At 32.0% G+C, this 72,089-nt stretch overlaps 3 protein-coding genes across 4 annotated transcripts; all 3 read left to right on the forward strand.

Annotated features, from left to right (window-relative positions):
* The first annotated feature begins 7,333 nt into the window (after window positions 1-7,333).
* On the forward strand, window positions 7,334-13,641 carry LOC129903867 (protein DCL homolog, chloroplastic). 2 transcript variants are annotated; one of them, XM_055979383.1, is made up of 3 exons: window positions 7,334-7,732; window positions 12,415-12,529; window positions 13,123-13,641. In XM_055979383.1, the coding sequence occupies exons 1-3, from the start codon at window positions 7,422-7,424 to the stop codon at window positions 13,288-13,290; spliced, it is 594 nt and encodes a 197-aa protein (XP_055835358.1). In that variant the 5' UTR covers window positions 7,334-7,421; the 3' UTR covers window positions 13,291-13,641. The 2 variants fall into 2 exon arrangements, with proteins under 2 accessions (XP_055835358.1, XP_055835359.1); XM_055979384.1 differs by lacking the exon at window positions 13,123-13,641 and adding an exon at window positions 12,705-13,098 and having other exon boundaries at window positions 7,357-7,732.
* Window positions 13,642-24,725: 11,084 nt separating this feature from the next.
* Window positions 24,726-26,522, forward strand: LOC129902802 (cyclin-D3-3-like). Its single transcript, XM_055978210.1, has 4 exons — window positions 24,726-25,435; window positions 25,534-25,735; window positions 25,867-25,997; window positions 26,171-26,522. Exons 1-4 carry the CDS (start codon window positions 24,968-24,970, stop codon window positions 26,393-26,395), a joined length of 1,026 nt encoding a protein of 341 aa, XP_055834185.1. The 5' UTR covers window positions 24,726-24,967; the 3' UTR covers window positions 26,396-26,522.
* A 39,112-nt stretch (window positions 26,523-65,634) lies between these two features.
* LOC129904351 (probable isoaspartyl peptidase/L-asparaginase 2) lies at window positions 65,635-67,108 on the forward strand. The gene is made up of 4 exons (XM_055979916.1): window positions 65,635-65,873; window positions 65,962-66,195; window positions 66,284-66,370; window positions 66,465-67,108. The coding sequence occupies exons 1-4, from the start codon at window positions 65,712-65,714 to the stop codon at window positions 66,960-66,962; spliced, it is 981 nt and encodes a 326-aa protein (XP_055835891.1). The 5' UTR covers window positions 65,635-65,711; the 3' UTR covers window positions 66,963-67,108.
* Window positions 67,109-72,089: the final 4,981 nt, after the last annotated feature.

A 72,089-nucleotide genomic window follows, 5' to 3' on the forward strand; every position in this document is an offset into this window, starting at 1 on the left:
CTGAAATCCCGAGGCCATGAAATCCATAATCTTGAACTTGCCCTATCAAAAATGGTGCATTGAATAAAGAAGGCTTGATAAAATATTGTTAATGAAGGGGAATGTAATCATGAAGAATGATAAATTAATTTGGATCGGGTGTCACGTTCCGACACGGTATATTTGGATCGGCTGTCACGTTCCGGCACGGTATATTTGGATCGGGTGTCATATTCCGACATGATATATTTGGATCGGGTGTCACGTTCCGACACGGTATTATTGGATCGGGTGTTACGTTCTGGCACGGTAATATAAAAGGAGAACAATTTAAAATGACTTAATGCTACCCAATCTCCAATAACTCATTTTCCAAAAGAGTGTGATGTGGAGGCATGAGTCCTCCTGTGTGATCTTGATATTGTTGATTGGTTATGAAATTGTTCATTGTGTTGTCACTTGATCTTGATCTTGTTGGTTGCCACATATTAAGTGCTACGGTTGATTCCGCTATTACTTATTGCATATTGATTCCTATTTTGATTCGGCCGATGATACCTACTCAGTACATGTTGTCCTGTACTGACCCCTACTTGTATCTTTCTTTGTTTTATTTGTGGAGTGCAGCGAGTCTTCCATCGGCTTCGACTCGACTTCAGCTCTAGTCAGTCTCCAGTTCATAAGATTTCAGGGTGAGCTATCCTTCTAGCTGACGATGAATTCTCTTAGTCACGACATGATGTCCTTAGTGTTCGGACACGAACTATGTCACTTATTTTATTTTAGTATTTGACATTCTAGACTTAGTATTTTAGAAGTTAGATGCCCTTAATGTGATGACTTTTAGGTTTTGGGGAAAACGTATTTATTTGAGCTTCCGCATTATTAGTATTCGTTGGGGTTTATATCATTGGTTCTCCCACCCAGGAGGTTAAGTGTGGGTGTCACTCACGGCCCATTTTGGGTCGTGACAAAAGCGAAGGGAGGTGGTCCCGAACCTTGCATTTATGGCTATATAGCGTTTGGGTTGTTTGCAAGTCACGTCATTAGTACAGACATAACGTAGCATATTGTCACGACCCAACCCCGTAGGCCGCGACTGGTGCCCGAGTTGGGCACCCAAACGTACCCTTATCCCAAATTAGTCTATTTTTTTTTAAATAAACCAATGTAGTGATTAGTAGAAATTGCTAAATATATCATAAAAGTAGATATACGCACGAGAGTTGAAAGGTTGTCACAAAACACACAAAAATCCAAACCATATATATAAAACCCACAACATAACTCTGTCTACAGACCTCTACAGATGATAGCATAGTCATATGATGGGACAGGGCCCCGTCGTACCCCTGACCAAAATATCCAAATATACAGAGATAAAGTCAGTACCAAAATACAAGCTCCGAACAAGGGAGCACTATCAACGACGCAGAAAATATCCTAAACAGGTGGATCAACAAATCGAACTTCGGTACCTGCGGGCATGTAACGCAGCCCCCCCGAAGAAAGGGGGTCAGTACGAAAAATGTACCGAATATGTAAAGCATGAACTGTAATAAATAAAATCATAATCTGAATAGTATGTGCAGAAAACAAAATAAATGTTCAAAATTTCAAAATACTTATCATAATCACAAATAATATATGCAAAGACATATGCCATATCCGGCCCCATGTCATGGGACTCGGTGAACAAAACGTGGTCGCCCTTCCGTCATTGGCGCCACAGCACATCATAACATCAGAGTAGGGAATATCTCCGTAACAGATCATATCATATCAGATGGCCATATCAAATCAAATCATATCATATCATATATGTACATAGCACAGCATAACTCCGTGGCATAACATACACCACAACCCATGTACATGTCATACCTGCCCCCTCACATCGGGGCACGGCGAAAAATGCAGAGAAGTACGCTTGATAACATATCCTGGCCCAGGCTCAGTGAAAGAGTGGTTACAGTATTCACGAGTAGAGTAGTGAGAGACTAAATGCAATTTAAAATACAAAATATTTATACAGACTCGATAGCATAATTTCGATAACAAATCATATATAAAAATACTTGAGTAATAATAATAGTGTAAGTCTTTTCAATGTCCCGATAGTCTATGTCAAAATAATTTTCTGAAATTGTTTCCATATTTCAGAATATATTACAGAACTTAACGGAATAATTAATCATATGATATTTGGAAGAGTAGCAAAGAGTTTCTTTCAAATTCTACCTAACATGAGCCAAACAGAATAACAAAGAAAAATTTAGAATAGTGGGGCCCACCTCGGTCAAATAAGGTGGCGTATCTAAATTATGCGCGTTAAATATCATAACGTTATTTATAAGAGTTTCAAGGTAGTTGGGTCCTATTTGTGCAAATTCTAGAGGTTTAGACAATTTTTCAAAAATATTCATAAATACTTAATTCAATTCTACTGAATAGAAAAAGGTCAAATTTAGGTGTCGATTCCGAAGAGTAGAGTCATCCCCGAGGCTCGTATCCAAACCTATTACACCTAAGACATGCCAAGAGAAGAAAAGGTAAAACTTTACATACCTTATCGGCTTTTCACGTTTGTCCAAATTCAACTCCCGTTTCCTTCAAAATCTACAATTGGTCACATTTACCAATTACTATTCACAAGACCTTAAGAATTCAATTCTACCAATATTTGTCTACAAAAATTTCGGCAGCATCTCCCTTATATATATGACAACCCCGAGATTACAACTCGGTCACCATATCAACAACCAAGCAACCAACAACACCGATACCATCAACAATCAATTTAAAACGCACCATAACATAAATTGATTTCTTTTCCAACTAATGCAATAACTTTCAACCCAACTTTGCATTTCCAAATAAATATGAATATTTCATGTCCATAGTTAATTTCAACTCATTCCAACATAGGTGAAAAATATTCCAAGTAAACTATCCAATATTCATCAATTCCATATTTCACCCAAAAATTCCATAAATGCAACAAAACTATTACAATTCATTTTCTTCTTTCAACTTCATAATCAAATTTATTTCCTTCTTTCAACTTCATAATCAACAACAACAATCCATACTTTTAATAACTTACCTCCATATTCTTATAATATCATACTAAAATTACATAATTCCTACAACCCATTTTATTTCCAACTTACACCATATAAACTTCATTTATATCCCAAAAATCATAACAACAACTAACAAATTATACAAACTTATTTTTTTCCATTTCATCACCTAACCCATATTTCCAACTTCAATTAATTTCATCCAACTTCCATTTTCAACATCAAATATTTATCATACTACTATTCAAATACTACACCAAAAATACTACACAAAAATACTACACAAAAATTGAGTAAATCTTACTCATATAAGAACATGTATACATGGCACCATATTACCATACAAACTTTCATATTTCCTTAAATTCTACACACCCCTACTTAAGGTTAAAACAACAATTTATACCTCAACATCAATACCTATAGCGTTTTATATTCACTGCACATCTAATAAGTTTTTTTTTTTTTTGACTTTAAACTTCTTTCGAAACATGTAGAAAACAAGTTGAATTTTACCTTAAAGATCTTGATTCTTTAACGCCATCTTCTCCAGCAATCTAACTCACGTTGACATATTTTTTTCCTCCTAAACTCAATTTGCAGCAAATGAAATGAATATACATCTTAACTTTTACTTAACAATATGTATATATATATATATATATATATATATATATATATATATATATATATAACCCATTTGCCTTACACGTGCTCACTACTCACCATAGTAGTATCTTTATTACATATATATTATTATAGTTCTTGACAAAATGGGTGGGTTCCATAAAATATAAATTAAGCTAATTAATGGATAGATAACCACTAACTATTAACTATTAATTTAATCACAATTAATCAACTCCTAACTTCCACTAATATATTACTATCATTATTTTCACTAAAAGACATTTATACATACTTTATATTCTAATAAAAAAAAATTGAAACGTAAAGGTTTTTATTATGTGTCCGAAAATGACCTTGCCTTCAACTTGAGTTGAATTGCTTACAAATAATTTGACGTATAAACCTACGGCATATAGCATATGTCCAGACCAACTAAAATTTATAAACAATTTGCGCACTAGTAAAACTCGGAGATAGAAAATCTCTACCTCGTATCCCAAATAATCTTGCCCTTACACGTATCGCGATTAGCTAAAAAAATATTTTAATGTACAAAAATACGGGGTGTATCACATATTTAATAGAAATAACAACTTTTAGGCGTGATCTATCTCTCTAGCTTTTCATAGTCAAAAAATATATCCGTGGGATGAGACTTAAAGCTAGCAACCCATAAACTTCAAGTGAAACTCCTGCTCACCTATCTTTTCGAACCAATCATTTTTTCTTCTGCTTATTTTTTTTTAACCCAATTTATAAAATTACACTGAGTATATTGCTATTTTTGAACCGTTTGCTCCTACAAGTTTGTCAAAAATGAACATTTTTTGTTTTCACCAAATATATTTTGAAAAATTATATTCTCCGTGTTAGATTTAAGAGAGACCGTGAATAAAATATTAAAAACCATCAAAAAGGTTCCATCAAATCATAAAAATAATAACACAAAATCACATGAGAAACCAAAAATAAAACAATTTATACCTAAAAAAAGATGTCAAACTCTAGAAATATATCACCAATAGCAGAAATTGTAAAAACAACATATTCAAATATAAGTTTCCGTGAATTTGTTAAATATTTAACGAAGATCAAAACTACTTACTTTTGACATTTTTAATTTATAAGGTTTTAACACTAAATTGAAGATATAGCATGGTATTACTTTTCGCAATTTAAATCTCATACCTAGAGGGAGCAAAGCGTAATTTGGTCATTATATTACAAGTCGATAATCATCCTTATGTCCAATCACAATAGACCATTTCAATTGGATAAAGAAAACTAATAGTATATCACAAACATTGCATGTGCATGCACATTCATGTACCCATCAAAACACAAAGCTGATAAGAGTTCAAAAAATACGATATCAAATGAGCGAGTTGATTAAATTTGAACAGATTAACCTATAATGAATTAATAAATAAAGAGAAAATCACCTCATAATCAAATAAGATCATCATAGATAAGTACATTTTTTTTTATTTGTCAAACATAATTACACTTATAGATAATCTAAATTGGGAATGATAATGAAAAATTAAATTTGGATTTAAGGATTCTCTATGTATAGAAAATTGATTTGCTGAAAACGAATTTCATTTCGAGTAGTGATATCTCCAAAGAATTAGAATGTCGAGGGGAGTTCAAATATAAAATATGGACTGTTTGGGTAAAATTTGATTTAGTTTTGAATTGAATTTCAGTCCTAATTTTGTTAAACTTCGAAGTTTCAATTAAATTGTATCAAATTTGAATAAAAGTTTGTATTATAATTGTATGTTAAGTTGTATAAAACTGAATTTTAAGTTTATATACTGTTATAATTGAATCAAATTTGTATGAGTATTGGATGAAAGTTGTATATAATATCATTATAGTTGTATTAAATCTTTAGAAACCAGCATTGACTTTTCAAAAAAGCTTATATAATTATATACATAGTGTATGAACATGGTGAATACGCAAAGAACAAATATACTTCATACATGACTTCTTGTTGATAAAAATTGTATTTGTCAATACACTTGAAATAATTGTATTCATAGATACAACCTCTCTCTTCTCTTTCTTCAAAATCTCGTTTGCCTCTCTTCTCCCTCTCTCAATCTCGCTTGCATCTCTCATCATTCTAAAATGTAACTATGAATTGTAATTAAGCACATTATAGCTATGAATCTCTAATTAAGCTCAAATTCATTTTTGAAAGTTTTTTTTTTAATTTTTTATGTCACGAACTTAGACTTCGACTAAGACCTCCGTACGGTACTTGACAACTTGCTCACGAATCTTTCACGATCTTGCAAGCTCAAGTAGGCCTTTTAGACTAGATCACTAAGGAACGTTAGATTAAAAGAAAAACAAGAGAGCATTTATGAAGAAAGCTTTGTGTATTGCTTTGGAAGATTACTTAGCTTGTTGCTTGATTGCTTGATTATTGTTACAAATGAATGGTCCCTTCTATTTATACTACTTTCTAATGGCTAAAATGCAAATAATAATTTCTATACAAGTCCATCTATATTTACAAATAAGTCCTCTTTCTAGAATACTCTACGCAACTAGAAGATTCTAATGACTTTCCATTCAAATTCATGGAATTCTAAAGTCTTTCCAGGAAATTCTCCACATGTCTCTAGAACCTTCCACTATGGACTAGGCTTTTTTCTATGTAATGCTTCCACATGGGTAACTTTGTGCCATGTGGCTCTTCTGTAGCGTGATGATGTGGCGAGTTGTCACACTTAGCGTAACATAGTTGAAATTTTCTATTGAAATACATTTCATCCGACCTATCATATATTATCATCATCCAAGTTGATTTGTAATTTTTTTATCCAAACTACCACCCAATATGCTCTTTAGTGGTGTTGGTTGTGGTTGTGATTTTTTTAATTTTTTTTCATTTACTTCCCTGAACATAGACAAACATCAATTTTGAAAGAATTATCACATTTGATTATTGTGTCATGTCTATTCATTTGACATGGTAACACCTTTAAGTTGATACTCTCTTTAGTATGATTGATTACAATTTTAAAGAATATCGAGGAGTACAAAACTTAAATTTGAAATAGATTTTAGTTAAATTTAAGAAGAGGCGCAAGAAAGAAAAAAAAAGACAAATTTTGTATAAAAGTGTATATGAGTATATAAACACCTCTTATACACTATTATACACCTATATATACATAATGTACATGTGTTGTATAAAAGTACATTTGTTCAAAATCACTTCAAATCTCCAATGAATGAAATCAAATTTCCTAAACAACCTCCTTACACTATTTCTGACAAGTCTAATTAAAACTCTCATTCCAAAAATTTCTCACAAAATCAAATTTAAAATTTAAACTCACTAATTTAAGCTTGTTCAACAATGATAGATTACTTTGAAAATTCAATTTTCACCACTCAAATGGATTTGGTTTGTTAGACTAACGCATAAGTCACAATTACTAAATCGGTTTAGAAGCTTAAGCTTTTAAATAAAAAATGAATAGCGATTTCGGGAACCTATTTGAAGTACGATGTTGAATATTGACCTATTGTTTTTGGTACTTATGTGTCATTCTTCCAAAATAGAATGGAGGGAGTAGCAATTATCACAAACCCAGGGACCTATTTTGAAGACAAAATTAAAGTTTTTACCCCCAAAAGAATCAAACAGAATCAAAGAGGGCACAAGTCAAAAACTACTGATCACTCAAAAAACGCTTAACAATGGCTGCTCCGTTAATCCTCAGAGGTCTACCTCTTCTCCGGCTCCGCTTCTGCTATCAGCGGCTCCAGTATCATAGCTCTGTTCTACTTTCTCCGAAGCTGTTTTCAGCTGCTTCCGAGTCGGCTCAGCCCTTCGACGCTGCCGAGTCCGATGGGGACCAGACCACCGCTGTGCTAAGCGCCAAAGATCCGCCCAAGTACCCGATATGGCCTGACCCGGACTACCGAAAATGGAAAGACCAGGAAACGCAGATACTCAAAGATATCGAACCCGTTATTTTCCTGGCCAAGGAAATTATCCACTCCCATAGGTTCGCCTTCTTCTTTACTACTAATTTGCAATTGGATTAATATATTGAACTCTTTAACTATCAAATACTACTAGGAAGGATTTGTATATCCTACTAGCTTATCAGGCTATGTAGTTCATAATTATTCATTTGAGCTTATTGTGAGTTTAATTGTGACTTCATACTTGCTTTGTATTTGTGGAAATGGAACTGCATAATGTTTAGTTGAATATGTGAGGCAAGGGCGTGACTTAATTCACTTACCTTTGGAAATTATGAGCCAACTAAAAGAGATTGAACTATTGGTGAAAATAATGAGAGGCACTTTCCTATCAAAGGGAAAATCGTTTTTTCTCAAGGCTATTTTTAAATCTATCCTATGGCTCTAGAGGTTGGAAAAAGTACAGGGGCGGGTGTCTCAATGGAATTGGTGGTTTAAAGCTAAAATATACCAAAAGGCCCCTAAACTTATTTCGTAAAATTCATATGATAATGAGACACATAAGATGCCCTTAGGACTTTCATCTGGTGGTAAGAGCACAATACGTGGTGTGTGAGTTAGACGCATGTTACAAAGTCTATTGTTCGATAAAAGTATGATATTTTAGTGGAGAAGGGTAGGGTCACGGGGCTATTATACACCGAGTTTCAAACCTTGTGCCGATTAGAAAAGATGAGACACAAAAGAAATTTATTTTCTATTGTAAGAACCAAACATGAGAAAATGAAATAGTTAATTCAAAGAAATCGATTTGAAATTAGAATGTGAAATCGCCGTAAACATGAAAAAGAAATGATTGCACATAGAGAAGGAAACATAAAATTGAAGAGGAAGGTAAATACACTATTTCATTTCAACAACAAAAATAACAACATACCCAATATAATCCCACAAAGCGAGGTCTGGAGAGGATAGAGTGTATACAAACTTTGCTTCTACCTCAGGTAGAGAGGCCTCTCAGCTCAAGAGAAGAAGTCCAAAACAGTCCAGAAAATAAAGTAACAGAAGTACAAGAAATAGCATATAGTAACATGACAATAACTATAACAACATAGTATGATAGTCAAAGGATAAGACAATAAATAATAACAAAAATCGAAGGATGAGAAACTAATGAGCAATTCTACAACTACTAATATTAATTAAATACACTATTTAATTAATGAGGGAAAAAGTTTGCCGTTATTTACTCATGCATCTATACAATATCAACTAAGCAAGAAAAAATTGAAATCTGTTGTCAAAATAATTGTATAAAGTACACTCCCTCCTACCATAGTATTATTAGGTGTTGCACCTTTTCATTTTGGTCCAAATTAAGTGGTGTTTTACATAATCAAGAAGATATTAATTGTCTTTTTTCCAATTTACACATTTCAAAGAAGTCTTTTTTTAATTACAATTTTCTGTAAGGTACTTAAAGAGGTACTCCTATTTCTTCAAAGGCATTTGATATGCACATACTATTATGACATATTGTTTTTCACTTAGAAATATGCACACAATATCATGTCATACACCTCAAATCCCTATGCTCTCTATACTTGTCAACTTAGAAAGATGCAAATTTAGTTAAGGGTAATTCATAACTACAGGGAAGGGAACAAAGTAGCTCACGTTTTGGCAGCACAAGCTAGAATAAATGCAACTGATCTCCAATGTGTTTATTTGGAACTCCCTACATGCGTGTTGCGTAGCTTAAAATAAGACCAAGAAGGTCAACTAAGTACTACAATAGTCCCTATGTCCTCTTGTATTAGACTAGTTAGCTAGAGGGATTAATAACCCCTCTCTCTCTCTTTCTATATATATATATATATATATATATATATCCTTCTACACCACAAAAAAAGTCAAAAAAATTCGTAGTTTCTAGGAGTAAGTAGTTTCTCAAAGGGTGTGTCAAAGTCCAAAACAACAAATAATATAGACCGGAGGGAGTACTTAGTCCTTAGAAGAATCTTGACCAAATTACCTTTTGTTGAAGTCTGTGACCATCTCATCTAAACGCTTAAACTGTTAGAGAAAACTCACTTTTATTATTTAAATATATTCTGTCCAGAACGAATATCTTTTTTTTTACTTTCACTTAATCTATTTATGATTTAATTGTAACATTTTCACAAAATAAGAATGATCTCTACCAGACTCAAAAGTATTTTATTTGACTACAGTTTCTCTCGTTGTGCGTGTGTGACATAAGATATTTTCAAGATCCATCTTTCCTATACCAACTTACCATACTGTTCAGGTCCTTTCAATCAATTTCATATTAGATCTGATTTGAGCTATAGGATTATCATTGTTATGTCTTACTTGAGTTTCTCATTCAAGAAAATACTCCTTTGTTACGCTACATGGATTCAGCTGATGGTTCAATGTATGCAAGTTTGTTAACGTTTTAGGGTACTTTGAAGAATCTGCATGAAAGAACTGTCAAAACACCCGTGTGACACGGACACGTCAAGGAAAATGAAGGATCTATGTAGCATCCTTGTCCATAACCATAAGGAAATTTAGTATTCACAAGGAAATGAACAAACCGAGATTCTTAGATTTGTCCTGTGGTATGCAGGGATAGTTGGATGTTATAGTTGCAGGTTGCTAGATCATCATGGGTCCATGTATGGGAGATGTGACTCAAAAGAAGAGCAAAAATACATGAGTTTATGATTTCTAGAGAGAGGCTTATTTATTTTGCAGTTTCTTGTTAACTTCAAGAACCATGAGTCATGTGAGAAAATTTATTTTCCTGATGTTATTCACTTAGTTTACAAAACCTGCTAGAGGAGAAGATTACAAATTATTTAAAACGTAAATGTTTTTGAAAATCTTGCAACCCGTGAAGCAAATAGAAGCATAGGTAGGTAGGATGGATGAGAGAGAAGCTAATTATATTTGTGGAGATGCCTGCTTTTTACAAAGAAATCCTACCTTTAATACAAAACCAATTACAAGATGGGTGTTCCCACTTGTACGTAATAAAAATAGAGATCAAGGAAAATTCCCCAGCTAGGTAACTCCTTTTTCCAAATAAGAAAGAAACAAATACTCTTTCTTCTCCTGCCCTCCCCATTTTTCTTAAATAGCCTCTATTTCAAACTGTTGGACATTTTTGTTAATACTTGAACAGAATCACCAAACTCGACAAGTAAAGAAATTTGATGAGGTTCTTCTTCTGCAAGTTGAACTCTTCGATGTTGATTGTATCCGTTAATGATTATTTTAAGTAACAGAGCAGTAAACGATGAGATTTCTCCTGCACTAAAGAACATTTCGATATTCAAAACTATAACTTTACTGAGTAAAGGAATAGGTTTTAGCCTTCTTCTAAGATTTAGCTTGCTATAGAAAGAAGTACCCCTAAACCTCAATTTTTTTGAAATAACATCCTAAAACATTGAGGTAAACTGTCACACTTGCAACTAGTACAAGGAAAAGTAACTTTATTTTGAATTGGCTTCTCATTGTGTTTCGTTTGTATTGCGTGACTTCCTACACCAAGGTTTGATGTCTCTTCTTTACATTCTGGTGTATAGTGATAGAAACTAAGTGGTTGTTTCGTTGTTGTTTAGGAATGTAATTTATTCATGTATAAATCTTGCATAACTTGTACCACGTTTGGTAGCATCTTTTTGCTACATATAAAATTCAACACCCTGAATACAGTGTTTGATTAGCTATTTAGAATCCTGCATGACTAATATATGTATAAGTTATGAGGGAATTTATGTATGGGCAGTTCAATTTATTTGTCATGCTTTCTTTTTGAGTTTGTTCTAAAAAGAATGCCTTTTTCCTTTTTTAGCAACTGTTTAATTCGAACTTTCCACATGGCATGTTTAAGACCACAAGATTTAAGTACATTTTAGTACATTTGACAAAATTTAAATTTAAGACCACAAGATTCAAAAGTCTTCACTACTTTCTTAAAGTCTGTGCCAAGTCAAAGTAGGACAAACAAATTGAAATAGAGGGAGTATTGTTTTATGCACGATAGAAGATGGTATAATTAATACACCAATAACTAATATAACTCTAACCAACGACCAAACAACCACTAATGGTTACATAAGTCTTCAAACTTAATGTCGAAGAGTAAAATTTTCAAGAATATCATTTCAATAAGCACTCTTTAGTCGTTATCAATTTCCTCTTTCGGTAGTCACTACTACAGTAAGTGCTATCTAGCTTACATGCTTCATATCGCTGCCACTATTATACACTTCAATTGAATTTCAGTCCAAAATACAAGAGTTGAACTGATTCATTAAAAACATAAGCAAATAGGATCTTCATTTGTTGATATCTCATTTGAGTTGTTATCCTCCTGGCTAGATGTACTTGTGTTTTGTTATGTTTCATCTAACCCTTGGTTTCGGGTGATCTGCCGAACATGTTGTTTCTGCAGTTAGTGTCAAGTTGAAGATAGAACATGATCTACTCTTCAAAAATTAAACTATCATTTGTTATGGAACAATTCGGTATTGCCTGGAAATTTTCAGTCAAAGTTGCTTTCTTTAAAATGACTACGAATTCACTCTAGAGTTACATAGGTATGGGATTCTTTTCTTTTGTTTCAGTCTTGTAGGAAATTTTGGCACTTAATCTTATACTGTTAGAGTGCTTAGTCTGTATCTTTCTTGTCTGCAAAGGCTTCATCCTAGTTCTAAGTCTCATCCTTTTTTGTCTACTTCCCCAGGTATATGGATGGAGAACGTCTGACAGCAGAAGATGAGAAAATAGTGGTAGACAAGCTTCTTGCTTATCATCCCCATTCTGAAGATAAAATTGGATGTGGCCTCGATTCAATTATGGTTGGTCACATAGTTTGATTAATACTCTATTGTTTGATTTTATTATTAACTTATACTTAAATTTCTTTTCAATTGACGGAAAAATGTTAGTAGAGATGGATTTTTTCTTTTATTTTGTTAGTTTAGCCTTTTATCATCGTGCTGCATTATAAGTAATGTTAATTTCTGTGTGTAGATTTTTCATCTCAAACTACATTTGTCCATTGAGCACTCACTCCATCCGGCGAATAGCATATGACAAGCCAGTCTGAACTATTGATCTACAAAAGTGGAAGAGTGTCTTCCCTTGTGAATAACAGCCTTCCCTTTTATCCACAGTAGAAAGCCTTCGCAAAACTATACTACACTTAACAGAAAAGGAACCATGTGAAGTGTTCCTGAGAATGACAACTTATTTTAAATTGTGCGGATTATTTTGAATTTTTGAGGGGAAAATGTTCACCTATTCATGATCATTGTACTACTTCATGCTAAGCTGTTTGCCGATGTAGGGGTCAGGTTCTTAACCAAAGTAGCATGTAAAGAGGCAGTACTTATGTGGCTGGTGATTAAATTTTTTGTTATTGAGTCGACTAATAGCCTCTATTTTGTAGGTTGATCGGCATCCCCAGTTCAGACGATCCAGGTGTCTCTTTGTCGTAAGAGTGGACGGTGGATGGATAGACTTTTCCTATCAGAAGTGTCTTAGACAGTACATTCGAGATAAGTACCCTTCTTATGCCGAAAAATTCATAAAAGAACACTTCAAACGTGGTAGTTGAGTTTTGTTTCAAACAACCTCTCCTCACATAAATACTAAAGTTGGAAGCTGTTGGCCTGTAGAGTCCCCATGGTGGGTCTTTCTCAATGAAGGAACAAGAAAATGACAGGATCTTGTGAATGCTTGGTGTGCTGCTAAAGGTTGTTTATTGATTCAATGACCAACAAGTGACTTTCTGATACCTTTAGTCAATGTGGTAGATATTAGTTGACCAGCATTTCAAGTTTTATTTTGTGGAAGAATAAAGTTAATGGAATTAAAAAAAAATGTACACTTCCATAGTAATTAGCTGGCTTTGCTTGTAATGTTGACTCTCACTCTTTTTTGGTGAATCACTGTCTCTATCTTTTTTAATTTCCAAAGGCTCATTACCTGGCATAGCGGCTTGCACAAGTAAAACTTGCATGCTGACCTTGTAGCTCAAAACAGTAGCCTTTATTATGTGACTACTGCATTTATCTTTGAGTAAAGATAAAATTTATTTTGCCAAATAATGAAGGTAGTATACAAGGTGTTTATTTGTGCCGGTGGTAAGTAGTTGGTATTCGATAGAATAGTTGAAGCACTTGCAAGTTGGCTTATGAAAAGTGTGTGTATATTTTGGAGGAAAAGTCAAACATGCATTATGTTTCTCAGATTCAATCATGCAATGGAGTCATGATTGCCACTGAACTCATGCTCACTTGTACATCTCAAAAAATTTGAAAAAAAGGGTAGCATGCTTTTTACACTTTGACCGTAGGATCATGTCATGTGCATCAATTTGGATTGGGAAAAATAATAATAGCACTTTTATCAGTTTCATAACTATGACTTGTGTTTGTGTGAAAATTAAGAAAACTAGCCACGGCACGGTCTGTCAGTATACAGTGATGGTCGAGGTAGAATTCGAGTAAGTCAAAGTTGTCCCAGCTTGCATGTTTAAGTGTTCCTTCTTTTTGTGACGTTGGCTTGCCCCAATTCGCCTGTCTAGCCTTTTTTTTTTTTTTTTAAAAAAGAGAGAAATATAAAAAATACCTCGAATAATTGACAGTCTTAAGAACATTTTTGTATTTGATTAATTGAATTTAAATATATCATCGAACTTTCAACATGAGTGAAATATATTTCTAAATTCTTGTTAAATTTAGGAGTATTTTCAACACTTTGTCAGTTTTTTATTAAGAGTCTAATGCTCCTACAAGAGTTTGAGATCACTTGTTATGTTATATTGTAGATCAGGAGTGCATTTAATTTTAGTTAGTCAAATAGAGGGATATTCTTAAGCCTGTTATTAGTTTGAGGATGAAACAAATAATTTATGCTAAGTTCAGAACTATTTTTAATACATCTCTCAAAAAATAATGATGGTTTTCGGATTAGCTTCGGCATGTTTGGATTGTTGTACTGACGTATGATTATTCTCTTAATAATAATAATGATTCAGTTCAGTGTTGGCATAATTTGACTGTTCTACGGGATTACTATTATGCTTCCGTTTTTCTATTAATAATATTGTTTGGTTCAGTTTGCGCATATTTCGATTGTTTATTGAATTATGATTATTGTTCTGTCTTTTTAATAATAGTGGTGTTTGGTCAGTTTACGTATATTTTGATAATTCTACTGAACTTATTATTATTCTCTTGTTTTCCTAATAATGGTGGTGTTTGATCAGTTTGCAAATATTTCGATAATTTTATTGATTTTACAATTATTCTCCTATTTTTCTAATAATAATGATGGTATCGGCTCAACTTGCACATATTTTAAATGTTCTAAATTATTACTTCCTCCATTTCATATTAAGTGAATTTTTGATGGATTTTTCATTGTACAAAATAATAGAATTGTTCAAAGTTCAAGATAGATGTTTGAAGCCTTTTTCATATTTTTCTTTTCATTTATTGAAGTTTTATATTTTCTAGGAGATAAATCATACTAATTGCAAAGTTGTATTTATGAGTTTACAAAGAACAATAATGAAAAATATAATTCAAATTATGTCTTTAAATATTTTTCTTAATATGTGCGCATTGTCTCACAATTTCACTTAATATGAAAGGGAAGGATTACTATTATTTGTACATTTTCTAATAATGATGGTATTTTGTTTAACCTGTGCATACTTGGATATCATCCATAGAAGTACCAAGTAACTTTGTTAATTAATGCTTAGACAGAGGTTAATGCTATACCTTTTTACCTTATTGCATAGCTAGCCTCTATGCTCTTAATTTAGTAATTAAGTGGAAACATCAACTTAGCAATTTATGATAGATTATTAGGGATAATGATTTGGTTTTAACTTTTAAAGCTGGTGCTATAATGTAAACAGACTGGATAATTGGACTCTTACTATTTGATTAGGTGTTGTGGGTCCAAAACCCACAAGCAATTTCATGAATCCCTCCAGCTAATAAAATCTATCCACCACTTCTTTCTTTTCTTTTTTTCAAATCTTCTGCGCACAATCTTTATAGGATCTTTGAGAGAGACAAACACGTAGTACTCCGAAACCCGTTTAGTCATAAAAATTATTAACTTTTTTAAAAAAAAAACAGATCACTTTATTTGAAAATTAGTGTTTTGTTATGAAAATTTTAATTCAATATGAAGTTCTATTTCAATTTTGAGAAACATCTTATAACTTGCTTTTTACATTTGAAATTGTATTTACGTATATTCAAGGATCAATATTATTTCAAATACTCCTTACGAAAAAATATAACCGAACATAACTCTAACTCCTTAAGTTCCGAATATTCTACATTTTTTTGTCAAATTACGGTATAATATTTTTAAAAAGATACGTTTTAGTGTATATTATCAAGGTATTTCATAACATTTGGAGGAGAGTTTATACCTTTTGATATTTTTATTAAAAATTATGGAAAAAAGAGAAGTATATTTTCCTGCCCCAAAAATATAGGAGTATTATTTGGATAGTGAAATAATTTCTCTTATACTACGATTTCCTATAATATAAATTGTGATACTTCTTCATGTCATATATAAATAAGCTATACTAATATTGGCTTTTAAATTTTAAAAATTTACGTCTGAAGTTTATATTTGTCGACACTCTATTTCTGACTATATTAGAGTACTCGGTGAATTCTGTCGTTTTTTTTTTCTTTTCAGAATGAGAGTACTTTTGTGACAAGAAATTTCAAAGCAATGGGGCAATGGATTTTGATCAATCAGTCCCTTCCCATCAGCTTTTGGTGTAGTTTCTTGTCATTCGATTTGTGTTGCTATCAATTATATTTTTTGTATTTTAATTATTGCATTATTAATTTGCAACTGTTTGTTAACTTGTATGTTATGTGATACTTCATCTAGTACTTGCTACTACATCTTCTTCTTTTTTTTCTCTTCTAGGGCTGTACATCAATCCGTTTGATTTTTATTTTTTATCGATTTTTGACTTAACGATTCGGTTTCAATTTTAATTAATAAGAAAATGTTCATTAAATAATTATATGACTTCTCCAATAATTTGGCATGATAAGACAATAATGTAACTTTACAAAATGCTTATAGAATAGAAATAATAGTAACTAACATGAAAAAAAAATTCCTATACAAATGTAATACAAATAGAAGAATTAGGACAATAATGTGAATTGAAGCCTAAAAAACAAATGTATTAGCCAATAAGGTACTGATGTTAATATGTAGTTATGTAGAGGTAAAAATAGTAAATTACTACTGTCTTATTGGATTATCAGTTTACCCAATAACTCAATATTAAAAAAATCAATATCGAATCAATAACATGATATTTAAAACCATAAAAAACTCATTAACTCAATAACATTTTTTCAATTTGATTTATAAGTTGATTCAAATTTTTACACACCCCTACTTTTGTACGTTCTTTTATATGCGCTAGAGACACTAACTTGGTGGTATTTGAGCTGAGTTTTATTTCTAAAACAAAAAATGTCTCTTTATCTCTGTATAAGATATGAATAAGATCTACATACATTTTAATTTTAAATCATTTCTTATGAGATTGCACTGAATAGATATGATATTATTGTTCTTGTTGGTCCCATCATATCAGCTCATATCAAGAGTACGTAATATAATTGTCATGCAATTACATTGGAGGTAATTGGGCGTCGTCGCTACGATCTTTTTAGTCTCTATAGAGGCTGCTGTTTTTATTACATTCTATAACTAAACAAAATGGAGAAGAAGAAAAAAAAGTTGATTTTGCAACTAGAAGTTTAACCATACTGTCATTGAAAATTAATTTTTGTACCATCAAATTATACCAAAAAGATAACAATATTTAATCAACTCCAAAATTTGAAATTAGTAACTTCAAAAATAAATAAATTTAAAATTTCAATAGAAGCAAAAATATTAGGCAACTTATTATGTAAGTCCAACGTTTCCAAGTCTATGTGGACAAAGTTATTCAATATATGTGTTAATAACACATGACATACAATGGCGGGAACATGATTTTGATTTAGGAGGTTCAAAATTTGAAGATAATAGATACATGAATTTGTCGAAGGGGGTTCTACATCTACTATGTATACATAAAAAAATATTTTTATCATGTATAAATAGTATAATTTTCAGCCGAATGGGTTCAAATGAACCCCATGAGCAATAGGTGGCTCCGCCTCTAATGACAGATACCCCATATACTCTTAGTCGGAATACTATGATTATACGAAAAAATAGATTATCGACTATAACAAATCAAAAGTATACTATGAATAGTGTTAGAAATCTTTCATATCCAATCAATACCTAAAGATAATTATAGTTAATTAATCATCCGCAAAATATCAGATTAATAACTTTAAAAATAAAACTGGTTATGAATTATCAGCTAGAGCTAAAACATCAACGTATATTAATTGCATAAGAACTGTTTCGTGTAGTCAATGATTATAAATTAATTACTTCGTGCTATTTTTGAAACTTTATGATGCCAACATTAACTTGTCTTTGGCAGTTTGACTTCCAAATTTATGTCACACGACCAAGAACAGTTGTAAGATTTCTGGAGTAAATTAACTTATCAATCATAACCAATAATTTGAAGAAAAACAAACATTAAAAGAGTAATAAAAGTAATTCAATTAATAGAGACGAAAAAAAACTAAAATAGTGATAATAAAACTAGTACTTATATTAATGAGGTTACAACTAGAGATATGATGTGAAAAAACCTAGGTCACAATAAATATTATCACCATATTGAAGTGCACAGTCTGGTGGAATTTTAATATCAAGAAGCAAAGTACACGAAATAAATTGTTTTAATATTCAAAGGAGAGCAGATATGGTTGAATAAGAGACCGTTTCGTTAGTTGATTAAAAGTTGTAGATAATTATTAAATGCAAAATAATAATAATTAGGGATTAAAATTAATTTTATAATTAAGTAGCTAGTAATGTGTTTGGATAAAAGTGTTGATTCGATAGATTTTGTTGAGGACGTGCTGAGAGAGAAGTAGAAGATTTAGTTAAATAATGTGTGATTGGTAAACAAAAATCAGATTAATTTTATTTTTTGTTAATATGACTGAAATATATTTAAAGATATTTATTAAAAATATAAATTTTAAAACTTTTTTACATAAAAAAAATAATGAACATGGATATAGAATACAATAGAGATATAATATATCTTTTAGGAAGAATATTTTGGAATTACAGAAGATATTAGAGCCAAATCGGAAAAGACTCGGGGTCCGTTTGGTTAGTTGAGATGATATCGTATGAGATGAAGTTGGAGTTTGTTTGAACATGTAGTTTGGATTTTTAAGTTGTAGTATTCGCTCATAAGCATAAAAAAATTCATTAGTTATGAAAACTATCAAAATTGTCTTAATTCTTTATACAATCTTACCAAATAAGCAAAATTTCATAACAAAAGTTTAATATATTATCACAGAGTTATTCTAAAAAATACAACATTTATTGATCAAATTTTAGTTCAATAAAAAAGTAAAATTAAACATAAGTTGTAAGCACTACTTTTCAATAAAATTGAATATGGTCAATACCATTAGTAACTATATCATCGTATTCATATTCAGTGAATATTTCATCACTCCTTTGGTGTTTTCACAAAAAATAATTATGAAAATATAAAATGATGGATTTCTTTTTCACAATATAAACTTGTGCGTCAATTATTGTATTTAAAAAATGTGAAATCATGATATGAAATTTTTTCAAATCAAGCTTTTTGAAGAATTTAAAATTTTATCACATGTCCAAACACTGATTTCAGATGAAATCGCATGTCGAAACACCTACTTAATTCAACCAAAGTTTCTTATAATCTGCAAAAATCATCATTTTCAAAATAATATTTGTAAATAGAAGTTTAAAATAACCAACTTATGACTTTTGATACATTTTAGCTTATAAACTCTAGACTTATCCAAATTCCAAACACTATGACTAAGTTTAAGAACTGTCTAACGCACAAGATATGGCCTTGTGAATCAAATCAATCTAGCTAGGATTGAAGTAAAAAAAGTATCAAGGGGTAGCAGGTTTAGGAACCAACAAAAAATCTATAAATTGTTTAAGTGGAAGTTACTTTTTTACTTAATGGGTAATTGGTGACGAACCATTGGTTCACAAGCCACTGCAGTCCATGCCAATGACCTAAGTACTCCTTCATATTAAACTACTCTTTCCATTTCAATTCATATGACATTCTTTTAATCAAACACAAATTTATAAAATATTATTATTAAGTGGAATTTAATGTGGATTATATATTTATAGTTTCATTTAATATTTATCAAATAGGAAAGTATAATTCTTTTTTAAATTTATTAAAAAATAAAACATGTCATATTAATCGAGACAAAGGAGTACTAATCACACAACATTCATTAACTCCATGCATTTGCAAACTGGTCCTTACCTCTTCCACTTCTCTCCCAAAACTCTCCGTCCCATTGTTTCATCATAAATTGATCTAAATTGGGATCACACACTGTAGGATCCGTTCAGGACGTCGCTCACAATAAGAATTTCTCTATAATCAGGATTCGAACCTGAAATTTCTGGTTACGGATGAAGCAATTTTATCACTGCACTAAAACTCATGTTGATAATCTATCTTATTTTTTTTATTTTTTATTTTGGTTAACTGGATAATATTATTAGCAATACACTATCTTATTTCTACGCATGACAATACACTACTTTATATTTGCTGCATGCATGTATTTCTTTGGTTACATTTCTAACCAAGTATATTCATAACTTATAACATTTAAATTCTTTAACATATCACCATTTAGCTATTTGGTCTTTATTTTCTCATATTTTTTCTGATGTTTCTTAATATATCGTACTCCATTTATTTTATATCCGGGGTGGGGGGTTGTGCGTGGGGGGGTGTTCTCCAGCTAGCCAAAGTCCTCGGAGAATGAGCCATTAAAAAAGAGGGAAAGGAAGTGAAGAAAAAAAGCTAATAAAAGCAAAGGAAAGAAAGAAAGCAACTAATCATAGCAGAAACTCAGTCTGTGTTGGAGCTAAATTTTTCATTTTACAGGATTCAAAATACAAACACAGTCACAACTTAAAGAGATTCAATTCTTACCTTTCACCTTATCTTTAAGACCATAAAATTAACGAACATTTTGTTACGTTTTAAATATCTTTAATTTAAGATCATATGACTCAACTATCTTTTATGCTCTTATTGAGCTGAGAGTCTTTCGAAAACAGCCGTCCTTGGTAGGAGTAAGGTCTGCATACATTTTACTCTCCCCAGACCCACGTTGTGGGATTTCACTAGGTTGTTCTTGTTGTTGTATGACTCAAAATTATTATTTTTTAACTTTCTTAAACATCATGTCAAATAAAATAAGACAAACAAATTAAAACAAGAAAAGTAATATAAATCTTATATATGCAATTTAATTTTCATTGAAAAATGTTCGAATCAACCCCTTAGCTCCACACTTAATATCAGCCAAAACTATTAAATTCAGTCGAACTATAGCCAAAGCTTTATCCCTGCCACAACGTGTACATTTGCATTTATTATGTCTCTTTAGTTACTTGAAGTATACATACATACGGATATTTGTGGCAAATACATCTACCCATTTTCCCTCCTTTATTCTGCTTCTAAAAATATGCTGTCTTGTTCTATTCTCCCAACTAGTCTACTTACACACTATTCTACTTTCAGCTTTCTTTGTACAAAAAAGAAGTTACAGAGACAGAGACAGTAAGCAAAGGCATTGGGAAACTAGAATTCCTTCTAATTTAATTTTGTTTGGTGGCATTCTAACAATATATTAGCCTAATGCATGGACAACGAAAAAAAGAATCAATTAATGACAATGTTAGATAGAAAGATTGCTTCATTTTGTAAGCAAAATTTATGGAGGTATGAATGTTGTCAATGGAGATACGTTGCAAACATCTTTTTTAGATCATATTACTAGATTAAAATTGTTCATGCAATATTCTAGTATATTAGGACGCTTGAGAGAATCATGTTGGTCCAATACTATTTGACTTACTATCATGAGAGTCATGCAAAAGGATATGTCAAAGAGGCGAGACAATCTCATTTGAACGTTTAAATTTTAGATTAGACGGTGATACACTTTAATATAGTCAGACAAAAAATTTGGATTCAAGTCTCATAGATACTAATCCTCACAAAGAATTTCCAAGTCATTGAACGATAAATTTTATATATATATAAAAAGGACTCAAATGAAATGACGTATTGAAAATATATTTAAATAAATAAAATATAGCGTTATCACGACAATTAAGTATATATTTAGATGAGATGGAAACATACTCCACCAGATTCAATCCTTAACAAACAAAGTCGACTACTAAAATCTCATACCACTTTGTATAGATGAGTGTTGATTCTCAAATCGGTGGATTGAGGACCAAGACTTGACTTGGTTCAGTTCAATTCTCACCTCATGAATAGTAAAATTAGTATCTTGGATTTAGTTAGACTCAACGTTGATGTTATTATCAATAAGTTATGAAGCAACAAAGAAGAAAAAAGAAAGTTAATGAAAAATGCTTATAATTGAGGCAAATGGGGAAGATTATTGGAAACAGACTCTCTATCTCAGTAAAAATAGAAATAACGCCTGCATTACATTAATCTAGCCTTCCTAAACTTTACTTGTTGAATTACGTTGAATATGTTATTTTTGTCATTGTTATTTGGAGAAGGATTAATTAAAGGCATATGAAATTTACTTTAACTTTAGATTTAGGGTATTATCGAAAATGGTGTTTGGACTTTTGGGAGTGATGGTGAGTGGTAGAGTCTACTCTAAAATAGGCACGCAGAGTAACTTTTGGCTGCTTTTTCTCTTTGGTTTAATATGTTTGTATGGGTTTTTCTTCCTTTTATACACTTTGATAAAAGAAGAGATCTGAAGGTATATATGACTATTCCACCTTCGTATAAAGTGAGTGCTTTGAAAATATATCATCAATAACATAAAGTACTTGCACTACTGCTACTACTTTTTTTTCAAATAAAATAAAATAAATGTTAATAATTGGAAAAAGGAGAAGAAAAATATGGAGAATTAGGGGAGGTAATGTTAAATTAATGATGTAAGTAAAAGTAGTAGTTGGCAAATGGGAAGACTCACTCTTCTGTTGAAGCTGTAATTTTGTCATTTTTGCTGCAAACTTTACGGTGCCTGCATTCACTAGTCAACTGTTCCCCCTTTGGTCCTTTGTTTTCTTTGATTTACTTTAGGCCGTATACATTTTTAATTTTTTTAAATTTATCGATATATTTTATTTAAATAATTATTATAATTGAGAATCTAAATATTAAATATAGTATTTTTATTAGACGTCATACTCTACATAATATGTGCTTCAAAATATGCGTATAAACTTATTTAAACATTTGAATCCAAAAATATTTAATAAGAATACGTTATTATATCTATAGGTGTAAATATAAGGATAATATATAAATATGCCCTATAATTTGACTTCAATTCATATTTATGCCCTCCAACTTTAAGTGTCCACAAGTAGGCACTTAAACTTGTATAAATTAAATAAGTAGAAACACACGTCCTACGTGACACAATACATATAGGACGTCAGGTACGACACAAAATTGCCATGTAGGACGAATGTGTCTATTTATTCAAAATTTGGATAATTAAAGTGTCTACTTGTGCATTAGTAAAGTTAAATGTCATAGTTGTCAGTTTAAACCAAATTAAAGATCATATTTATGTATTATACCTAAAATATATCATAATTTAAATACGTAATGAAATGACAAGTTTAAAAAGATATTGATGAATTTCCGTCTCATTTTTTTTCCAAGTGTTTCAGTTAAACTTATTCCATTTACTTAGTTAGTAATGACTAATGACCTCTAGTTTATTTCAAACTAAGTAATTATCTTCATCATTAAAGTAATTTGAAATAAGAATAGAGAATTACTTAATTCTCGTCAACATTAAATAATTTATCCATAATGAATCTGGATCTTTAATTAAGGATCGAGCTTTAATCCTGCATGGACCATGCAGGTACAAATTAAACGATGAATATTAACTCGTCATTATTAAAATTGGCTACATAACACTAACATTGATGCTTGGAGGAGGTCAACATTAAGTTAATTAACGCAAATTTTATTTCAATTGATCATTTAATTAATTATAATTAAGTATCGGAATTTGATGTATAAACATAGAATAGTGAATAATTTATACAATCAAATGTCTTTACAACGATATCATTTGTTTTGATTTTTTATTTTATTATTATTCTTTTGGCAAAATATTGTTATATACATCATACATATAATGGATATTCAATGCCAAAAGAAATTTGAGGGTTAAAAGTAAAATGTTTTCACAGAGAATGACTATCACATATTGTCATAAGATTAACGAGAGTATTAAGAATTGATTGGTCCATAATTTTTTTCCTAACCACACCTACCATATCAAAAAAATAAAAATATTCTCACTTATCCTTCATCACTACTCAAATCTTCAATCAATCTATGAGAATTACCTTCACTTGTCAATTGGTCCACCCTTTTATTATCAACGCTAAAACGCTTTTTTTTTCTTGATTCTCTCTTGTTTTTCCGATATTTACTTTAAAATTTATCTAAATCGAATTCATGTCGAAAAAAATTCTATTTTGAAACAAAATACTCTTTATTAAAAATAATTACATTCTCAAAACTCAAACAAATACTTACTGCCTAAAACTACATACTCAAAACTCAAACAAATACTTGCTGCTTTATCAAGATTTTTTGGATAGTTTTACCAGTGCTAAAACTACATACTCCATTGGGCCTCTTATTATAATTGGGGTCCCAACTCCCAACCATATTTGTAACACGCACGAACCTCACGTGTCGAGTTATTATTCTGCATGATTCCAAATTTTTTTCTCCTATATACTCCTCCAGTCTAGTCTCCTCCTATACACATATACACAAAAATAATAAAATCCATAAATTCCTTTCAATTCAATGAAAAAAAAAACATAGCCCAAATATCCAAAATAAAAACACAATCTTTCCCTCAGTCTCCCCATTTTCCTCTTCTCCACTTTCTCTCTTCAACACTATCAACAACAGCCTCTGCTGAATATTATGAAGTAAATGAAAACAAAACTAAATTTCTTCTTCTCAGAAGAAGATAATGTCTCAACATTATCAAGAACAACAAAAGATCCCATTTTTATTGTATTCTCTTTATTGTGAAGAAGAAAAAGAAACTTGGGAAGAAGAAGATATTTTCACTGAAGAAGAAGTAGAAACGCTGAGTTCTCCACATGACTTGTTATGGGAGGAAGGAGAACTTATCTCTCTGTTTTCTAAAGAAACAGAGAGTAAAATAAGCTACAATGTGTTAGAAAAAAACCAATCTTTTATTTCATCAAGAAGAGAATCAGTTGAATGGATACTCAAAACCACTGCTTTCTACTCTTTCTCTGCTCAAACTGCATTTCTAGCAGTCAATTACTTTGATAGATTTCTCTTAATTAGCTTTAATCAGTCTCAGAATCAGAATCATAAGCCATGGATGAATCAACTTGTTGCTGTGGCTTGTCTTTCATTAGCTTCCAAAGTTGAAGAAACTGATGTTCCTTTGCTTCTTGACCTCCAAGTATGTTTCCAAGAAAATTTTTAGTAATTTAATGGATCTTGTAAATTTGTTTCTGTGATCATGTTTGATTGATTTGGGGTTTCCTTTTTTTTTTTTAGGTTGAGGAATCAAGATTTGTGTTTGAATCCAAAACAGTTCAGAGAATGGAGATGTTGGTTCTGTCTACACTAAAATGGAAGATGAATCCAGTGACCCCATTTTCATTTCTTGATTTTATAACTAGGAGGCTTGAATTGAAGTACTGTCTATCATTGGAATTTTTGAGGAGATGTGAGAAGGTGCTTCTCTATGCAATTACTGGTAAGCATGTTTGTGTCTAGAGCGCATTTTTATGTACTTAATTATGTCGTCCCATTATATGGACTGCAACAATCTTTAATGTTATCAATTATAGTATTTTCTAACTGGTATATGGTATTTACCAATGGCAGATGGTAGATTCATTGGTTACCTTCCTTCTGCAATGGCTTCTGCCACAATGTTGCATGTTCTTGATAGGCTACAGCCCTGCATTGGAAAGAAGTACCAAGATCAACTTTTGGGCATCCTTGGAATTGTCAAGGTAATTACATTTTCTCTACTTTTTTTGTTTTTTGACCGTTCTTCTATTTTTACTTGTTCAGTTAATACTTTGCACGTATCCATTAGAGAGCAATAATTTACTTAGTTGACTTAATTTGTTTGGGAGTGAGATGTATTTACTGTTTTACTAATAAAATTTGGATAATGTAACAGGACAACGTGGAAGAATGTTACAGGCTAATACAAGAGGTGGCTTGCAACATTGACTTTCATCATTCATATAAAAGAAAGTTTGGGACATTGCCAGGGAGTCCAACAGGGGTAATGGATGTGTCATTTAGCTCAGATTACTCCAATGATTCATGGTCAGTGGCTACATCAGTTACTTCTTCACCAAAGCCATTGTCCAAGAAGACTAGGAGGGAGTCAAGAGAATAAACAATTTCAACTCTAAAATGTCTTTTAAATATTTCCTTAATAGACTAGTTATTACATATGTATAATGTCTAATAACAGTGCTCTTCTTGTCTCACCTAAGTATTTTAATTCAGTTCTTGTTTATTCACATGTTAATTTTCTTACCATCTTTACATTTAAAACCAAACCCCCTTTTGACAATTATAACAGCTAGCTAATGGACCATTTGTTTAATGGTGTACTGTCTATAGTGGGGCTATGAAATTTTAGTACTAGTAAAGATGGTTGGCATTTTACCCTGTTGAAATAAAAACTTGCATGAAAACAAAATAGGAAATGAGTATTAGGAGTTAATTCATGTCCAATTGTTCATCCTATAATATCTTTTCAACTTTTTGATTTAATAACATTAGTGTTAATAACACGTAATTGATAAAATTATTGTTGTATGATTCGAATAATACATATTCAATTCGTAGAAATAGTTTCTCGTAGAATGCAAAGAAAGACAACGCACATTAATTTTTTATGATCTGTCTCTTTCTTGAATTTTATGCATAGTGAAAGTTTTACTTCATCGAATTACTTTTTCTTGATATAATATTTAAGTTCTATGTTAAATATTAATTCTCATTGATCGTATGAATTGAAATTTCTTTTTACACTATTGTGCTACATTTTTCAAAACAAAGAAAGAGATTGGTGGTGTGGAAAAATAATGAAAGCTTTGGGGAAATAGTGGATTTTGTTCACATCTGGAGGAAGGAACATATTGTCGGCCACTGGCCATATTTTCTTTGGGGTTAGATTTGTAAGTAGTTTTATTGGTTTGACCTCGTTACAAGAGCTAGTCTATTTTTAGTTTTTTTTCTTCTGAATTTAGAGGTCTATGAGAAGGACACTAGTTAAATCAATTTTTAAAAAAGGGAAAGCATTATTGAATTTTGGTAACATCTATTAGGGGTTCGTTGAGATATTGTGATATTGATTTAATGTTGAAATTTGTTTTGGATATATAATTTGAATTTTTAATTTTTTTTTTATAATTAAGAAAATCATCACAAGTTGTGAAACTTTTTAAAATTTCTCCTACTTATATTTCTTAGAATATTCTGAGTCATCACATATATTTGCATTTCTTTTATAAATAAATATTTGAGATTATAATTTTTTAATATATATAATTTTATAAAGATCAACTAGTAAAACAATAATAGTTACTAGTTACTCTCCATGCTGAAAATAATTTCAATATAATCATTTATATGGTACAAGCAATGTCTCCACACCGAAAATAAGTCCTTTTTTATGGCAATAATTTATGCGTCAAGTTTTACATTCTAAAAAAAGATTAGAATTCCAAATGATCATGCATTTTGAAGAATTTGAAATATGACTTCATGATTCTAAATCACATATATAAATATTGATTTAAAATCATAATTTTATATCACATATCTAAATGCCTACTAAGCGGAAATAGCGCGATAAAGAGCAAAGCAAAACATTCAGAATAAAATAATGTAAGCGAAAGAGGAGGAAAAATAATTAGTGACTGCCCGCACAAAATCATTAGTAGAAATTCAAGAGTTCAAAAGTAAACTATAATCCTATGGTCTCTCTGCAAAGAGTTGTTAACAGAAACAAAAAATCAAGTGATTTGGAGCTACTAATGATTATTTATGATCTAATCATTAACTTACTAGTCAATAACCTTATGTTTAAGTTGTAAAAATGAAGGCATGGTATGCATGTATGGAAAATTAATTTTGAAAAAAAAAGGATTAAAGCTAAGTTTACTTTGCACTTTGTGGTTGAAGAAAAGACATCCACAAGAAGCCTTGCATGTGCTTTTCTTTACCCACTTCAAAATAAAGAATCATGACTTGGCTTTTTCTCTCTTTTAATTAAGTATAACTTACTTTTAATTAAGTATAACTTACGTAAATCACACGATGTAAATGGCTAATTACTATTGTTTTTTATTCTTTTTTAATTTACAATATGATAATCTGGATATATTAATTCAGTAATTCGAATACATTAATTAGGATTTTATGTATTAATAAGTAACATTTAAAGCATGATACATTGAACATAGAAATAATTTATGAATCAGAATTAATGTATCCGGATTACTGAATTAATGTATCCGAATTATTGAATTAATGTATCCGAATGGAAAGAAGGAATTTTTATAATTTTTTGAAATTGATGGAAATAATAGAAAATATGATAAATAAAGAAGTGTAATTAGGTAAAAAAAAAATAATGAATAATTTTCCTTTCATAATACTTTAAAAACTAAACACAAAGCTCTAGCAATTTATTCCTAAAATGATAAATTTATTCCTCGATTTAGTCAATCTTTCTCATTGAAGTACCGTGAATGTCGGGACACTATTTTTATATAAATTATTAGACAGTTCATGTATACTTTTATTGACCTAGTCGTAACACAACAATGAACAAGCAGACGGGTGTTTTCTTTTTGTATATGTAATAATATGTAATTGTACGAGTAAGGTATGAGAGATTACATGTAGAAGTTATTTTCTAACTAATCATAACTAACTTCTAACAAATTTTCAACAAACTTAGTTAGCTTAACTAACTATGATAGCTTGCCTAACTATCTTCTCTAGTTAAAAATCCCCATCAAGCTCATAATTTAAATAAATCCATGACACCCAAGCCACTTAGAAGCAGTTGATGTTGTGCTTTGCTAAGACTCTTTGTGAGTAGATCAGCTAGCTGATCTTTAGTATGAGTGAACTTAGTTTTTAGAATTTCTTGACAGATCCTTTCTCTTACAAAGTGACAATCTATGTCTATGTGTTTAGTTCTCTCATGAAAGCTAGGAGTTGCAGCAATTTGTATTGCTGACTTGCTATCACAGACCATTGTGGTGTACCTGTAGGCTTAGCTCCCCCTAGACCAGACTCAGCTACTAACTTCAATGCATATTTCCTTTGAGACAAATGTATACCTTGAATAGATATAGTAACCTCAATTCCTAGAAAGAATTTAAGTTCTCCTAGGTCCTTCATTTTGAATTATTTCTACAGGTCCTTTCCTATGCAGTCTATAAGTGTTTGATTACTGTCAGTGATTAAGAGATCATATACATAAACCAGTACAATAATTATGTCAACTTCAACTTGTCTAGTAACCAATGAATAATCATAGTGGCTCTGAATGAATCTCAACTGTACCAACACTTTTGTTAACTTCAGATTCCATTGTCTAGGAGCATGTTTAAGACCATAGAGTGACTTGTGGAGTTTGCAGACTTTACCATGCTCCCCCTGTCTTGAAAAACTAGCAAGAATAGACATGTATACCTCTTTCAAAAGATCACCATTAAGGAAGGCATTGTGAACATCCATTTGGTGAATGCACCAGCCCTTAGAAGCAGCAAAAGCAACAATGGATCTAACAGTAACCATCTTAGAAACAGGACTAAATGTCTCATTGTAGTCCAGCCCTTCTTGTTGGTTGTATCCTTTGGCCACTAGCCTTGCTTTAAATCTTTCTACTTCTCTTGGAGCCATGTACTTCACCTTATATACCCACTTGCAGCCAATAGGCTTCTTGCCAGGAGGAAAGTGCACCACACTCCAAGTATTATTATCCTGTAAAGCAGCAATTTCTAGCTCCATAGACTTAACCCACTACGAATCAATGATGCTTTAGTATATGAAGTAGGTTCAGTTATGACTGAGTATGCAACTAGAACATGAACTTATGATGGGGACAAATGAGCATAGGAGATATGATCAGAAATAGAAACTTCCTAGGAGGAAGAGAAAGAACATCTGTCTGAGGAGCGATAGCAGAAAGGCCTGAGGAGGGAGCATAAGGTTCTGGAAAAGAGATAGAAGGACAAGAGATAGTAGGCAATGAGGAGAAGGTCGCACAAGAGAAGGTTCATCTACTGGTGTAGAAAGGGTAAGAACAGGAAAAATAGGATAAAAAGAGATTTGCAAGTCTTTGAACGGAAAAACATCCTCCTTGAACACTATATTTCTGTTGACAAACAGAGATTTTGAATACAAGTCATATAAGAGATAGCTCTTTTGTGAAAGAGAGTACCTCATCATGACTGCAGGAATGGCTCTAGGAGAAAATTTGTCTAGGACCTTTGGACATGCAGTATAGCATAGACATCCAAAGGTCTTTATATGAGAGAGAGAGAGGGGTGCTGAATATAACATTTCAAAAGGGGATTTATAATAAAGAATTTTGGAAGAAAGTCTATTAATAAGATAGACAACAGTGGTGACACATTCACCCTAGAATTTCAAGGGAATACTAGCCTGAAATCTGAGAGCTCTAGCCATATCTAAGATAGTTCTATATTTCCTTTCAGCAACACCATTTTGCTGAGGTGTATAGACACAAGTACTATGATGAAAGATACCAAGAGTATATAAAAGAGACTAAAAGTCATGACTAAGAAACTTACTCTCATTATCAGTCCTGAAGGTTTTAACAGTAGTAGAAAAAAGATTGTGAACTTGTGAAAAGAAGTTTTTCAGCACCACTATAGTATCAGATTTAGATGTTACAAGAAATAACCAAGTAAATCTAGAGAAGTCATCTACAATAGTAACAAAATACTTCATTCCAGTATGAGTTGGTACTCTGTAAGGACCCCATATATCACTATGAACAAGTTGAAACACAGATTTAAAAATATGACAGGTTATCGGAAAAGGCAACTTAGTCTGTTTAGCTAAGGGACAAACAGTACATGGTAAATGCACAGTAGTATGCACAATGTCAAGACCAGGAGAACTTTTTATTATATCTATAGAGGCATGTCCTAATCTTCTATGCCACAAGAAAATAGACTCAGACTGACTTGATGAATCAACAGAACTATTGGTTGAATGTGTTGAATGAGAGGAGATTGGAACTGAGTTGATGAGACCTTTCTTGAAGATGTAGATATCTTGATCTTCTGTACCAATCCCCCAGATCTGTCCATTAGAGAGATCCTGAAAAATACAAAAGTCAGGAAAAAAAATTGTCATGCAATGAAGTTCTTTGGTAATTTGTGACACAGACAACATGTTACAATTAAAATCCGGAACAAACAACACATTATTAATAGTATGACCACCAAGTATTGTAGTTCTCCCAGTATGTGAAACTGGTACTACATTACCAGTAGGCAGATGGACTTTTCGCCTCTCAGAACTAGGCACTAATTGAACTGTATCAAGCACATCAAGTCTAGATGTCATATGATCTGTGGCTCTAGTGTCAACTATCCAATCTTTAGTCACATATTTGAAGACTAAAGCAAATAAGGTACTATCTGTAAAGCTGTTTTAGTTGAGTGTTCTCTTACATTTTCACTTTTTTTGTCAATATTTGCATGATCTGATGATACTGATCTTATGTGAATAAGGTTTCTGGAGCTGGAGGATTCATACTGGCAGCAGCACTACCACATTGCCATAAACTAGCAGGTTGTGAAGCTTCAACTTGATTGGCATAGGAGCTGGTGGTTCCACATTTCTTCTTTGATCTCCAGCCAACAGGATAACCTTTGACTTTGAAGCATTGCTCCTTAGTGTGTCCTTTGTATCCACATACTTTACACACAACAAGAACCTTCTGTGGCTTGTATTGAGAGTCATAGTGTCCTCTATTTGGATGATTATCAACTCCTTGTTGATGTCCAAAATTACCATTCCCATAAGCATAAACTTTTTGACTAAACAAAGTCGTACTCTCAACAACTCTAGGAAGAGAAGCATCTGGACTTGTATGAATCAAGTTTCTCTGATTTTCATGATCTATGATGAGTGAGAATGCTTTGTTTAAGTTAGGAGTAGGAGTGTGTAGCAGAATTTGACCTCTAGCAGCTGAGTAGAATTCATTCAATCCCATTAGAAACTGAAATAGTCTTTGATACTCACAATGTTCTTTTGAATTTTCTAAACTCATCACAGGAACATCCTGGACAAGGCATGATGGAGTCGAATTCATTCCATAGACTCTTGAGTATAGTATAGTAATCTGTTACTGACATGGTTCCCTGGCTGAGACTGTGAATCTCTTTATGGAGGTGAAACACATGTGCACTATTAATTTTGTCAAATCTCTCCTTCAGATTACATCATACTTTGTGAGCATCACCAGCATACACTACACTGCTAAGCAAACCTGGCTTCACAACATTCATTATCCAGGACAAAATAATAGCATTGCACTTCTCCCAAATATAAAAAAACTCAGGTGCAAACATAGATTTAGGAAATCTATCATCAACAAAACCCAATTTACTCTTTTCGAATAATTCAATGGGCATGGATCTACTCCAGATTGCATAGTTTTCTGAGCCAGTAAGTTGTAGAGAAATTAAGGAGCTACCTGGGGTGTCATTAAGTTGAAGATACAACGGATGATTATGATCTATTATTGAAGCAATGAAATTGGCTGCTCCAGTAGTTGTATTTGCTGTGTTTGAGTTTAGATTGCCAGTTTCCAATGATCCTGCTTCGACTTTTGCTGTAACTTCCATTGTTTCTCAGCTTCGAAACTTGATCTTCTACTTAGATGCTTACTCGTAATTCAGCTACTACTTAGCTTCGAATTTCAACAATCTAGCATACTGAATTACAGTATATAGTAATGCTTCTAGTCTAAGAACCAACAAGGCTCTGATACCATGATACCTTGATTAATGGAGCTTTGTAAAGTAAAGAATGAGCAGAGAAAGATAAGAAAGAAGATAAGAGAAACTAATGAGAGAAAGTAGTTATTGAGTTAAATCATCTTAGCTCATCCAATATATATGAATAGCATGTGTATTTATAGATTACACGTAGAAGCTATTCTCTAACTAACCATAACTAACTTCTAACAAACTTAGTTAGCTTAACTAACTATGATAGCTTGCCTAACTACCTTCTCTAGTTAACAATATCAATATCAAATAGTAAAAAAAAATATGTGGTAACAAAAAACCATGCTACAAATATGAGACAAATAAAATATAACGTATTATCTGAATTCGTACTTTAAATCAAATTAATAAATGAATATGTATCTTTTAACATATTGATCATTTACGCATCAACCCATAGCAAACAATTATGAGTATTTCAAAGCAGGGAAAATGTTTTTTTTTTTTATAAATTACATAGGGGTAGGGAAAGGGAAAGTCCTCTTTATAATGTAATATGTTTTTTATTTGGTCTTTGATATTTTTATTGAAGCTCCATTAAATTTAAATTCACGCATATTTCTAAATGCGATATTTCCAAAAGAATTTTTTTGTACTGAAAGACTCGAACCCAAAATTTATAATTAGAAATGAAGGGATCTCAATCATTCCTCCACGACCCATGTTGGTGAATGAAAACATTTGGATAGTCACATTAAACATTAATTTTCTCAGTGTTTTATGATTTCTTGTTCCTATTCTGAGAAGGCATATAACTAATGCTAAGTCAGAATTTTCGCTAGAGCTTTCACATTAAATATTAATTGTCATGATTTTTATTATTTTGTTAAGAGTTCTTAGTTATTTCTTTTTTGATCTATTTTAATATGTTTTTTCTTACGCTGAACATCTATTGAAACACAATCTTTCAATTTCCCAAGACAGAAATAAAGTCAGCGTATATCTTACTTTTTTTAGATCTCACTCGTAAAATTATATTGAGTATGTTGTTATTGTTGGGAACAAAATTTGAATGAGTACAAATACACAAAAAAATCTAATAGAATTCAACATCTATCTATCTATATATATATATAAACCTTGAATATAAAGTAATTTTTTTTGCCAACGATATTTAAATGAACCCCTTATTCGTCTCTGGCTCCGCCCTGTATATGACTTGTTCTTACTATTGAATTGAGTGGACTACCTCATCTAACTTAAATTGTTAGATTTTTTTTTTTGATGATTTAATTTATTGTAGTTTTATTCCGCTCATAAAAAAAAACAGCCTAATTTTTTTGTTTGAACACAGGATATCTATCTACTTTTACCATATTAAATTGTATGGGGTTGAATTATTTAAAAGTTCAAATGGTTAAAAATGAAAAAAGAAAAGAAAGAGTTTTTTTATCTTATTTTATTTGCAATTCTCATGGCTTTATTGCAATGGAAGTACAGTACAGCTGCATGCCAAGATTTACCATAAGTAAAAAAGAGTTGCTCCATGTGAGTTGCATTTTCTCATCTAACTTTTGTACTGATATGTTCATATGTTGGTGGGGACAAATTAACATAATAAAATAAAAACTTAAAAAATAAATTTAAAAAAGGTGAAAAAGAAAAAGATGAAAACAGTAATCTAAAAGGTTAGGATCGGGATTTAGGAGGATTTAGGGGTGTAAAAAAGTGAGGATATTAGAAGATTAAAGGACAATTTGGGATGGCAATTAGATTCATCTAAGAAAAGAAATAAAAAAATAGGCACATACAAAAAGTGGGAAAAGGTGAAAAGAATGTGGGAAGGTAAGTTGGGGAACAATATCTTTTGATTTTGTATGAGATGTCTTTGTTGGTACTTTTGTTCACTGCTTTTGGCTGTCATAAGAGAATAGACTTTAATATATAGTATGTGTGTGTTTTCAAACCATAAAAGAAAAAGAAGAAAAGACAATGATAAAAAATGGATTGTTGGTTCCAGTTAACATCTTCTCTTTCTTTTATTATAACTAGGGATTTATGGCATTGATCATCTTTAGAGCCATATGTATGAGTATATTAGTTAGTTTGTCATCCCTTTTGACCTAGTGAACATTTTATTGTTGAGAAAACAGGTGCTATGAAATAATTATGGCACATTATTTCCTTTTTCAATTTAAACTTGAGTTTAATTAAGTTACATATTTATAGTCTATGTAAAGTATTTTTGATACACCATAGATTATTCAAAAAACATTTACAAGTAAATCTTTTTAAAATGTGAAATTTGTAATATTTAAAATAAGATAGTGTAACGCTCCTGACGGAGGGTAGATCAAAAAGTATTCTGAAGATAAGGTGCGCACGACAACTTAAGTAAATTCCAGCAGAATGAAAGAAGAAAGTAAAGAACTTTATAAGTAATCTCAAATTAGGTGAATCCCATCAAAATGAAAGAGAAAAGTGAAGAATTTTATAAGTCATCTCAAGTTCACATGATTCGTGCGCTATTAGTCAGACTCAATGATGTGTAATACGAATCCATGTGTTGCCCTAGACCAAATACAGATCGATAATACGTGGCATAGGCTTAGATTGTAATAGATAGTCAGGCTCTAGTATGGGGTGTTTGTATAATTAAGTTGTAGTACATATTAACAAATGATGTATGAGAATGAATGAATATTGATACTATATAGTCTAGCTTATTAGCTTTGACGTATGTTTAAAAGGAGAAAAAAGTAGTTAGCCGAAATGTAAATGGTACATATTATTAGTTATCAGTAGTTATTATTAATATTTGTAACAAGTGTTATAGTAATTAATACCGACGGCGACGAGAAAGTTTATGGTATTTAATTACTCTGCCGCAAGCTAGCATTTGTAGACATGCACATTAATTAACTTATAATTCTCACTCTTTAATTAAACTTTTTTTTCAATTTAGATCGTACAACACACCTATGTATTCATTTCAATATCTTAAGGTAAGAAAAGCTCATGACAATTCATAACATAATTGCTAGTGGCAAAAAATCTACGTGCGTACTCTCCTTTTTTGAGTTAATTGCATGGATGATCACTCAATTTTTATTTAGAATTATGAAGTAGCGATATGAGTTTAATATAATATATTTGTAACTAAATGATAGAAGAATTAATAATTCTTAAAATGTGTGAATATTATCTTAAGCAAGAAGATCAAAAGTTCACGTTTCAAGTAATTTAAAATTAAAATCAGAAGTCTTGGGTTCGAGTCTTAGATATGAAAAAAATCTTGTTGGAATCAACATCCCTTAAATGAGTCCTGCAGTGCTTGATCTGAATTGAGTCAAATCTTTAATGTGGACACCGAACACTGGGTGGCTGAGTGAGAAAACAAAAACTTTCTTAATCAAATATTATAAGAACTTTAATTATATATTTTTTTGCCAAATAGGCTAACAGCCGTTGACATTTTTCCAAAATTTTCTTCAAACTTCTTTAAGATAAATAGTCTTTTTTATGTCTATCCTAGCTCTTCTACGTTTTTTAAAGTCCATTTTTATGTTAGTAGATTCTTTCAATGGCACATGTCGGTCATCTTTTACATTACTTAGAAAAAGTGAGCTACTAATTTAGATACAAGATATTTCAATACTTAAGTGACCTACTAATTTAGATACAAGATATTTCAATGCTTATGCTTTGAAAGTCAGAGTTGAAATATATTATTTATAACAAAAATACGATTAATCTTAAATAGTAATTTAGTAAACAATGACGACAGCCTACAGAGGACAATTACTGAATTGTCAAATAATTATTTCCTCAAGATTAGTGAAGGATGATGCAGCAGTACAAGCCAATGCACATGTCAATTTTATTACAACTAGAATGTATTTGTAAGTATTTGACAATGAAATTTTTCTGATTTTTCCTTGACAGATGCATCTTTGGAATTTTATAAAATAACCAAAGGTCTTTTCTTTAGTCAAGTTCCTATCACTTGCACAATTATAATCAGAGATAAGATCGGTTGTAGTGGAATGGTTGAGATTTCTTCACTCTTAATTAGATATCTCAAGTTTAAATCTTGATAGTAGAATTATTATTTTTATTGGAAGCACTGCTCTCAAAAATTTATCTTGACATACACGAATTCAAATTTAATCAAAATCACAATTTAAATATTAGATATTGAGTAGAAAATTAAAAGAAAAAAGTATATATATAATAAGAGGTCCAATAAGTCAGAGAGACGCAGTATGATCAGGCTTTTGAAAATGGTTTCTATTTTCACCTAATGTTCCTGCTTATAGTCTCACTAAAAATAGTGCCTAAAAATATCTATGTCCGGAAATAAAATTTAAAGTTTATGATTTTTTTTAATGATTTCAAATATCATATATAATAATAATAATAAATAGATTCATAATTAATTCTATATTAATATTTGAAAAATTCCTTAATGCATATACATAATCTATTAAATTTGTGTATAATTATAAGTTACTAAGTAGATATGTGATAAATGTTAGTATCTTAGTTCGCCCATGGATTTTATCATTTCGGAATCCGCAATTCAATATAGATGGATATATGAATTTAAAAGAAATTGTATTGAGAAGTAATTTATATGGAACTTCTGACGCGTCTATTTGTGTCAAGGGTTACCGCCCCGTCCTGGGCCATCGCACGGAAAAGAATTCCATATATTTTCCCATCTAGGATTGAAGAAATCTCAAGAGAAATAAAAGATTCGATCCTTATTTCTATTCAACAACGTATGAATAGTTCCTTGAGGTTGGTTAAGCCGGAGGAAGGTGAGGATGACTTGGCTAGGTGGGATAGCCGAGCCATTCCCCTTTCTTTCGGATAGCACCAATTATTATTATAGCGTTCTCTACCATAGAATTCTATTTGTGAAATAACTCCGATGAGAAGAAAAAAGAAGTCTGCTTCTGGTAAATCAAAAGGTAATCTTTACTTGTTTATTTAATTTAATAATTTAAGATTAACATTTATTTTATTTAACAAGGAACTTATCTACTCCATCCGACTAGTTCCGGGTTCGAATCCCGGGCAACCCACTATCATTGGGTTTAGACATTACTTCGGTGCTTTTGCATCCTTTCAAAATGGCAGCAACATACCTTTTTTGCGATTTCACCACTAGCAGGTTTTTTCGAAAAACTCATATCACGGGAGGAAACTTTGCGCAGAGTTCTTATTTGTGGTGCACAATTTCCTGGAATGTAGTCAGAAGGAATAACCCAATGGAGTTCATGGATCTATTCAAATTTTTAATGAAGTTGATTGGAAAAATACGGTCTTTTTCAAAGATTCTATATAAATTTATCTATGAAACCGAGATCGGCAGAAAATGCTGAGCAAAGCTGCTGTCTTTATTTTTCTTGATATTCTTGGCTCTTCTGAGCCCTTCCTTTCTTATTACGAGTAATTCCGACAACTTCAGGAGAAAAAGAGGCGAAATCTAGCAATAGTAACATAGTCACACTACTCCAATAAAAAAAAACTAAATCAAAATATTCCTTTTTTTTTTCCAACTCGATCTCATACCAAATCCCATCAATCGAATCACTTTTTCGAGAAATATTCCAATCTTTCTTCTTAGAACGTATTGATTTGACCCCAATATTGGCATGTTGGGAACAATGAAAGAAAGCAAAATCATACGAAAAGAAAAAGGGGGGTATGAGATGGTTATTCAAGGACCCTTTCATCCATTCCTTCACAAGGCTGGACTTGATCAAAAAGATAGCGTCCCCAGAAGGTAATTTTAATGTGGCCGATTTCCCCTCTTTTGCAATCAGTTTCGCTACTATTCAATTCTCGACGACGAATTGATTTGATAGTTCAGATATTAGTGTCAATTCCAACAAATATTGAACTAAAAAAAATTGGCAATAGGTCTGAAAAAGTATCTAAAAGAGGTCAACCTTGAAGACTCCTCTTTCTTAACTCGATTATTTCAGGCAGCCGATTGCCCGTTTGCTTCCACTGACTTACGTCGTGCCCACCATCTTTATCTTTGTCTCCCCGTCCTACCGGGGTCCGCCTCTTATTCCACATTCCTATACTAATCTAATTTGGATTAAGATTCCAAAATCTCTCAATATATCACGATTAAATATTTGCAACTTGACAATTTAAAACAGACTTCAAGACCAGGAAAGCAAGTTATATCGAAGCCCTTCTCACTCTGGCCTTAGGGTTCTTCTTTCAACAATCTAAAATCCTTTCTTCATTTACAAACACTTATGTGATAATATTCCTAACAAAGATTCCGTTTGACTTGACCGTAGGACATCACCTTTCTCAATGCAATGGAAAACTAGGAGCTTCCCCTGATGATTAAATAAACCAAGATTTTACCTCCCCCTCGAATAGATTCGTTTTTTTTGTTTCCAAAGGAATGTTGTTACATCTTTTAAGAATTTGAATTTTGCTTTGGATTTTTCAAAACTCCATGGACATGCAGAAGAGAAATGCTATCCCCACTCGGACCAAGACAGAACTTTTACTTGTTCAAATAACAATTAAGGTGAAGCAGGGACTTGGTGCTCACTTGTAGGAAGATTCCCCGCTCTGCTTTTCTTTCATATTCGATTTCTTCATTTGAATTACTATATTTTTGATTTCCAATATGAATCGCCAATTGTCTTGATCGTGGAATATCATTGAGAAATAGGAATCCGGGTTATCAAAGGATTTCCTGCGATTATTTCTCAAGGAGGCAGGTTGGAATGTACGGGCGTAGGTTAGCGTCTCGTCTAGCCTTTGAAGGCCGCCCACGGGATGCAATACATTCATTGACCACTCATGAACAGGCCTATCAGAAAGAAAAAACGAGTGAATGCGCTAGACTTGATGAGATCGATATTGATGATAGTGACGATATTGATGATAGTGACAATCTTGTCTTTAACGCCGAATAAATAATACAGCTTTGGTTGCTGGTTGGGCCGGTTCGATGGCTCCGTCAGGCTTTCGCCCATTGCGGAAAATTCCCCATGTTTGCGAAAAAGCTGCGATTGCTCTTGCTCAAGTCTGAGAAAGGAGAAGTCCTGATTCTATCAGCCACAGTCCCGACCTTTGAAGAAGGTTCCGTTACCAATATGTTTTCCAGCGCAGGAGGCCAAGCATTCTGCCAGACGTCCCGGCCTGGGAGTCCTTTCGAACAAAATCAAGACAAAGCAAAAATGGCCCTGACCTGTAAATGGACCTTTATGAGCAATAATCAATTTTAGCTCGAATCGTTTGTAGGGGAATCCTGCCTATAAAGATAGGTCGGATTTCCACTTCTATAAGCGAACTCAAACCACAATCGAAATATGGTCGAAAGAAAAAATAATTTTCGATTTTATAAAAGGAAAAAAGGCAATAGGGGCGTGATTTGGTAATATGCCAATTTGACCACTAGCATTTTTTTTTTGCATTGGGCTCCTTCATTAACTATTTGCAACCGCTAAGGAAAGGGGGTCGGATAAATAGTTGGGATTGATAATGTTCCTTTGAAATCAAAGAATATTGAAATCCGAACTAATTGAATACTTGTGTCAGAAATTCCTCGAATCGGTTTTGTCTTTGGGGACTTAGATTCAAATTTAGCTTACACGGCGATTGGAACAAAGAGACACATTTGGTTGTGAATTCTCATGTGGGTAGAAAGAGTTGTAATACTTGGCTTGATTCAGGGAAACTACAAACTACAGCTGGTTGATTATTTGAACTTTTATCTTATTGACGACTAACGAGGGTTCGATTCAGTCGCGGATTTTATTTTATTTTATTTAAAAAAAAGTAGATCCATCTCTAATTTTGTTTATAGGTGAATAATAGTATATGATATAGTAATAATTTGGCAAACGTAATAGTTGATGTCACTACTCACTAGTTAGTGTTATTCAAACTCGACAAAGCAGCAGACGTTGCTTTCGAACGTCTATTGCTCAATCCCTGTCGTCTTCATGTCAAAACTTTGGGTGAACAAATACATAGAATAAAAAAATAAAAAAGATTCAAAATTTTAAAAAGAAAACATACAAATATGTCAAAAGAATTCAACATACATTATATATTCATAAAAACATATTCAACCAATTTACACTAGTAATTTTTAAACCGAGGGGTGTCAATTGTAAAGAAAATTAAACATATTCACACACAACTTTTTGTCAAACCCTATCCATACCAAATGTCTATATTCCTTTTTAAAAAAAAAATATTTTTAAGAGATTTGAAAATGGAAAATGATTTGTCAAACTGGAGGGAAAATAATTTATGCAAAGGGCCCATATTCTGCAAGAAAATAAGATTTGATTGGAACTGGACTTTTGGAAGGAGCATTTCATCTAATCTACCATTTTTTATTTTTTGCCAGAAATACACATTCAAGGCGTGATTCCAATTATTGTCAATGACCCCTCTAAAATTTCTACCCTCTTTTACTTCTCTCTTCTTCTCTTTTTGAGAAAAAAAATAATCTTTGAGGGGGTCCCTTTTTTGGGAGTGGGGGTGGGGGTTAATATGATACTCCGATACTATAATATATCGAAAATAATTTGAAATAGGAGGATATTCTTGTCGATTAAATGGTACAAATATATGATAGATCAAAATGGGTACACAAACATCCAGATTCATGGTTTATATATATGGTTATACACATATTATACATATATTATACATATATTATATATCCATCGGTAATTTTAAATTTACTTTTTTCGTTCATTTTTACCTGTCCACTATTTCAAAATAGATCTTATCACCTTCAACATGTTAAGAAAAGATAATTATTCTTTTCCTTATTTTACCGTTTACATTAATTACATATTTACTAAATCATTTTTCAATACATAAGACAAAACATCAATTAATATGAGTATTGTGATAAAATATTCATATACAATACATTTTTGATTATTCTCAAACTATTCAACTAGAAAATGTAAAATAATTAATAACCACATTAAACGAAGGTAAATATGGGGAAAAATGTTCTAACAATTTTTTTGAATTTTGAAAAAAAAATCTCACTTAATATGAATTAGAAGTATCCTTATTGGAGCTCGACTATAGCCGAATTCACGTTGCGGAGGGAAGTCTCTCCCCATTAAAAAAAAATTCATACCTAAGGCTTAAACTCGGAAGCTCTGATTAAGGGATATGTAATTCCATCCACTGCACCACATTTTTTATTGTAAAAGGATCACAAGTTGAGAATCCAATGGGCTTTTTGGGCCTACGTGGTTTCTGAGAAATTGCAGGCTATTGAGGTTTCTTTCTGAAGGTAAATGCCAAACAAAACATTCAATGGTGGGTCTTTGCTCCATTATACTCAGCCCATGTGGTCCACTCTCCTTTATGGTCCGATATACTTGGATCTTCTATGGGCCCTATACCTTTTATTAAGACAAAAAACAGAATTAAAATCCAAAAGGAGATCTCCTCAATTCAAATTCCATGTTAATTAATTAGAAACCCAAGTGATTATTGGTTGTTTTCTTGTCTCAAAGCAGCACAACTTAATAGAACTAAACTCAATGGTACTATTGACATGATAATAAAATGATAAAGGTGAAAAATCAGTATTCACTTTTACTGAATTCTAAGAGAACTTTTACTCTGTTGTTTTAATTTACATGACACCATTTTTTTTTAGTTCATCTTAAATAAAAATGTCTTCTTTTATTAGTTGACAAACTATTTAAGGACATTATGTCCATTTTATCCTTATTGGATCCCACTTAATATTTTATCACGAAGTCAACTAAAAGTAAACACTAAAATAACTTTAATAAGATCAATTTGGTAAACATAACATAATCTTCTCTTATTTATTAAATTTTGTGTCTAGTCAAATGGTGCCGCTGAAAACTGAGGGAGTAAATTTTAAGAGATGGGCAAGTGGTCCAAAACGTGAGAGGTAGATGGGGCTAGCTAGTACTATGATGGCAGTTTGAGAGCTTTCTTCAATATTCAGAGATGTGGCAGTAGCGGTGTCATTTGCCCATTCAAAACCAATAAGAGTACAAAGATTCAAGCTTGGCACAAGGCTTTTATTGGCCTCAAGTGTCTCTACTCTTAACCAGAGAGACCATAAGGTCAAAAACAAAATTGGGTTGGTCTTCAGTTGTAGGTCCATCAACAAACCCAAATTAATAATGAGACTTGTTGGAGCCTAGTTGCCAATCATCTCTATATTTTCTAATAAAACTAAGGGAAAATGAAAAAAAGGTGCTCACTTAAATAGGTTATGCAAGAGAGAGTGATCGGTCATTGTATACCTAGCATTATTTTTTCCTGATTTAGTTTTGCCTTCGTTATCGTCTAGCTTGATCGACTCGATACTTTTTCTGCACCGTTATTCACTTCGTTTCGCTCTTTGGGGAAGAAAGAAATGAATGAATGTACTTTTGAGAAAATATATAATAATATACCAAGAATTAGGTTACCTATTTTTTCTAAAAATCTGAATTTCTGACTTTCTGAAAAAAGACGTTTGTGGAGATCATGTACATATAGCTTCTCATTTTCTATCGAGGAAATGATCAAATATGCGCACTTATAATTTGAACTGGAAGAAGTTGATTTTACAATGTTTAATGTGCTTTTTTTTATTGATCTCATGTAGAAAAAAAATCACATAACTTGAATAACATTTGTAATTAACTACAAAATCATCTCTCTCTTTTCTATTTTCTAAGGTTATGCAATAGTTATTTTTGTTGTTTCTTTTGTCTAGTTCTTCTCAATGTTGTGTGCTCCTTTGGCTTCAATTCTTTTTTTTGCTCACTAAAAGTTACTCTTATAAATTTACACACATGCCTTAATATTTATTTTTTGATTTGGTAATAAAATTTATTTGAGCATCGCGCCTAACATAACTTGAACTCAAAAACTTCTAGTTACGGATTGAAAGATCCTATTCATTCCACTATAATCCTGGTTGATAAAATTAAATTTCACATCAAACTAGCTAGACTCTTTCTTCACTTCATTTCCAAATTAATGTATGTTCGGTATCTTGAAATCTAAGATTATGTGATTCATTTGATATAAACTTACAAACATGAAAGTAATTTTCATCAAAAATATTAATGATTATTGTCCAGACTGGGGTAAGTGAACTGCAAGTCCATTTGCCCATTCGCTCATTTCAATAGCCATTTTAATAGGGGGGGAAAGCCCAGTAATGCATGTCCAGCCCAGTAATGTCAAAAAAAGAAGAAGAAGGAAGATTTAAACACTAACATATTATACTAGTTAAATTTTTAATAAAGCTCTTTAAAAGAACACGAAACATTGGAGTAATTTTTTTCAGCCGTCCATTCTCAAGTAATTGAGACATTAAGATTTAAAGTTTGTGTCCTATTTATCACCTAGAGTTTGGGACTTAGTGTTCGGAATGATCACGTCAAAAATAAAATGATTAAAATTGATATGCATAGAAAACTAAACTAGAAAGAAATTTCGTGGTATATTGATATGCAGAGAAAAACTATCAAGATCCTGCTATTTCATCATAGGTTGTCGAAAACATTGCTTGAATCAGTTTAAATTATTTCTAACTCTAACACTTAAATAAGAAATCAATCAGATTTAGACTATCTCTAACTCTAATCCATCATTAATTTTTAGAATAGACTTTGAAAACAACAATGGATCTACACATTACAATTTGTTTTATGTAGATTTAATGTCCTGCACAAAATTTGAAGCCATTGGATTTCATTGTAAAGTAGATGAAAAAGATGTGATCTCATTTATAATAGTTCGTTATGAAGCATGGTTTGATCTTCGTTGGTGCAACAATTGAAAGCTTCTAACATGTGGACTACCATCCATCCGTCTTACACTAGATGCCTCTTAGAGTTCCCTTTCTAGATGGACGACATCATACACACACAGAGGATATATCAAACGAGTAACAACCATTTCATTCATAATCTGTGACAATATGATACCAAACTTGAAGTATCATAAATTTTTGTTTTATTATTGAACAAATAAAAGGAAAATATATTATTCTCTACTTGGTTCGAACATCCAATTGGGGAAAATGATATTAGTACAAAATTGCACATATAGCTTCACTTACGCTGCACCTATAGCACTGCACTTTTCAGTTGCTTTTCTTTATAATAAAATTTTGTAAATATCAATAATAGAAAAAATAAAGGTTGTTATTTAAAGACGTATATTAAAGTAAATGATAGCAAAAAAAAGTTCATTTCGCTGCACTATACCCTTAAACTATTTGAAACGAATAAAAATATCATCAATTTATAGTTTGGTCCAAAAATGCTCTTGCCGTCAATATTATAGTTCAGAAATGCCCTTATTGTTATTTAATGGGTCAAAAATATCTTTTTTCAAATAAATATATTATTTATTTTCTTTTTGAACACATATTTTTCCTAATAATATTTCTTTTATTAGCAAATGTTTATTCTACTTCAATTAAAAAAAATTAAAAAATTAATTATCTTTTATCGTTATTTGAATAAAAATTAATGGTGGATTTATTATGATCTTATATATATGACATATATTATCCATTAAAACTTAGAGTACATGAAATTATTCTTTTTTAATTGATAAAATGAGATTACGAAGAATAAAATAATTTTCTTATTACTTACAGTGGTTTAAATAGAAAGAAAACAAGAATGGAGTTCCTTAAAAGTAATATTTTTATAAGGAACAAGATTTTAAAATATATATATATATATATATTCGGAAAATGACATTTTTGACCCATTTTGTAATAATAGGGGCATTTTTGATCCATTAAATATCAATAAAGGGATTTCTCGACCAAACTATTGACAACAACGACATTTCTAGACCAAACTATAAAAGGAGGATATTTTGATTAGTCATTTCAAATAGTTTATGGACATTTTTTATCCTTTTCCGTATGAAAATTTAGAAAATGAGAGTGATACTACTATCCTCACAAAATATTATAATGAGAGACTTTAACATAACTTTAGATGTAAATCGTGGAGACAATTATTATCCCAAATAAAAAAATAAAAGCTCAGTTGAAACATTATGTAACACAGTTTTTATTTTACGGCCTTTATTTTATTAATGTTTTTTATTTTGGATTACTAATAAATGCTATTACATAAATTTATTTGTAATTATCTTGTAAAAAGTTTAATGGTAGGAATAATTTTATACCGTCAACGTGTAGACGTAACTAATCTTTATTCAAATAGAAATAAGAAGAAAAAAACATTTTTTTTAGCGGGAACAGACCCTACACGAGGCTCCCACCTCTCGTGCACAATCAGGGGTTGAGCAGCACCCCCAATCCTTATCATAAATAGAAAAACATAAAAATACACGGAGTGGGACATAAACCTTACCTCCGAACTTAAGATGGCTCTGAAGTCGGCTAACCTACTAAGGTTGGCCAACTCATCCCCGATACTAGAAGGTGCTAGAAAAAGCGATAAGCCTATGAGAGGACTCCTCTCGATACAATGCGACTAAGAAAAACGTAAATGAGGGAGACTCTCCCCTTCCATGTAAATACGAGAAAGAAACCTACACTGGTCCTATTCAACTAAGCTACATTCAATACATAGCTAACTTGAAGAAGAGCAAGTATACAAAACTTTCAACTTCCATGGATCTAGATCGTTCATGTCATCTTCGTCCTTCTTAATCTTTTCATACCAATTTTGTCCATGAGATGCGAGTGCGTCATGTATAGAAGGTACATGGTGCTGCATATTTGGCTATATATAGAGGTGTACCACATTGATGAAACTTAAGTAGGCTAACTTTTTCAAGGTTGATATTTTCCAAATCTGCAACTACCTGCATATTCAAAAGGAAAGAAAAGAGAATACAAAATATGAAGAAATCTACTTGAATGGAAACTAACACTAAAGCATAATTAGTGATGTCCTTCAAGGTGGTTGCTTGATCTTCTTCATTTTTGTTCTCCTGAAGCTAGCCATTCCAGTTTTGTCCATTTTGTAGTATCCCTTGGTCTCTCTTGAAAGCTGCTAAAAGTTGTAGAAGTGTTGTGTATGATTTTTCGTGTGGCTTTCCTTTGAGAGTGTGTCTGCAGGAAAATTAGCTTCCCTAAAGATATGTCTGCAATGGAATACTTCCAGCTTGCTAACCAGTACCTGCAGCTCAGTAATATGGGTATGAATGTTCCATGGAGGTTTGATCTCTTGATTGAGCCACTTGATCAGTAGCTCAGAGTCTACTTCAAGGGCTACCCTGCTGTAGCCATGTTGTAGGCACCAAAGAATACCAATATGCGCTGCCTGCACTTCAGCTTGGTTATTAGAATCAAAGCCTAGTGGAGAGATAAAAACATATATTAGCACCCCATTTTGGTCCCTAAGAATGCCCCCTGCCCCTATCTTTCCTGGATTATTAAGAGCACTACCATCTGTGTTGAGCTTGATCATTGTGGGGGGTGGTTTGTTCCAGCAGACTTTGATTACTCTCATCTCATGTTGTCCTTTTTCAATCATAGTAACCAAATCTGCCCAATTACTTGGCCAATCAATATATGGATACACAGTAGAGGTAAGCATATATATATATATTTGATAATGGAGAAGATGACTCTAGCTGAATTAGACTTCTTGCCTCCATACTTGCATGCACTTCTATTCTTCCATAGATTCCAACATACAAAAATAGGGGTAGCTTACAGTACTAACTTATGCAGTTCATTGTTGGTTTTGATTAGCCACCACCTCATCAGAAGGTTCTTTAGAGGAGTGGTTTTGATTAGCCACCACCAAATGTGCTGTGCAAAACAGCCTGAAACAAGAATGTGGTCTATATCATCAAGACCTGCCCTATAGCAACAAGAGCATGCAGCAGGCTCCTGTCCAAAGGCTACAATTCTGTCATTGGTGGGGAGCTTAAGTCTGAAAGCTCTCAACAGCAGAAAGGAGACCTTGAAAGGAAGGTATATTGCCAAATATTGTTGTTGGTGAGTGGTCTTGTCTTTTTCTTTCTTACTAAATCCCAAGTTGATGCACAAGTGAAATTGCCATGAGAGTTAGGCTTCCAGTAGGCTTGATCTGCATATCAGGATTATAGCTGAGAGGAAAGTTGAGGATTTTGCTCACAAGCTGTGGAGGGGCATGGTGTCTTATTTTCTCTTCATTCCATCCTCCATTCTCTATAAAATCTGATACAATAGTGTTATTCAATCTAGGGAGATGTTCATTATGATAAGATAATGGACCAACCCATAGCCAATCATCCCACCAAAAACTGCATGTTCCAGACTTAATCCTCCACTGTATATGAGGCTATATATTTTTTTTGTTGATCGTCATGTGCTTTCACATAAGAGAATGACTTGTGTTCCATTTCTTGATCACTGAATGTGCCCTTTGGCAGTACTTGGCCTTCAAAAAGTCTTCCCATAATGTCTTTTTGAATCTGAAGATCCACCATTGTTTGTACTGTAATGCTAAGCACACATGTTTGCTATAAGGGCCTGAATTTATTTGAGGGCAGTGACAGTGGGAATGATAGCAGATAGTAAATGAATTGAAAGGGACTGCAGCACTAATTTAATAAGAGTAGCTCTTCCCCCATAGCTCAATATTCTAGTTTGCCATCCTTTGATTCTGAAAGTAACTTTGGATACCATACTATTAAAGTAAATGATCCTTTGACCTCCAATATATAAGGGGCATCCCAAATAAGTAATAGGGCCATGAGTTGACTTGATAGCAGTGATAAAATTGACCCTTTCAATAATGTCAGGATGAGTATTCAGCGGGAATCATACATTGACTCTTTTATGTGTTAATAAGCTGGCCTGAAATCTGCTCATACATCTGCAATGTCTTCATAATCAACTTGAGTGAATATTTACACGTTGAAGTGAATATGATTATATCATCAGCAAAGTTCAGATGATTGATTAATGGACCCTTCTTCTGCATGTGGAAGCCTTTATACAAATAGTGTTGATGAAGATTATTGAGCAGTCTTGAGAGTACCTCAGCATCTAAAATAAATAGGGCTGGAGATAATGGATCTCCCTATTTAAGACCTCTTGTAGAGTGGAAGAAACCATTCCTACCTCCATTCACAATAACTAAATACCAATTATTTGTCATTAGCCTCCAAACCATATCAATAAATACTTCCCCAAATCCCATTCTTCTCATGACTAGGCATATAAATGACGAAGACACCCTGTCATAGGCTTTGGCCATGTCTAATTTGATCACACCATTATCTCCAAGCTTTGGCTTTTTAATGCTATGTATGATTTTCTGTGCCAACATAATATTTTCAGCTATGCTTCTTCCCTTAATAAAATCTGATTGGTTTTCAGAGATTAGTTAATGTACAATGGGAGCTAGTCTGAGACATGGTACTTTTGAAATGACTTTATTAGTGAAATTACTAAGGGATATAGGCCTGAAGTCTGATAACTTATTAGGATGGTCTACTTTTGGGAGTAGAACCAAAAATGCATGAGTGATGGACTTGGGAATATACTGACCACAGAAGAATGGTATCACTAATTTTAGCAAGTCCTCACTGATGATTTCCCAGCAAGTATGGTAGAACTTGCCATTGATTTCATCAGGACTTTGAATGATATTTCCTTGGTCATCTGTAATTTTATGAATGAATAACCTTCTTCTCCTTCCCCTTGTAATAGCATGAAAGTATTTGGAGTTTGCATCTCCATCCTTAAATCACTATAGCTGAGTTTTTTGTTTCAGAATGGAGTTCTCAATCTTCAACTGCCTGATATACTCTGCATTCACTTGATTCAGCTTGGTTCTATTTTCTTCTGAATTATCTTGGATGATAGCATCTTCTGCTTTCTGTACTCTTTCTTCAAACTCTTTGACTGTGGCATGTATGTCTCCATATTATTGTTTTGACCATTTGCTACGAGTATTAGAGACCCTCTTAAGCTTCTGATGAAAAAGTCTCATAGGATTTTCTTCCATAGGTCTATTCCAACAAATTCTAACAGTGTCCAAAAAAGTTTCCTTCTCGATCCAGCAGTTAAGGAACTTGAAGTATTTGGTTGGATTACTCTGTGTGTCTTTACTTTCAAGTAAGAAAGGACAGTGATCTAAACCTGTAGAAGCAAGATGGGTCACTGTAGTTAGTGACATCAACTCCAACCATTTATCATTCACCATGGCTCTGTCCAGCCTCTTCCAGATTCTTGCATCCATGACTCTGTTATTGCACCAGGTAAAGTTTTGACCATAGAAGCCCAGGTCAGTGAGGCCACATGCTTCAATTACACTTATGAACTCAAAACTTTTGTTCATGTTGTATGGTAGTCCTCCTAGCTTGTCTTCCACATCAGTGATCATATTAAAGTCTCCAATAATGCACCAGGGCTTCTCAGTATCAACATATTTTATCATTTTATCCTAGAGTCTTCTTCTCATGTAATCTTTACACTTGGCATAAACAAATGTAATAATGTGAGGAATAGGGCTAGCTACATGTTTGATATCACAAGTGATCTGCTATTCATCTTGATCTATAATATGGCAATCCACATCCTGATTCCAAAATAACCAAATCTTGTTATTAGGATTATGAATATCATTGTCCATTCTCAGTTGATTTTTGTAATAATTGAGATATGATTGGTCAGCAAAAGGTTCAAGAATTGTCAGTATAGAAAGAATGTGATAATCCTTGAGTTTTTGAAGTCTATCCAAGGCACCTTAAGTATTAATACTCCTTACATTCCAGCAAATTGTATTCATCATCAAGGTTTCATAGATTTGGACCTTGTGTTGATTTTACTTTTACCAGCAACATTGTCTGTACTTGTGGTACTCTCTTGCTTCTTCTTTTTCTTTTTTCCTTCTGACTCTTTGGTGAAAGATCATTCCTCTCATTAGCCTGCATTATTTTCTCCTAATTTGTAGAATTTGTGATCAGATCAAATGCATTCAAGTGGGTATTAGTTTCATCATCTTCCTGTTGACTCTCATCATATTGGTCAAGATCTTCCTCATCCTCAAAATGTACCACTCTGTATTCATCTGTTAGATCTTGTGGAGTACTGCTTTTGTTGAGTTCAGTATCTGCCTCCTGAATTTGCAAAGATGTGCCATGGATGCCTGTTTGTTCCACCACTAGAATATTATGTAGACTTTGCTGTCCTGATTGCATTTCCTTGATAAGTCTCTTCTTCAAAGCTTTCCTTTTCTTCTTACTAAGGGCAAATGTAGACTTATTGTTATAAAATTGAAACTCTCATTTTGCCTCTTCAGATCAGGAGGTTCCTTATCTATTGTGTAGCAGCCCTCTTTTTGTAGTACCTGTGCCTTTTGTATTTCCTTCATGGTTGCTGTTGTAATAGTCTCCTCAGTGGTAGCAGGGGCTAGGGGTGGGCGTTCGGTATTCGGTTCGGTATTTTCAAAATTTAGATTCGATAATTCGGTAATCGGTAATTCAAAGTATATACCAAATATCGAACTTTCAAACTTTGGTTCGGTAATTCGGTAATCGGTAAATAAAAATTCGGTTCGGTACGGTATTCGGTAATACCCAAATTTCTGCATCTTATAAGATCAACACAAATACAAGCACTTTTTTTACAAGATAAGTAGCCATAAACCATCTTAAAGTAAAACCTAAAACTAAAAGGCAACAACAACAAAGTGCTTCAGCCTTCAGCTGCAACACACAACAACTAACAACAATACAACATAAGATGCAACAATACACCAAGCAACAGCACACTACAACACCTGCAGCAGCTCCCTACACATACTACAACACCAAGTAGCAACAATAAGCCAACCAGCAGCAACAATAAGCTGCAACACACTCAAGCAGCTCCCTACACACACTACAACCAGCAGCAACAACACCTGCAGCAGCTCCCTACACTACAACCAGCAGCAACAACACCTGTAGCAGCTCCCTACACACACTACAACCAGCAGCAACAACAAACTACAACACCTGCAGGCTGCAGGCTGCACTGCAGCAACAATAAGCTGCAACACACTCAACCAGCAGCAACAATAAGCTGCAACAGCATACAACATGCAACAACAACAACAAAATGATTCAGCTGCAACACACAACAACAACAAACAACATAAGCTGCAACACTACCTGCAGCAGCAGCACACTACACACAACAACAACACCACCTGAAGCAGCTCCAAAATCAGAAGTCAGAAACAGTAGCAGCAGAGGAAATAGAGTCCAAAATTTGCTTTTACTGTTTTTCAACTTGAACAATGCAAATCAATATCATCCATAGCTAAAAAGAATTTAAAATGTGTCAATAATTAAATAAAGTAAAAAAATATAAAAATAAAATACCAAAACTGAAAAACATACCAAGTTCAAGTTTCATAAGGTCATTAAAATCTTCTTCAACATTTATGGGATAAGACTCATTTCGACGCCAATCTTGAAGACAAATAACAGCTTGCACCAATTTCGGAGTCAAAGAACTCCTAAATGAATCAAGAATACGGCCTCCGGTGCTAAAGGCACATTCCAATGCCACACTAGAAATTGGAATTGCCAACACATCACGAGCCATCTCGGAAAGAATTTTATATCTAGGAGAATGAACTTTCCACCACGACAAGAACAGGAAAAATGCATAAATAAAACTCTTCTAAAAGTCAAGTTTCTAACAACAAATGCTAGATTAATTCATGGAGGATAAGTTCTGGTAGAGTGCTAGACTAATTCATGGAGGATAAGTTCTGGTCCTAGCTGCTAATTACATCATTCCTGAAAGTGTTTCAGGTGGAATTCTCAATACCCACCCTAGCTATTGCAGCAGGTTTTTATGAATATATCATTCTTCTGTTGAATTATGTAGTTACTCCTTAATATTGTTAAAACTTCAGGTCAAAAATATTTTCATGTGAAGTAGTATATTTCATTCTGTTCTGTGCTAAATACACTTGCACTTGTACCAATTCAAATATTTTCACTTTGAGAGGGTTTCATTTCTCGATATGGAAATTTACGTTTGTGGGGACCAAATTGATGTCATGAGAAGTGTTTCCTGAACAGTATGTGAAGTTCAGAGTTCCTTCACAAAGGTTGTTAAGAAAGATTGCCTCACCTTAGGTCATAATGCACAAATTGAATCTAGGACTTAGGTGGAAAGATGTACCATATTGATATTGTAAGAGTACAATGATAGTATTCTGCGAGTTGAGTTGTTATTATTATTGTTAGCAGTAAAAATAGAGGGAAGCTGAATCTTGAACCTGGACGCCAGATGACTTGAATCTGGCTGGACCCCTAGATAGTTGATTTGTTGCAAAATCTTACTTTTAATCTTCCTGAACTTCTACCTCTAACTCAATTTTGCTATTGAAGACTTGTACCCCACCCTGGAAGTTCTAACAATTTTGCAGAGGTCTAAGGTGTGAGAATATGAGTCGGGAAGATTAGAGTCAGCCAAATCAACTCTCCGGGATCCGGTCTCAACCCTTGTGATACAAGATCCGAGTCATCAGAACTTCGGTTGAATGGCTGAAGGCGACGTGAAGGCACGGTGAAGCTGAAGGGCTGAAGGCGGCGTGAAGGGCAGAAGCAGAACTTCAATAGTAGTAGTGAAGTATTGAGATGAATACTGAATACTGAAAGTGAATAGGTTAAGTGTTGTTAGGGTATGTTGAAGACAATTGGGCTGGATTAAATTATAGGAATGGGCCTATAGCCCTTTAAAAAAAAAATTAAAAGGAATTTTTAGGAGGCCCAACAGAAATAATTCGGTATTCGGTAAATCCCGAATACCGAACGGGATAATTAATAAATACCGAAATCGAACCCGAAATACCAAAATTTAATATTTCGGTACCGAATACCGGACCCAAGTACCGAATACCGAATACCGAAATACCGAAATAGCCGGTTCGGTTCGATAATTCAGTTTTCGGTATTTTATGCCCACCCCTAGCAGGGGCTCTAAAATCCCTCCTAGGGTTATCCATAGAACTTTCCCTCCCCTTGGTAACCCCTTCCTGCAGGTTAGTAGTTTCCTCCTGTATTCCTCCATCCTCGCCTCCATAAACTACATCAGGCACAATAGTCACAATATAAAGATTATTGGGGGAGCCATGGGATTGTGGGAGAGATAAGTCAATACCTGAGTTATTGCAGTCCATACCCTCCAGTGTGTCCATATTGCCAGCATCAAGATTATTAATGGGGGCTTGTCTTACCATACTATGATTCACGTGTTGCTCTATTCAATATCTTTGATTTGAATATTAAACTAAATTGAAAGTAGACTGGCCATGTTTACATGTGATAGATATGTATGTACGAGCATTAATGATTGTGGAACGATGAATATATATGATTTTCCAATTTTAATCAAGAAATCAAAGATTTGAGTTGTAAAAATGAAAAAGGGGAATTTACTTAAATATATTATATTTTTTAAAAAAATATTTATCATTTATAGTTATATAATTTTAATACATATATATTGCATGTATAATTTACTTTTAATACATAATGTAAATTTTTTTATCAAAATAAGCCTAATATATTTTATGACACTTACAATACATTTATATTGGATGCAAATTATTTTTATACATAGTTTAATACATATTACATTTATAATACATATATATTACATATATAATTCACTTTTAATATATAGTACATTTGCTATATATGATAAATATTTTCTAAATATGGTATATCTAGATACGTATTAAATAAAAAATATGCTTAAAACAGTAAATATTTTAATAAAGAAACTCAAAAAGGTAATTATCCCAATAAGAAAAACTCTTAAAATGAAACGTTTTCTTTTAATAAGCCTTACACGATATAAAATTAAATTAATTAGGCTCTAAAAGGATAGTGCATAGATACCATAGGAAATCAAAAGTAAAAGGAGGGAAATTCATCTAAACGTGAATTTTCACCCGGTATCAAATTTATTCTGTGAATAGCTTGTACTAAAATCCTAATAATTTTTCATAATTTGTAGTTTGTTAGGATTTATGGCAGGCTCATCCATTAATTGGATACTACTTGTGATATGCTAGGACATTATTGCCATAAATTGTGACAATGACTAATTTTTTGACGATCCATCATGTAACTCGAAACTGTTTTGGCACAATTTATTTTCAACACAACCAAATTTTATATAATGGCACAAAATGATCCCAATTGTGCTTTTAAAGACAAATATTAGCCTGGTGAATTTGTAATGTGTGTGACCATCTCATCAAAAATATAAATTGTCCTAAATCTTTTTTTTCAAAAGCCAAGCACTTAAAATTTCTTCTTGATAATAGATGATGATAAAATTTGATTTCAAGATCTTTGTCTTATTTTATATGATTAAAAGTCTGTGCAACTATCTCATCTAAAAATTTAAATTGCTAGAAAAAGCACACTCTTTTATTTGCTTAATTATATTTTCAACAAAGCTAACGAGGAACGAAATTTTGGAGGGGATCAAAAGGCCATGTGGTGCAAATAATCCTGGTAACTATTGTTGGGTTTTAAAGGTGAAAATGAAAAATAAAAGATTGTGACTTTCATGAAAGGTTGTGTCTTTTCTAAAAAGTTTTGACTGTTTTGTAAAGTTGTGCCCTTTCCAAAGGGTTGTGATCTTTCAAAAAAATTGTGATTTTTTTGAAGAGTTGCGACTTTTCTGAAAGATTGTGACTTTTTCAAGGGTTGTGACCGTTTCAATAAGGCACAATAAGCGCCTATTCACACTATTCTTTATTTTCTAGCTATAAATAGAGGATTTTCCTCTTATTTTTAAGCATTGAATTTTCTCCTTCTTCTGTAACATTTCTTACAAACAAAGTAGAGTATTTGTGTGATTTTGTTGCTGACTTTTGAGTTTGCTGAAGTTATTGAAGTGTGAGGTGCCGCTACTTCTTTAACATGTATATCCGTTTTATCCTAAAAAGAAATAAACCACAACCTTGAATACAGTAAGGGGATTAAATCTCTTAAGGACACACAGTAACTTCTATGATCTTGAATATTTGTTTATTATATTTAACTTTTTTTGTTTATCTTTATTCTTCTTCTTGATGAACACAATACTGATCAACTATTGCCTACTACGTACGTGCCCCATTATATTGCTTCTTGTGCACTATCAATTTTCTGTCCCTTCAGAAATTGCAAGGCTTTCTTTTTTTGGTAATTACTTCTTTTTGAAATCACAAGACTAATTATCACCCCATCACTAGAAAAAAAGTTCCAAGTTACAGCTAGCACACCGCTTGCCATATTTTTCACTCCTCTTTTTCGTGGAAAGTGAACAACTAATATTGCCTGTTGGTGTCTTGAGTGAATAACAAATTAATGCTCTTTTTCACTATCAATCTTTTTTCATTTTAGAATTTAAATAGAAATCAGTTGGCTTATATTTGGGTGGTACAGAACACCCTTTTTCCATATTTTGCAACAAACAGAGTTAGTATGAGCAAAAGGTTTATTGATTTATTCGAAAATTCTTCGTTAAAAATATATATTTTATATGTAAAATTGTAATTATTTTTTACATGTATATATAGTATGTATTATTTTTTATATATATTTATTTTTTTATATTTTAAATTTTCTTAATAAAAATTATGAATTTGCAATACGCGTTTTTCCAGAAAGGTCTTCTAATCATAGTTCGTATGTCACTTCCGATTGTTGAGGTGTGAGAGGTTGGTCATTGATGGTTTCAGAAGAGGTAGGGGTAGGCTGAAGAAATATTGGGGAGAGGTGATTAGACAGGACATGACACAGTTATAACTTACCGAGGACATAACCTTAGATAGGAGGGTGTGGAGGACTCATATTAGGGTAGAAGGCTAGTACATAGTCTCGTTATTCTTCCGTATTAGTAGACGCATTAGCGCACTATAATTTTTTGTGTTCTGACTTCTGTTATTATCCCTCTATTACTTTCTGTACTTTGATTACTCTATTTTATCTGTGTATTTGCTTTCTCATATCGCTTTGAACTTCTTAGCCTTATCTGACTTCTTTTTATGCTTCTAATGAGCTGAGGGTCTCCCGAAAACAGTCGTCCAAGGACCTTGGTAGGAGTAAGGTCTGTGTACACTTTACCCTTTTCAGACCCACGTTGGGAGATTTCACTGATTGCTTGTAACCTTCCATGTGTTGTTGCAAAACCTCTTTCAAAAATGAAAAAAAAAAAGAAGAGGGAGAGAGATGGATATATGCCTTTTACTTATTAAAAAACGATTGATGCTTAATACGCTTCAAAAATATTTGCGAGTGTGGTGTAATTTTCTATCAAAAGTTGAATTCGTAATTTTAAAAATAAGATGTGTAATTTCTTTAATAATAAAAATGATTTGATATTTTTTTTAATATTATGGATTTATTTTTAAGTTAAACTCTTCTGGGAATTAGCTTGCACCTGTATTTGCCGTCCTACCAGAGCAAAGGAAGTAGCAAATTATTGGTTTTAAGCAACTATTATTGTATTCAACATGTATAAATTTATAGTTTTAGTAATACTTTTCGAATACAACCATATATTAAAATTATAAATGACAGGATAAGTTATCTTATATATATGGTGCAATAACATGCCTCTCCCTCTTAGTATTGATTGTCTCTTCACTTGTTAGGTTGAGTGAATTTCAAAAGAGTGCGGCTGAGTTAAAAATATCATATAATATAAATTATAAATGGAAAAATTATGAAAATAAGTAAATATATATTAGTTAATTAGTTAATATAGCTATAGTTTAGCTAATTTACAATTTATCACTAATATTTAGCGTTAATTACGATTCGAGTTTGTATAATTCGAAATTTATATAATATAATTTATATAACTTTTATATAATGTAATTTTGCATAATATAATTTGTATAACTGTATGAAGTTAAGATGTTTATTTTGTATAAATTTGTTATTTCGAGTTTATATAAAAATTATTCAATTATACAAACTCACCAGCGAATTATAAAAACTCGTGAATAATACAAACGTACAAATTAAACTATAACTATAATCCATAAAATATACATATTATAGCTAATGGACATAACTAAAATATTCATAATAGTTAGGGAAATTTACATAAATGTACTACATTAAGAAAATATTTACCATTTATAACAATAATTTTTTTTTCATTGAACACTTATAATACAATTTTAATACATATTAGCGAGAATAATTTATAAAACTCATATAATACAAGTTTTATTCATGGATACTTTATTTATCACATATTTTAATACACTTATAATACATTGTGTCAATTTCTTACCAAACACGTATAATATATTTTAAAACATTTATAATACATTTATATTGCATGCATAATTCACTTTTAATACATAGTAGATATATCATAATATTGCTATAAATGATAATAAATAAAAAGTATCGCTAAAATCAATAATTATTTATTAAAAAATGTTTTTTCTAGTAATTTTTTCTAATAGTTATTTATGAAATTTCTTCCTTTAAAATAGTATGATGTTATCCCATTGGGCCCAAAAATCACAAGCTAACAAGTAAAATTACTCCACGCTTCTCTTATCCCAAAAATAGATGAGCGCCAGCTATTGCAAAGAGTCATGTGGTGTAAATTCCATCCTACAATTGTTGTAAGATAAAAAAAAATTAAAGCATATCTTATTTTTCAGATTCTATTTTGTTTTTTTATTATTGTTTGAAAAACGAAATATGTTTGGCCCATAAACAGAACCAAATTGACGCTCCAGAATCGAAGGAGATACGGAATCTCATGTTAGGAAAGTGAAGCATATGTCCCTATCACTAGACAAGTGGATCATGAAGATTCCAAAAACGCCGGCGGAACCAACCCTTCATATTTTGAATAATAATAAAGTGATGGATCTGTAAAAGCTGTAATTGACAGTTTGGCCCCCCTACTTTTTTGTCCTTTTGTTAAGCAACTTTTTCCCGTTGAAATTGAGAGATCCCGGTAAGGTTGGAAAAATTGAATAATTCCGTCGTCTCAATTTGTTTATATATATAATTTTTAATTTATTCTAACTTTTACTTGATACGATTTAGATCATAAGAATACGTTTTTATATGTCTTTAATTTAATGTTACAAAGATTTAAATTTTCTTTCTATTTTTTAAATATTTTTATATCAAATCAAAATTAAATAAATAATCCTACTTTGCACTAATGCAAATATGCGTCATCCTCCACCTTCAGCCTTTCTGTCTTTTCTGCTCTAATAGATTTATTTGGGGTCAGTAATCTATTGGTTAACCTAAATCAATTTGTTTTCTGCAAGAGTTAAGAAATGACAATATTAAGGACTCGATGATAAATTGACAATTTAACTAAGTTATGAGCAACCCTATTAATCGACCTAGGAATATGTAGAAAGTCCACACAATAGCCATGCAAGAACCACTTGAACAGTTTTCTTCAATAGGTCCATCATGACTAATCACATCAAAAAAAAATTAAATAAAAACTAAAAAAGACTAGTAACATCATATAAATATCTTGATTTTCCTCATTCATAGTAAAACACCTTTTCTACATATTTTTTTGATTGCACTAGTAAATCCTCTATTATGTAATAATTTGCAAATCATACAAGAAATATATATTGTACCAGATAAGTCATGTGCAATAGACTTGACTCAGAAGATATTGAGAGAAATCGATACCAAATCATCCGTATGAATAACAATTCTCTAAACCAATTAAGTTATCCCAAAGGACACACGAATAATTTGTTCGGATGATATTAATTTTTTTAAGAAATAAGAAACTTGTAGTTTAACGTGATATTAACATTGATTAGATATTTTTTGTTATTGTTAATATTATTGTGACTTTTGAAGGATAGCGATCAAATCACCTTTAATTACTTTGGTGCGTGGCTTTATGCATTCAAAATTCAAAAATGAAGACCATATTACGACTTTGATATGGATGAACAATTTTATGTAAGATTGGGATTATTGATGTGTTGCCGACGTGCCACCTATGTCTGTCAATTTGATATTATTTGTAATTGAAATATATGACGAAAGACTAATTCAAGGATATCTTCTAAATAGATGTAATAACCTTCTGATTTGCAGCTTAGTCATCAACCCAAGCAAGTTCAGCCAATCATCGTCCTTATCAAGTGTTCTATCGGATTTAATTAATTCAAATAAATTATACTTTTTTTAAAAAGAATACATCTACTAATTACTCTCTTTTAAATCTTCCATTTAATTTTAATTAATTAATTTAGCGGACGTGTGTTGCACGTGTATGCCCCTGCATCAATAATAATAGGACGACCAAATGGCTCAAAAAATATTATCACTTACTAATTTAATAATTTATGAAAATTCTTTAAATATAATATAAAAAAATTAAAAGCCTTTTAAAAAAAAAATAATAAACAAGAACACCGAAATCATAGAAACTAATATTATAAATAATAATTGGAAAAATTAAGACTCCTAAATCAATTATAACTAAAAGTAAATAAATAGTGATAACCTAAATAATATATAATATTAATCGTACATTAAATAACATCTCAAAACATTGGAAAAAAGTATAATGTTCTTTTTGAAACTTTTCGAAATATAACATTGATTCTAGTCGGACTATTTTTTTATTCAAGTGTCACTAAAAAAAATTTGCTTATTTTTTTGTATTTTGTTTAGAAAACTTTTGCATAATTTGTTGGAGCTTTTTTGGCTATACATTTTAGGACATTTTTAAAAACCGTTTTTGCCTATTTATTTTTTATTTTTTTGCCTATTTTTTTGGACGTTTTTTAAAATCTATTTGCCTATTATTTTGAAAGTTTTTCTAACTATTTTTTTAATCAAGTCTATTTTAATTGAATTTTTTTTTTCATGTAGGACTTTAACCATAATAAGACAATATTCTCCATTCAATTTTTATTATGTTTATTATAATCAATATTTAATATCATTAAAATAATAATATAATAATTGAAGAAAAATGTGACAAGACGATTTTGTCTAAAGTAAAGTCTTTTAATGAAGGGCAAAAAGTTCAATCAATATTTTAAGTATTTTCATACTTTTAATATAGTACTATTTAGTGTTTTAAATGAATTAAAATAATGGTATAGTAATTGAAGAAAATGGTAAAACGATGAATTTGTCTAAAGCAAAATCTTTTAATAAAGGACAAAAAATTTAAACAACATTTCTAAACGTCTTCGTGCTTTTAATATTGTATAAATAGATTATGACTTTTATGGAACATGTCTTGATATCAAAAGTTAAAATTATGATGTTATTCTAAAACAATAAGGTAAATGAAAGACGAACTACATAATACATAAGCATAATAATATAATATAACTACTTATAACAAATTACAATAACATAAAGGATCATGGTGCTAATCTGAAAGTTGCAATGGAAGAAAACCAAAACTTATCTTCCAAGAGGATTTACATTATATATAACATATATAAATTCAATTTTCATTTAGTTTTGTTTGCAAGAAGTAAATCAGACAAATGCTGACCCCAAAAAGGAAAAATCACAGAATTTTTTTTATGATAAAGGAGATTATTTATTTCATCTCTTGAATAATATAATATCGAAAAAGAATCAACTTTATTTCTTTTCTTGCGTAAATAAAATTTCGAGACAAAAAATACATGTTATAGACCTAGCCAAAGATCTGTTGAACAACAATTTCAAGTAAATAAACAAAAATAAAATTTGATTAAATCACAATTATTACAAAAACTTGAATGAAAAGACATTCACAATAATTGACATATATAAAAATCATTAGAAGGATACATGAAAATTTGCCAAGCAAGTTATCTCGTTAGACATCAAAATTATCAAGAGCTTTTATAAATAAGATTATCAAATTTTATTATGAGATATTAATCTATGAATACTGCAAAAAATAAAGATAAAAAAAACAATCTAAACCTAAATTAAACAAAAAAAAGTTACGTATGAAACAATTCAGACAAGAATAAGTTTTCCCTAGAAAGCTTATTTATAGTTAGCTACATCATCAAGTCTCCAAATTACATGGAGTTACATTTATCCATGAAATAGAAGGTTTTTTTTACCATATATAGTAGAATTTTTTAATTATTAATTTTCCTAATTATCATTTATTTCCTCTCACCAAATATTTCCTAGGGCAGTTTTTTTATTTTGCCAAATAAATAAATATATACTCCAACGTTTTGTTTTGCCCCAAAAAAGGCCTTTTTGTTAGGACTCCTATTATATTTAATTGATTTATAACTTTTAAATTGATACTTTCATTTATTTTTTTCTTTTACCATATATTTTAAGATTTTTTTTTTCACGTACATTATGAGGAAAAAGAAAACCTACCAACAATAATTTTCCCTACCAACAATAATTTTCTGTATATTTAATTTAATAACAATTTGAGGAAAATTCAATCAAACTTTATGATACTTTTAATATAGTATAGAAGATCACTTAGAACTCTTTGCAAATTAGGATTCTCCATCCGTGGCCAACTACTATTATTTTTCCATACAAATAGGAAATAATTAATACACAATATTTAATTAATTTCAAAGTCTTAAATTAAATTATTATTTTTAAATATTAAAAAATGGTAAAAGAAATTAATTTAATATTATGTAAATTTATTTTTTATTGATTGATGTGGTTAAATTTTTTTGGACGTTTCGGACTATTTTTTTTGGTCATTCTTAGCCACTTTTTTTAAAAAAAGAAAAAGAAAAGAAATTGACTATTTTTTTTGGATTTTTAATCTTAATAAAAAAATCCTCCCCATTTAATTTTTATTATGGGTAATATTTAATATCATTAAAATAATAATATAATGATTGAAGAAAAATAGTGAAAAGACGATTTTGTCTAAATCAGAATCTTTTAATAAAGGATAAAAAGTTCAATCAACATTTTAAGGAGTTTCATGCTTTTAATATAGTATAGATATACAAATATAGATTGAATGTCAAATAATTAAATAAAGAGATAAATAGTACTACCTCCATTCCAAAATAATTGAATTGTTGGAATATGACACACATCTTAAGAAAAAAAAGACATAAATTAGTCATGTTTTTCTATCTTTACCCTTTTCAAACTTCATGCTAACTCTCAATACTCATTTAATTTATTCTTGGAACTCAACCTTGAAAATCTAATTAATGAAGGGTAAAATTGGAAAAAAATTCAAAATCTATCTTGAACAGTGAATAATTTAAATTTTGAACACTAAAAAATACTCCAATAATTCAATTATTTTGAAATGGAGGAAGCACTAAGTTGGCAAATACTTTAATGATTAGAGTCACTAAATACATTTGCAAAGGCATGGGTGAAAATCTTAACAGATAATTAATAGTAATTTTTTCTAACAATTTCTCTAATGAAATATTATTATTAATAGATCTTTGATATCCAGCTTTTACATGAGCCGCCGCCCTATTTTTTTATTTTCCCGGCTGCAAGACCAACTTTAAGAGAAAAAAACCCTACTTTGAATTTGCAAAAGTAGCCAAATTTAATATGTCCAAAATTGACCAAAGATGACCACCTTCACTGGTTGCATTTTATTGTTTTTAAAAATCATTCCAGGGAGGCCATTGTTTGGTGTAAGAGAATAGAGAAGAAAAGGGGTTGGTAAATTTACGCTCAATTGTTTCTTGCCACCTTTCTCATTTGAACCTTAATTAGAGGCCAATTAATATTCGTTGTTATAACTTATAAATTCTCATCTGAATATTTATATCAAATTAAACAATTTAATCTGGATAATTAAAAATTAACATAAAAATACATATCAAAATTGTTTTTTCCTCTCATTAAACTTATACTCTTATCAGAGTTTAAATAATCTTTTCCTTCCTATACTTAAATTGAATAAAAATAAATAAAAAAATATAACCAGACATAATTGATTGTGAGGTTAATTTGAATTCGTGATATAAATATTCTAACTTGGTCTTTTACCCATTAAACAATCCTAATGGGACAATTCAAGCGCTCATTAAACAAGACAAATAGTAATTTTCATTCTGATTTTGAACAAATTGATAGTAAATATCTCAATATTATACTTCCTACCACTTAACAATATCAAACTATATTTTAAAGTGACCCTCCGTAGGGAGTAGTTTGATATTGTATTTTATCTTACACCGTACTTAGACGAAGTATAAAATATATTGTGTTTTCACATCTCGAGACTCAAAAAAAGTTTAAATACTATTTATATCCAATCAATCCTAGGAATCAAAAATGCAAACTGTTGATAACTTTATTTAGCAATATTTTATTTAGAGAATCTGTTGTAGTAGCAAGATGAATACAACTAGATCCTCTGATTCCAATAGAGATTTTTTATAAAGTAGATTCCTCTTTAGGTCCTGTTGAAAATATAGAGTATTTCTGTCATACAACGATTTTTTAAGTAAAGCATTTCTTAAATAATTTCTATAATAGTTGTACATTACCAGATATTTCTTGATATTCGACTCACCTTAGTTGCTGAATACAATGTACACAGAACTCTAGCAATAAGAAACATATTTTTAATACTCTTTTCATTTCATATTAAGTGAATTCAAAATAATTGAATTGTTCAAAGTTCAAAATAGATGTTTGAAACATTTTTTATATTTACCCTTTTATTTATTGAAGTTTTATATTTTTTAGGAGATAAATCACACTGCTTACAAAGTTATATTTATGATTTTACAAAGGAAAATAGTAGAAAATATGATTCAACTTATGTCCTTTCTTTCTTAATACGTGTGCATTGCCTCACAAATTCACTTAATATGAAATAGAGGGAGTAACACTTACATGTAAAGAAAATTGCAATGTATTCACATCCCACCCCTAACACTCCACCCCTCCCCCTCCCTAACAACTTGAGAAAAAAAAAATAAGTCTAAAATTTCTATTGATTGGAATATAATTTAAACAGAGAAACTTACATAGATGTACATTGATCATTTAGTTTATCAAACATCGCGGAAGAATGCGAGTTGTACTAATTAATTTTATTGTATTTATGAAAATTTATTTCAATAAAGCAAACAATTGAAAGATATCAATTGTATTAGTATTTAGTCACACTTAATGTGAGTAATATTAAATTAAGACTAGTTTAAATAACATGATATGAACTATAAAACTCAAATAACACAATTAATACAACTATATATCAAGTTCAGTTACACAAGAGTCCGTAACTCCTATTATTCTCGCAATGTTATTTACAATTCAAAAAGAAAGAGAGTCCTAATCAAAATACCATTTTTTATATGTCACGTGATGTTGCCTCCAAATAAATAGGAAATGCACGTGAGAAAAAAAAAATTAAAAATCGAAATTCCGGAAAGAATCTTGTGAAATGAGACACACGTGCACACGTCAGCGAGACTAATGGGAGTTGTCGGAACTGAAAATTAATTTTACAAATTTTGATTGAGAGTAACATCTCAATTCCGTCAAAAACCATTAAAGTAAAATAAATAAATAAATAAAATAAACTCCAAAAGAGAATCCGAACAACCCAACCTAAGATTTGTGTGTCTATATAAAGAAGCGAAAACACAATTTTACAAGCATAAAAAGCCATTAAAAATAGAGAGAGAAAAATCAGAAAAAAAAGGAGTTTATTGGAGAAATATGGGTGGTTGGGCTATAGCGGTGCACGGTGGCGCTGGTGTGGACCCAAATCTCCCATCTGAACGTCAGGAAGAAGCTAAACAACTCCTTACTCGTTGCCTTAACATTGGAATCTCTGCTCTTCGCTCTTCTCTACCTGCCATTGATGTCGTTGAACGAGTTGTACGTATTTTCTCAAATTCAATTCGTTTATGTTTGTTTGCATGTCATTATATTTTTTTTGTTCACAATTTTGTTTGTGGTTGTACAGGTGAGGGAACTGGAAAGTGATCCTCTATTCAATTCGGGTCGTGGATCTGCATTAACTGCAAATGGAAAAGTGGAAATGGAGGCAAGCATTATGGACGGCGACGGTAGACGATGCGGCGCCGTTTCTGGTATCTCCACCGTGAAAAACCCAATCTCTCTCGCTCGTCTTGTCATGGATAAATCCCCTCATTCCTACCTCGCTTTCTCCGGCGCCGAAGAATTCGCCAAACAACAGGTTAAAAAAATGATCAGATTAGAAAAACATTAATCGTCGAAATTAATAATAACAATAATCTAATTGTGAAATTAATTTTTATTATTAGGGTGTGGAGATGGTGGACAATGAATATTTCATCACCGAGGACAATGTTGGAATGTTGAAATTAGCCAAAGAGGCTAACACCATTTTGGTACGTACCTTTAAACATGACATGACATTTCTATCCCTGTAACGTAAATTGTGGTATTAACAAACTTTTTTTTTCTTTTTGTTAAAATTAACAGTTCGATTACAGAATTCCAATAACTGGATTGGAATCCTGTGCGGCATCGGTTGAAAGCCCAATTTACATGAACGGGTTACCGATAAGCGTTTACGCGCCGGAGACAGTCGGATGTGTTGTGGTAGACGGGCAAGGTAGGTGCGCCGCCGCCACATCGACGGGTGGTTTGATGAACAAAATGACCGGTCGTATCGGTGACTCACCGCTGATTGGTGCTGGGACCTACGCCGGTGAACTTTGTGGGGTCTCATGTACAGGTGAAGGAGAAGCCATCATACGTGGAACCCTAGCACGTGACGTGGCAGCTGTTATGGAGTATAAGGAATTGGGCCTCCAAGAAGCAGTGGACTTTGTGATTAAGAAAAGATTGGATAAAGGGTTTGCTGGGCTTATTGCCGTGTCTAATAAAGGGGAAGTGGCTTATGGGTTTAATTGTAATGGAATGTTTAGAGGATGTGCTACTGAAGATGGATTTATGGAAGTTGGTATTTGGGAATAGAGAGTCAAGATTAGGGATGTTGTTCAATTTAATTACCATCTAATGATGCTTAATAAATCATTATTATTTGCTAATTAGTAGCAATATTGTATTGGGCATCATCTATTGCTTTCATAAAGTAATAAACTCCTCCGATTTTTGGTTAATTATCTAGCTATGCTTCATCTATTATTATGCTAATTACTCATAACATCATCTAGCTAATGGATTTATTATTTCATTACTCATAACTTAAAAGTTTGATTTCCTATTGTCTAAACAGCTTATAGGTTCACATACATTTATCTAGAAAATTTTAATAGCTCATTTGATTGATTATCCCAATTTTTACCCTATTAAATTCCACGCTTTGAAATCCCCTCTCCCATTTCCCCATATCTATACTTTAATTTTCAAGCAAAAAAAAATTATTAAATTGACACTTGTAGCCTGTAGGACTCTTCAACTTAATTACGTTTCTGATTCTCTGAAGAACACATCAATAATTACGTTTCTGATTCTTCCCCCTTCAATTGGCATTCTCAAAACTTATATAGAATTCTCCTCCTGTAACGTTGAAACCACCTACCATTCATTTTGAGTACTAGAGTTATTTATTTTCATAAAATACTCATTCCGTAAATTTGCTAAATTGATAAATTGTTTAATACCTAATAATTTTAGAGAAAAAAGAAAAGGGTTTAGGGGAGAAAAGACGTAGTATGTATAAAAGAGTAGCAGTATATTATAATATAGATTGGATATTGGAGGTTTGATTTTGAAAAATGATATGTGTGCGTGTGGGATTGGAGAGACAAATCTTAGTGTCAATAATTGGGTAATGATTGCCAATGATTAAGCCTAATGACATGAGAGTGCAGGGTGAATGTTTGAGGTCTCTGTTTTGAGGTCTGCAAATCATTTTTAATGATACTGTTTCGTTTTCAGTGTTATCAGATAATTCCTTCCTTCACTTATTCGTTTTTTTTTTAGTAATCTCATTATAATTTAAGTTTTGATATATTGGTATAAGTAATTAAATATTAGGTGTATTGTATTATATGAATATCATTAAATTTATGATATTGAAGAAATTGAAACTTAACCCTTATTTAAGATTTAGGAATATGAGATTTGAGATATTAATTGGTATCAAAATTTAAGAAATTGATTATAGAATTAAGTGAGTTTTGGGTCTAGACTAGATATATAGTAATATGGGTGTCTATGGACTCGTTTGCTTACGAATATTGTATACTTGATAGAATGGAAACGTGAGGCATTGAAGAAAGGAAATGCAATGGTGGATTAGCTTAATTTACTTCGGTTCTTCGGTTGAGGTAGGTTATGATTTTATTCTATATCATAAATAGATTCTTAATAGTGATTGACAGTCATTGAGTAATGTGTGTAGTTTACTATGCATTTAATTGTTGTGGTTTGGATGGTGATATATTATTGTGATTGGTCTAAAATCCAAAAACCGTAAAATCCATAATCTTAAACTTGTCATATCAAAAGTGATGTCTCGAATAGAGAAGGCTTGATGAAATATTGTTAATAAAGTGAAAAGTGATAAGACAGAATGATAAATTAATTATATTTGGATCGGGTGTCATGTTCCGACACGATATATTTGGATTGAGTGTTACGTTCTAACATGATATTATTGGATTGATCACGTTCCGACACGGTATATTTGGATCGGATGTCACGAATCGACACAATATTATTGAATTGGGTGTCACATTTCGGCACGATAGTATTAAAGAAAAACAGATTAAAATAACTTAATGTTACCCAATCTCAAATAACTCATTTCCCAAAAGAGCATGGTATGGAGGCCTGAGTCCTCATGTATACTTTGGATATTGTTGACTGATTACGTAACTGTTTCATTGTGTTGTCACTTGATCTTGATCTTATTGTTTGCCACCTGTTAAGTGTTATAGTTGATTTCCTACTTACTTTATGCATATTGACTTCTATTTCGAGTCGGCCAATGATACCTACTAAGTACATGTTGTCTTGTACTGACCCCTACTTGTATTTTTCTTTGTTTTATTTTGTGAGGTGCAGCGAGTGTTCCATCGACCTCAGCTCTAGTCAGTGTCCAACACATCAGGTTTTAGGGTGAACTATTCCTTCTAAGTCGTGTTGGATTCTCTCGAGCATGGAGTGATGTTCTTAATTTTTGGACATATTAAGTTATTTATTTATTATGTTATTTGATATTTTCAGACTTAGTATTTTAGAATTAGATGTCCTTAAAATGATGACTTTCAGGTTTTGGAAAAACGTATGCAATAGACTTTAGTAATTTTATTATTTCTTACCTTCATAAATTGAGTTTCCGCATTATTATCATATTTTATAAGTTGGAGTTTATATCGTTGGTTCTCCCACCAATAAGGTTAAGTGTGGGTGTCACTCATGGCCCATTTTAGGTCGTGACAATCACAGTTTTAAGTAGGGTGGCAAAATCAACTTAATTCGCCTAATTCAACCCAATCCGTTTGTTGACAACCAATTTTGACCCTCCACAACGCAAATTAGCTATCGAGTTTTTTTGAATTTCGAACATTTTTGAAATAATTCGTTTTTATAAAAATAAAGTATTTTCATGTTATTCTTAACTATTTTTTAAAATTTTTTAGTATAATATACATATTTTTATATATAACTATATTTTTAATTACTATTTATGAGGTTATTCGAAAAGGGGTTTGGTATGGACTTTGGAAATTATGGCCGGACCCCGATATCGGAATTCCTACATATCTCAGACTATATGAGAATTTAGGCCACTTAAAGTTTAATACGTTTGATTTGGCGGACTGATTTGAAAGAATACAAAAGTTATCATATGTCGAATTATAGAGAAACCAGAATGCTCAAAAATGAGATGAGGAAGTTGGAGTATATTCGAGTTTTTTCAACATGGAACCCGCCTACATATCTCTAAATACGGGAATCAGACTGCTTGTAGTATGACTCAATTAGTTGAAAAGAAAATATTTTATGCTAAGATAACCTCGTTTGAGAGAATTGACCAATAAATCGAGTATAAAAAAAAGGTTTGCAACATCTTAGCCATGAATGTGGTGCACTTTACACCCATAATTAAGAACTTACACGAACATAATTTGCATAGCTCTTAGTGCATTGTCACTCGGATTGAAAAATTATTTTTCGTGAGAGTCGAAGTTTTTCGAATGCGAAACAAAAATTGATAAACCTCAAAGAAATACCCACATGCCTTCTGATAAGGGTGTGGTTTGATTATGGTGGAATTCGCATTTTAACTCGTGTCCTACGAGTTTGATACTCCTCTTCAGACTATATCTCAGTTCGCTGCTAAGAAAAAATTCCACGTTGTCTGCATTCTTTTTGGTGTCGTCCGCACATGTGGTTTATTTGAGAATTCATCCTCTTGAATGCTCTCGATAAATACTAAGACAAAACTCATTAGTATAAAATATAATTCAAATGAAGAGATAGTGTGTAACACCCCTCAAATTTTTCCAAAGATTCGAACCCTTCTTGTGTTCGGGAGGGGGGTCGAACCCGAGTATCTTGAAATATATTTGTGAGTTAAGATGAGTATCTAAGGGACTGAGCAGTGTTAGAGGTGATGTGGGGTCACCAAGGACCCCTAGGACCGAGCTAAGCCCAAAAGATCCGTCGTGGCTAAGTTTAGGATGAGTTAATATAAGGGTCGACTTTTGACGACCCTATCTTTTGAAGGACGTCAATCTAGGTGGCCCACGACCTATCAAAGTAAAGGTCTTCGAGTCTTCTTTCCAACGCCACCAAGGACGTAAATTTTGGAGTTCGGAGACAAAAGATATGACGATCCTAAGATGAACTAGCATGACAGGAATTTTATTTTTGGCCTGGGTTGCAACTGCTGGGGAAATGGCCTTAGCGCTGTAAGGGCGCGACGCGCCACTATAGCGCCAGAAACATGCCTCAGTAGTTTGGTCCTTGGCGCGACGCGCCACTAAAAGTTGTACAGAGTTTTTCAGGCCAAATTTCCAGAACCCAGAAAATTTGGCCTTGGCGCTGTAAGGGCGCGACGCGCCACTATCGCGCCAGAAATATGCCTCAGTAGTTTGGTTTATGGCGCGGCGCGCCACTACGAGGTGTGCAGGTTTTAGGCGTGTTTCAGCATGGCGCTGCAATGGCGCGATGCGCCACTATCGCGCCAGGTGCATTTTTGCCTATTTTTCAGAACTTTTGAGAAGGGGCAATTTGGGAATTGCCCCAAATTATATATGTATCACCCTAGACTATTTTGGGATTATTTCTTCAGCCCCCACTCTCTCTCTAAAAGCCCTAGAAACCTCTCCCCTCTCTCTCTCTTCTTCTTCCTCTCCAAATCCTTCTCCAACAAGAAGAGTTCCAAGAGCTTCAAGATTTGAGTTCTCCATTGAAGACCCAATATCAAGGTTTTCTTCAACTCTTCACTAAGGTATGTAAGACTATCTAAAACATGGGTTGAGTTCACCCATGTGCCCTACTCTTGCTTTGAGGTTAGATGTTTATGAGAATAGAGTTTCTTGGTATTGTTTGTGTTTGTATGAACTTGGTCCCCTATCTATTTGATTCTATATGTGTAAATGTTATTGAGCTAAGAGGTTCCAAAAATGAGCCCTTAGTTGAGTATGAGTGATGAAGAAATGAGTTGTGAAATATGTTCTATTTATCTTCTTACTATGTAGATTATGATAAAGGATGCTATTTTCTTAAGAATGTTGCTCAATATGAAATGACTATTTAAAGTCTTGAAATTGTGATAAGCCTCAAAGATTTCTCAAATGGATGAAAGAAATGATTGATTATATCTAGATGATGCTATATATGTGCATTTAAATTTCTTTGAATGATATGCTTGAGATTGATCGGATAGTACGATTGAAAAAAATGTGATTGTGATAGAGTTGATGAGATGACAATGTTGTAACGAGACTTGTCGATATGAGTTGATTGAGTTGATTGGATGGAGTTTTATGAGCGTTGAGTCTTGGGAGGAGTATCGAGCACCGAATTGGGCAAGAGTATAGTCCATGCTCGAACCCAATACCTGTGTTGCCAAATGTAGGAGGAATTGAACCGTTAAGTCGGATGCTTCCCCGAGAGTTTGTC

This window comes from Solanum dulcamara, chromosome 9, assembly GCF_947179165.1.
Source record: "Solanum dulcamara chromosome 9, daSolDulc1.2, whole genome shotgun sequence".
Lineage (NCBI taxonomy): Eukaryota > Viridiplantae > Streptophyta > Magnoliopsida > Solanales > Solanaceae > Solanum > Solanum dulcamara.

Excerpts from the sequence above, each read along its gene's own strand:
- LOC129902802 (XM_055978210.1), top strand. The coding sequence starts at position 24,968 with ATGTCTCAACATTATCAAGAACAACAAAAGATCCCATTTTTATTGTAT. Across the intron at positions 25,736-25,866 it reads GCTTCTCTATGCAATTACTG|ATGGTAGATTCATTGGTTAC; the intron begins GTAAGCATGTTT and ends TACCAATGGCAG. Across the intron at positions 25,998-26,170 it reads GCATCCTTGGAATTGTCAAG|GACAACGTGGAAGAATGTTA; the intron begins GTAATTACATTT and ends ATAATGTAACAG.
- LOC129904351 (XM_055979916.1), top strand. The coding sequence starts at position 65,712 with ATGGGTGGTTGGGCTATAGCGGTGCACGGTGGCGCTGGTGTGGACCCA. Across the intron at positions 65,874-65,961 it reads TTGATGTCGTTGAACGAGTT|GTGAGGGAACTGGAAAGTGA; the intron begins GTACGTATTTTC and ends GTGGTTGTACAG. Across the intron at positions 66,371-66,464 it reads AAGAGGCTAACACCATTTTG|TTCGATTACAGAATTCCAAT; the intron begins GTACGTACCTTT and ends TAAAATTAACAG.
- LOC129903867 (XM_055979383.1), top strand. The coding sequence starts at position 7,422 with ATGGCTGCTCCGTTAATCCTCAGAGGTCTACCTCTTCTCCGGCTCCGC. Across the intron at positions 7,733-12,414 it reads GAAATTATCCACTCCCATAG|GTATATGGATGGAGAACGTC; the intron begins GTTCGCCTTCTT and ends CTACTTCCCCAG. Across the intron at positions 12,530-13,122 it reads GTGGCCTCGATTCAATTATG|GTTGATCGGCATCCCCAGTT; the intron begins GTTGGTCACATA and ends TCTATTTTGTAG.